Here is a 70137-nt window from a genome sequence, read left to right as displayed (position 1 = left end):
TTTATTTATTTATCTGAAAGTCAGAGAGAGAAGGAGAGGCAGAGAGAGAGAAGAGAGAGAAGTCAGAGAGAGAAGAGAGAGAGAAGTCAGAGAGAGAAGAGAGAGAGAAGGAGGGGCAGAGAGAGAGAAAGTCTTCCATCTGATGGTTCACTCTCCAATTGGCCACAATGCTTTCCCAGGCCATAGCAGAGAGCTGGATTGGAAGTGGAGCAGCCGGGACTTGAACGGGCACCCATATGGATGTCGGCACTGCAGACGGCAGCTTTATGCATTACGCCATAGAGCCAGCCCCAAGGCTGAATTTTTTAAAAATTTTTTTTTTTGACAAGCAGAGTTAGACAGTGAGAGAGAGAGAGACAGAGAGAAAGGTCTTCCTTTTTCCATTGGTTCATCCTTCAAGTGGCCACTATGGCTGGTGCGTTGCGGCCGGCGTGCTACGCCGATCTGAAGCCAGGAGCCAGGTGATTCCTCCTGGTCTCCCATGCGGGTGCAGGGCCCAAGCACTTGGGCCATCCTCCACTGCCTTCCCAGGCCACAGCAGAGAGCTGGACTGGAAGAGGAGCAAACGGGACAGAATCTGGCGCCTCAACCGGGACTAGAACCTGGTGTGCCAGAGCCGCAGGCGGAGGATTAGCCTAGTGAGCTGTGGCGCCGGCCTAGACTGAATATTTTTAAGAAGGTAATACTACTCAATGTGATCTACAAATTCAATGAAATTCCTATGTAAACCCCGAAGGCCTCTTTTGCCAAAATTTAAATGTTGATCCTAAAATTGATACATAATTGCAAAGGATCCTGTGTAGCCAAAACAATCTTAAAAAATAAAAATGAAGTTGGAGGACTCACACATCTGTCTCACAACTACACAAGCATCAGAATCAAGCCAGCGGCCTGCGGTGCCATGCACCTGCTGAGCGGCCGGCGGTGCCGTGCAACTGCTGATGCTGTCATGTGAGACGTGCAACCCACATGAGTACCGGCTCCAGTCCCGGCTGCTCTGCTTTTGGTCCAGCTCCCCTCTAACGCACCTGGGAAAGCAACAGAGCATAAACAAAAGACTTGGGCGCTTGCCACCCTTGTGGGAGATCTGGAAGAAGCCCATGGCTTCTGGCTTTGGCGTTAACCAGCCCCCAGCCATTATGGCCATTTAGGCAGTGAACCAGAGTTTGGAAGATTTCTCCCTCCCTCCCTCCCTCCCTCCTTCCCTCCTCCCTCCTCTATCTTCTGGCTCTCCCTCTGTAATTCTGCCTTTCAAATAAACAAACAGGGGACGGCACTGTGGCATAGCAGGCTAAGCCTCCACCTGGGGCACCAGCATCCCATTTGGGCACTGATTTATCTCCCAGCTGCTCCTCTTCCAGTCCAGCTCCCTACTAATGACCTGGGAAAGCAGTAGAAGATGGCCCAAGTGCTTGGGCCCCTGTACCCATGTGGGAGACCCAGAAGAAACTCCAGGCTCCTGGCTTCAGATCAGCCCAGCTTCAGCCATTGCAGCCATTTGGGGAATGAACAAGTAGAAGGAAGACCTCTCTCTCTGTCTCTCCCTCTCTCTCTGTCTGTCTCTCTGCCTCTCAAGTAAATAAATAAACCTTTAAAAAAAATCTTAAAAATAAAATAAAATCAAGCTAATGTGGTAGTTGCATAAGGGTGGACATATAGATCAATGGAATAGAACTGTGACCCTAGGAATAACCCCAAACACTTATGGTCAGTGACTTTTCAACAAGGTTCCAAGACCATTCAATGGATAAACAGTGTTTTTTTTCAACAAATGGTGCTGGGGCAACTGGATAGCCACGCACCAGAGGAAGAAGATGATCCCCTACCCTGCACCATATACAAAAATGACCTCTGAATGGAGCACAGACCTAAAGGCAGGCGCTAAAACCATTGAACTCTTAGAAGGAAGTCGGGGTAAATCTTCCTGACTCTGGATTTGGCAAGATACTCTGAGAAAGGATGCTCAGGGGCTGGCGCTGTGGTGCAGTAGATTAACGCCCTGGCCTGCAGTCCCGGCATCCCATGTGGGCGCCAGTTCAAGCCCCGGCTACTCCTCTTCCAATCCAGCTCTCTGCTATGGCCTGGGATAGCAGTAGAGATGGCCCAAGTCCTTGGGCCCCTGCACCCACATGGGAGACCTGGAAGAAGCTCCAGGCTCCTGGATTCTACCTGGCCTCACCCTGGCCATTACAGCCATCCAGGAAGTGATCCAGTGGATGGAACATCTCTATCTGTACCTCTGACTTTTAAATAAAATAAGTGTATTTTTAAAAAAAGCTTAGAAAATTTAAGAAATATTTATATTTATGAATTCATTCAAAAATAACAAAAATGAATACATAGAAATAAATGTAATAACAAAAAATAACACTTGATTTTAAAAATAACTATATTCTTCACCACAGCAGTGAGAAGGATGTTGTTGTTGTTGTTGTTTTGACAGGCAGAGTGGACAGTGAGAGAGACAGACAGAGAGAAAGGTCTTCCTTTTTGCCATTGGTTCACCCTCCAATGGCCGCTGCGGCAGGCACATCGTGCTGATCCAAAGCCAGGAGCCAGGTGCTTCCTCCTGGTCTCCCACGCGGGTGCAGGGCCCAAGCACTTGGGCCATCCTCCACTGCCTTCCCGGGCCACAGCAGAGAGCTGGCCAGGAAGAGGGGCAACTGGGATAGAATCCGGCGCCCCAACTGGGACTAGAACCCGGTGTGCCGGCGCCGCAAGGCGGAGGATTAGCCTGTTAAGCCACAGTGCCGGCCAATTGTTTTTTTTTTTTAACGCTTCTAAAAACTCCGTGATCGATGGCCTCATGGACGGCAGCAGGATCCTCTGCTTCTGCTCTCAGTCTGTGGCACGATCGTGGTCAAGCAGCCTCGGCAAGGCCCCTGCACACTGCCGAGGGGAAGCAGTGGAAATGGCAGAAAACGCCTAGTGCTACAGTCCAAGTAGTTTTGACCTGAAGAATCTCCAGAAACACCTGGGATCCCACATCTATTTTATTTATTTAAAATTTTTTTTAATTCACTTATTTGAGAGAGAGAGAGGGAAGAGAGCGTGTGCACTTGTATCCACTGGTTCACTCTCCAAATACCAACAACAGCCAGGGCTGGAGCCAGGAGTAGAGAACTCAACCCAGTCCCCCAAGAGGGTGGCAGGAACCCAATTACTTGAGCCATTAACTACTGCTTTCTGGAGTTCACATAGCAGGAAGTTGAATTCAGCAGCCGGAACCAAGAATTGAACCCAGGTACTCCCATTGTGATGTGGGTTTTTCAACTCTCATCTCAACTGCCAGGCTAAATACCCATCTCCCAATCATAGTTTCTTTTTTTAGATTTATCTTATTTAATTGAAGGGCAGAGAGAGAGAGAGAGAGAAGAGAGAGAAGTCTTCCATCCGCTGGTTCACTCCCCAAATGGCCACAACAGCCAGGGCGATGCCAGGTCAAAGCCAGGAGCCTGGAGCTCCATCTGGGTCTCCCATGTGGGTGGCAGGGGCTCAGGTACTTGGGCCATCTGCTGCTGCTTTCCCCGGTGCATTAGCAAGGAGCTGGATCAGCAGTAAAACAACTGGGATTCAAACCGGCACTCGGACACAGGATGCCAGCATTGCAAGGGGCAGCTAACCTGTTGTGCCACAACACCCCGCCCCCACCCCCCGACTCCAACCATTTTTTAAAAGCGGCCAGTCTACACCGTATAGCCAGGGACAGCTGTGTGGACATGCGGCACCAGGCCCTATCTATGCTCCAGGTTTTTTAATGTTCTGCAGTTGCCATCTTGAAATTCTTGCTAGTTTTACCTTTGAACACGTGTTTTGTAAATGAAGTTCGATGGGACTGTGCATGAGCCAAGGCTCCAGGCCTCGGGCACACGCCCCACTGTGCTGCCTCCTAGAGATCAACTCAAGCCCTGTCCCCTACGTCCTTGTGCCTCAGCTCTCCCTGGCTCCTGCCAGGCACCCACGGTCACCCCCTGTCCTTGCAGGGCCTTGGCATAGGCCTGCAAAGGATGGGAGTTAAGTGGGTGCTCCCCATGGCGACTCAGGGTAGGCATGGCAGCAACTGGCCTCACCCCAGATTGGCAACACCATGGCACACTCAGGACACAGTTCCTGGGGCGGTCTGGGTTCCTGGCACAAAGGTTGCAGTACCTTTGTTCACCTATTCCAGGTGGCTTTGACTGCCATGCCATGGCCAAGAAGAGATCCCTGGCTTAACTTCCTTGCCCCACCAGGGGGCGCTGGTCAGAGGGCTGGCAGGAGAGGGGACTTACAGGTGGTGAGCCCCTGGGGGCCTATGAAGCCTGCACTTAGCCTGTCAGTGTCCCTGTGCCCAAGGAAACGCAAGGTTAACTAGCAAATAGCACAGCTATTGAGACCCCATCAAGATGTCTGTCCCACAGTGGAGCACCAAGTTTCAACTCCTGGCTCCTGGCTCCTGGCTCCTGGCCCCTGGCCCCTGACTCTAGCATTCTGCCTGGGAGGCAGCAGCAGTGGCTCAAGTAGTTGAGTCCCTGCCACCGGCTTGGGAGACCTGGATGGAGTTCCCAGCTTCCAGTCCTGGTGGGCACTGGAGGATGAATCCGCTGGCGGGAGCTCACTTCTCCCTTTCTGTCTCTGTCTGTAGGGGAGGGAGTACCTGGGTGGGACTTAACCACTGCTTATGAAGCAGGGCCCTGGGCCGGCGTTTTGTTTACGCTGAGCCCTGCAAGTTATGGGGCTGGCCCTGCGCATAGCCTCTGACAAACAGAGCGGAAGACACCTCAGTGTCACGCCCTTTGCCTGGCAAATCTACACGAGTAAATTATCCAGGCCGGCGCTGTGGCGCAGTGGGCTAAGCCTGCACCACTGGCATCCCATATGGTCATCAGTTCAAAGCCTGGCTGCTCCACTTCTGATCCAGCTCTCTGCTGGTGGTCTGAGAAAGCAGTGGAAAATGGCCCAAGTGCTTGGGCCCCTGCACCCACGTGGGAGACCCAGAAGAAGCTCCAGGCTCCCGGTTTTGGATTGTCCCAGCTCCAGCCGTTGCAGCCATTTGAGGAGTGAACCAGCAGATGAAAGACCTCTCTCTCTGTCTCTCCCTCCCTCTGTCTGTAACTCTGCCTCTCAAATAAATAAAAATCTAAAAAAACAAACAAACAAACAAACAAAAAAAACAAGTAAAATATCCCAAACAAACGAATTCAAAAGAAAAAAGCACAAAGATATTTATAACAGATTGACTTATTATTAACATTTTAAAAATGCAACTTTGGGGGTGGGTGTTGCAGCATAGCAGATTAAGTTAGCACTTGGGGGCCTGGTGCTGTGGCATAGCACGTAAAGCTGCTGCCTGCAGTGCCAGCATCCCATGTGGCCGGCAGTTCGAGTCCTGGCTGCTCCACTTCTGATCCAGCTCTCTGCTATGGCCTGGAAAGGCAGTAGGGGATGGCCCAAGTGTTTGGGCCCCTGCACCCGAGTGGGAGACCAGGAGGAAGCTCCTGGCTCCTGGCTTCAGATCGGCATACCGCTGGCTGTAGCAGCCATATGGGGAGTGAACCAGCAGATGGAAGACCTTTCTGTCTCTCCCTCTCTCTGCCTGTAACTCTACCTCTCAAAAAATTTTTTAAAAAATATCTTAAAAAGGGGCTGGTGTTGTGGTGCTGTGGATTAACATCCTGGTCTGCAGTGCCAGCATCCCATGTGGGTGCCGGTTCAGGACCCAGCTGCTCCACTTCCGATCCGGCTCTCTGCTGTGGCCTGGGAAAGCAGTAGAAGGTGGCCCAAGTGCTTGGGCCCCTACACCCATGTGGGAGACCTGGAAGAAGCTCCTTTCTCCTGGCTTCAGATCGGCACAGCTCCGGCCGTTGCAGCCATCTGGGGAGTGAACCATCGGATGGAAGACCTCTCTCTAGCTCTCTGCCTCTCCTCTCTCTGTGCAACTCTGACTTTCAAATAAATAAACAAATCTTTAAAAAAAAAAAAATCCAGCACTTCGGACACACACATCCCATATCGGAACACCTGGTCCGAGTCCCTGTTACTCTGTGCTTCAATCCAGCTTCCTGCAAAGGCAGGTGGGAGGCAGCGGATGATGACCCAAGAACCTGGGTTCCTGCCACCCACATGGGAGACCCTGATGGAGTTCCTGGTTCCTGGCTTCACCTGGTCCAGTCATGGCTGTGGCAGGCATTCAGAAAGCGAACCCGTGGATGGAAGAGTTCTCTCTCTTCTCTCTCTCCCTCATCCTCACCCTCTGTCACTCTTTCAGGTAGATAAATATTTTTTAACAAAAGTAACCTAAATCATTGTACTAGAAAAATGACTGTGAAAAATTAGTTTTTCCTTCACTCCCTCCCTGGCCTCCACCTGCTCCTTCCCTAGTATCCTTTATCTCAGCTCTATCCATAGGAAAGTCCTAGAAACAATAAGGAACAGAGCAGAGATGAGCTTCCTAGAGGCCAGACTCTGGTTTATAAATCCCCCTACATACACTAAAGGGAACTAAGGACCATCCTGACATACTGCCAGGCAGGAGTGTGTGAAAGACTGCTGCCATTGTGTCCCCAGCCTCAGAAACCCAGTGCCTGCAGCAGTGCCTGGAAATTAAAGTTCTAGACCCGGAGAGAGGGAGCAGGACCACCAGGGTGTGCAGAGCCGTGGATCGGCTCAGTGTCCGTGACCCTGCCCTCCTCTGTATCAGACTTGAAGGCTGGGACTGACTCACCTGCTGTCTCGGTGCCTGGCATACAGCTCCAGCAAAATGCCCATCGTTTGGGCAGGAGGGAGACCACTGCATGATGAACAGCGTGGAAAATCAGAAAAAGGATAACACTGCTTGACTAGTAAGAAATAGGGGTGGCCTGGAGGGTGAGGCCCTGGCAACTCGCATTGAGTGTCTGGGGTTGATTCCTGGCTCCGGCTCCGGATTCCAGCTTCCTGCTAACGCACACCCTGGGAAGCAGCGGTGACCGCTATGTACTTAGGTCCCTGCCACCCACGTATGATACCTGGATGCACTTCCTGGCTCCCAGTTTTGGCCTGGTCCAATCTCAGCCATTGCAGGCATCCGAGGAGTGAACCAGCATATGAGAACGCTCTAGCTCTCTCTTTCTTTCTCTCTTTCTGTCTCTTAAGTTAAACATCAAAACTAATAAGAATAGGGGCCGGCGCCATGGCTCACTTGGTTAATCCTCCACCTGTGGTGCCAGCATCCCATATGGGCGCCGGATTCTAGTCCCAGCTGCTCCTCTTCCATCCAGCTCTCTGCTGTGGCCTGGGAGTGCAGTGGAGGATGGCCCAAGTGCTTGGGCACCTGCACCCGCATGGGAGACTAGGAGGAAGCACCTGGCTCCTGGCTTCGTATTGGCGCAGCACCAGCTGTAGTGGCCATTTAGGGAGTGAACCAACGGAGGGACGACCTTTCTCTCTGTCTCTCTCTCTCTCACTGTCTGTAACTCTACCTGTTAAAAATAAATAAATAAATAAAACTAATAAGAATAATGAATAATAAATAAATGATGGTTTTGGAGAGAAGCCATGCCAGGAGCTTTCCTCTCACTTTCTATTCAAATTTCTAGAAAAATTCCCTTAAAAATGACTTCTAGCAGCAACGGAAGTCTAGCCATCGGCAAAATCAAGGGAACATAAACAAGGGGGAAAGAGAGCTGCCCATTTATCCACCATAAACCCAGAAGAGCCACAGGAGTGTGCGGCTCCTGTATGCAGCTCAGATCTCCTCTTCCCAGCGCCCACCTACTAGATGACCTGGTAATGCACTTGGGTCTACTCCAGTACAGTTAGTGCAAGGCAGGGACATAACCAGCCCCTCAAGGGAGGCCATCTCGCGGGCAAAAGGCCTCCATCTCTTAGGTCGCGTGCTCTTCCTCCAGCTTATCTGGATCAGCGCATGGGTGCCCAGAGGCCTGGGTGGACCAAGCTCCCTTGGCCCCACGCTGACCCTGGAGGTGTGTGCGTTGATGGTGGCTGGGGGGCCTCCAGCCCTGGCCCCGGTGTTCTGGTGTCCGCAGCTGACTCCTGCAGCTGTCTCACCTGCAGCCCAGGTTTGTTTCTCTTGGTCAGAGCCCAGGGGCGCGCTCCAGCTGGCTGAACCTCACCTTGGATTTCGGGATGTGTGAGCTCCAACCGAATCGCAGCCGCATGGTCCATCTGGCTTCAGTCCAGGAGGTCCATGCAAGGGAGCCCCTCTCCCTCCTAGCAGGTCTGGGACAGGGCTGCTGGCTCCTGAGCCTGGAAGAGGTTCGGCAGGAAGCACTGAGCCTTCCCCCTGGCCAGCCTTGTTTAATCCAATCACCTCCGGCCGCAGCGCACCGGCCGCGGTGCCCATTGGAGGGTGAACCAACGGCAAAGGAAGACCTTTCTCTCTTTCTCTCTCTTTCTCTCTTTCTCTCTCTCTTTCTCATTGTCCACTCTGCCTGTCAAAAAATAAAAATAAAAATAAATAAATAAAAATTAAAAATAAACTGATCACCTGCCAAGGAGGCCGACAGTTACTCCACTCCTTCCTGCCCCAGGAAGAAAGCCTTCCTATCTTTGAGAAGGAAGGCCACAAAGGAGCATCAGGAAGTAAATAAAACACAGTGGTTTCTTACGTGCAAAAGTCTCACTACTACTGCTCAAATAGGCAAACAGTAACCTATGGACAGTGACCGCAAAGGCAGAATGAGCTCAAGAAAAACCTATGGACTAAATCCTTCTGAAGAAATGCAAGAGGGGCTGGCATCTGGCACAGTGGTGAAGACCCCGCCTGGGACCCCCACGGGGTGCTTGGGTTCAAGTCCAAGTTCCACTTCGGAGCCAAGCTTTTGGCTGATGCGCACCCTGGGAGACAGCAGGTGATGGCTCAAGTACTGGGGTCCCTGCCACTCACTCCGGGGGGAGACCTGGATGGAGTTCCTGGATTCTGGCTTCAGCCTGGCTCAGCCACAGCTTTTGCAGACATCTGGGTAGTGAAATAATAGATTAGATCACTCTGTCTTTGCTCTCTCCTCTCTCTTCTCTTCTCTCTGCCTTTAAAATAAATTTTTAAAAGATTGTAATAGAGGCCAGTGCTATGGCTCCATAGGTTAATCTGTCATCTGCAATGCCGGCATTGCACATGGGCATTGGTCCAAGTATTGGCTGCTCCATGTCTTACCCAGCTCCCTGCTAATGCACCTGGGAAAGCGGCAGAAGATGGCCCAAGTGTTTGGGCCCCTGCACCCACATAGGAGACCTGGAATAAGCTCCTGGCTCCTGGCTTTGATCTGGGCCAGCCCCAGCCAGTGCAACCATTTGGGGAGTGAACCAACGGATGAAAGATTCTCTCTCTCTCTCTCTCTCTCTCTCTCTCTCTCTCTCTCTCTCTCTCTCTCCTGTCTCTCTGTATGACTCTTTCAAATAAAATAATCCTTTTAAAATAATTTGATAGAAAAAGAAATGCAGAAACTGGAGAACAAATTTCCAACTTTGTTTTGGAAACTGTTGAAGCCCAATATGCAGAGAAAGAGGCACCAATCCTAAATTCAGTGAATTTTCAGAAGGGGGTGGCCTTTGAAAGCAAAGGGGTAAGGGGTGTTCCACACCAGGAGTCACCTGTGCAGCAGTACCTAGACCTAGAAGCAGAACATTCACAGTGCCCAGAAGCCCGCCCCTGTCATCTCCACACCCGGGCTTCCAACACCACAAATCCGCTCCTCTATGCGGGACTTCACGTGTATGGGATGACACAGCACGTATCCTTCTGGGTCTGGCTCCGTTTTCTCAATATCATCTTTGTAAGATCCGTCTATGCTGCTGTAGGTATCAGTTCATTTTCCTTCCCATTGTGCAACTATGCCATGATTTCTATTCCTAGCCTACTGGAGATGAACACCTCAGTAGTTTCTAATTTTTGGTTATTACCAACAGTGCTCCTATGAACCTGCTTGGTCATGATTTTGGTGAACACAGGCACATTTCTCTGTTACTGGAATGACCGGGTCACAGATTATGTGTGTGTTCATTTTTACGTGAGGGTGACAGTCTCCCAAAGCGGTTGCAGTAATCTACCCCACAGGGAGTGTGTGAGGTTCTGACTGTTCTACAGGTTTGTCCACACCTTCATTTTTAGCGGTTCCAGCATCGTGATCTCGCTGTGGTCCAGGTTTGCATTTCTTTCACCACTCATTGTGTTGAACATCTTTCCGTGTGCTTTTTGGCCACTTTCATAGCTTCTTTCATGAAGTGAAAATCTCTTGTTCAGATTCCATTTGCTTGGCTTCCTTTCTTTGATGAGTTTTACCAAAAGTTCATGACAAAAAAAAAAAGTAAAAATAATTTTCCTTGGTGAAAAAGAACTTTAAAATTCATGTGTTTTTTTGTTTGTTTGTTTGTTTGTTTTTTCAGAATTTACCAGAATTTTCAGAATTAACAGCCAGTGGTGGGCCAGGCCAAAGCCAGGAAGCTGGAGCTTCATCTGGGACTCCCACGTGGGTACCAGGGGCCCAAACACTTGGGTCATCTGCTGCTGCTTCTCCCAGGCCATTATCCGGGAGCTGGATCGGAAGTGGAGCAGCCAGGACACGAACTGGTGACTATAAGGGATTCTGATGTTGTAGGTGGTGGCTTTATATACTAGGCCACAACACTGGCCCCTATCTTATTTTCTTTAAGATACCTTTTATTTATTTTAGAGGCAGAGTGACAGAAAGAGAAGGGGAGATTCAGATAGAAAGAGATTTTGCATCTACTGATTCACTTCCCAAATGGCTGCAATGGCCAGGGCTAGTCCAGACTGATGAAGCCAGAAGCCCTGCACTCCACCTGGGTCTCCCACATGGGTGACAGGGACCCTGACACTTGGGCCTTCTGCTGCTGCTTTCCCGGAAGCATTAGCAGGGAGCTGGATCGGAAGTGGAGCAGCCAGGACTAACTGGTGCTCTGATATGGGAGGCCAGTGTTGCAAGCAGCAGCTTAACCTGCTGTGCCACAATGCAGGTCCCTAAATACACATGTTCCACGAACCTTGTATATATTGCAACTATTTTTTCCTAATCTATGATTTGCCTTTTTCTCCCCTTAATTGGTGTCTTGATAAACAGAGGTACTTTGTTTTGATACAGTCCAGTGTATTGATTTTTCTTTTATGGCTAAAGCTTTTTATTTCCTTTAATACAAAATTTTTGCCTACTCCAGTGTGTTTTCCTACAAGATTCTTTTAAAGTCCTTCACATTTTTGGGGGGAGGGGCCAGTGACATCACTACTTGAGACACCAGTATCTGGTGTGGGAGTGCTGGACTCACGTCCCACCTCTGCTGATCCAGCTTCCCACCAACGCACACCCTGGGAGGTGGCAGAGGATGGCTCAAGTGCTTGGGTACCTGCCACCCACTTGGGAGACCCAGTGGAGTCCCAGGCTCCTGGCTCTGCCCTGGCTCAGCCCCGGATGTTGCAGGCAGTTAGGGAGCATCACGGTAGATGGAAGATCTCTCTTTATCTGTTTCTCTTTCTTTCTCTCTCTGCTTTTCAAATAAAATGAACATAGACACATTTTTTTTTTGACAGGCAGAGTGGACAGTGAGAGAGAGAGACAGAGAGAAAGGTCTTCCTTTTCCGTTGGTTCACCCCCCAATGGCCACTGCGGCGGGTGTACCGCGCTGATCTGAAGCCAGGAGCCGGGTGCTTCTCCTAGTCTCCCATGGGGTACAGGGCCCAAGCACTTGGGCCATCCTCCACTGCCTTCCCGGGCCACAGCAGAGAGCTGGCCTGGAAGAGGGGCAACCGGGAAAGAATCTGGCGCCCCGACCGGGACTAGAACCTGGTGTGCCGGCGCCGCAAGGTGGAGGATTAGCCTAGTGAGCCACGGCGCAGGCCATAGACACATTTTTAAAAAGCCTTTCCCATTTAGAATAGAAATGAAATTCCTGTGTCATCTGAGGTCTAGCATTCATAAAATAGATAAGATTTATGCCAAAGAATAACAGGCCAAGATTTAAAAATTTTTATTGTAAGTAATGTATTAAAGTCATCATTGGAACAAACAACCACCAGGGGGTGGGCGTTTAGCCTCAGCTGAAGGAGCCAGTGAAGACGCCCATGCTCCCCATCAGAGTGCCTGAGTCTGATACTGGCTCTGGTCCCGCTTATCTAAACCTTCCTGCTGATGCAGACCCTGGGAGGCAGCAGTGGTGGCTCAAGTGGTTGGGTTCCTGACACCCACACGGGAAAGCTGGACTGCATTGTTGGCTCCTGGCTCCAGCCCTGGTCCAGCCCTGGTCCAGCCCTGGTCCAGCCCTGGCCATTGAAGGCATTTGGGGAGTGAACCAAAGGAGATCTCTCTCTCTCTCCCTCCCTCCCCCCTTCTCTTTCTCCCTCTCCTTCTCCCTCTCCCTCCCCTCTTCATCTCTCCCTCTCAAATTAAAAATAAAAGGAAAGAAATTGAAAAGAAGTGGAAATTGAAACCGACATGGTAGAAAATTAATCAAGGGAACAAATTTGACTAAGGAAACATTCAGAATATAAATCTGTGTCTTGCTGTCTCTCCATCTATCTCTGCCTCTTTGCCTCTCAAACTAAATCAAGAACAAGAAAACACACGAATAAGAGAATCCAGACCAGGACTGCCTGGACATCTCTGGGGACCAAGCCCAGCCCAGATGCAGCAGGGTGACCTCTACAGGCTTGAGGGTAAAGGAGGGGCGAGGTGAGGTTCATGGCCAAAGGCTACCTTCTCAGCAGCGCCACCATCTGCAGACACAGTCACACAAATACACACCCAGGTCTGCAAAGTCCTTGGAATTCAATGTGTTTGCTTCCTAATTTGCTTAGAGTTATATACACCTGTTACTTTTTTTTAAAATGCTTATAGATAATAGCTCATCCTTTATTGCCGGGGTTTCGTAATATGGTCTTATTTCACCTTCACAACTCTGTAATGTGGATGTCATAATCTCCATGTTACAGGTAAGGAAACTGAGGCAGAGAGAGGTTTCCCCAAGCGCACACCTCTCACGAAGGGTGGCACTGCAATTTAAACCCAGCAGGGGCTGGAGCTGTGGCGCAGCAGGTTAAAGCCCTGGCCTGAAGCGCCGGCATCCTATATGGGCACTGGTTCAAAACCTGGCTGCTCCATTTCCAGTCCAGCTCTCTGCAAGGGCCTGGGAAAGCAGTGGAAGATGGTCCAAGTCCATGGGCCCTTGCATCCGTGTAGGAGACCCAGAAGAAACTCCTGGCTCCTGGCTTCGGATCGGCGCAGCTCCGGCTGTGTGTTGGACAGAGACAGGAAACCAAAGACTTGAGCCGTCACTGCTGCCTCACAGGAAGCTGGGTCAGAAGCGGAGTATGGGATGTGGGACGCAGGAGCCCCAAAGCAGAAACCACTGGGCCACAACACCTGTCCACGCAGGTCTGCTTTTAACTCCTCCCCTACCCCGCCCAGAAAGGGCAGGAGTATTGGTTTTCAGGCCTTAGGTGAACCCCATCTTTCTGGTAGCTGGGAAAAGGTCAGGTGTGGGGAGAAAATGACCCCCGTGGGCTCAGAGCTCTTACAGTGGGGCTCTACCATGCATTAGTGGTGTCATGCTGAAGTTTAAATGGTTGGAGCTGCTTTAAGACATACAAAGGGAGCCAGTGCTGTGGCATAGTAGGTTGGGCCTCTGCCTGTGGTGTCAGCGTCCCATATGGGTGCTGGTTGCTCCACTTCCCATCCAGGTTCCTTGCTGATGGCCTGGGAAGGCAATGGAGGATGGGTCAAGTTACTGGGTCCCTGTATCCACGTGGGGGACCTGGAAGAAGCTCCTGGCTCCTGGCTTTGGATCAGCCCAGCTCTGGCTGTTGCAGCCATTTGGGGAGTGAATCAGCAGTTGGAAGACCTCTCTCTCTGTCTCTCTCTCTCTTTGTCTGTAGCTCTACCTTTCAAATAAATAAAATCTTTTAAAAATTATTTATTTGAGAGACAGAGAAAGATAAACAGAACTCCCACCTGTTGGTTCACTCTTCAAATGGCTGCAACAGCAGGGGCTTGGCTGGAGCCACGACCTGGGACATTCAATCTGGGTCTCCTAGGTAGGTGGCAGGGATCCCACTACTTGACATCACCTGCTACTTCCCAAGGTACAGACTGGCAGGAAGCTGGAGTCAGGATGGGAGGCAAGCATCAAATCCAGGTCCTGAGGTCTGGAATGTGGGTGTCTTAACTGGTGTTTTAACCACTAGAGTAAACACTTACCCCAATGCATTTGTTAATTCCTTTTTCCTACAAACTTCATTTTTAAAGATTTATTTCAAAGGCAGAGTAACACACACACACACACACACACACTGGATGGGGGGGGAGATCCTCCATTCTCTGGTTCATTCCCCAAATGCCTGCAACAGACAAGCCTGGACCCAGCCACAGAGTCAGAAGCCAGGAAATCCATCCAGATCTCCCTCATGGGTGGCAGGGGCCCAAGTAGTTGGACCACCTTCTGCTGCCTTCCCAGGCATATTAATAGGGAGCTGAATTGGAACTGGGGCAGCCAGGACAAGAACCAGTGCTCCAATACTGGATGTCGAGGTCACTGGCCCGGTTCTGTCATCTTTTTGAAGTGCTCTCAGGTAGGAAGGACGATCTTGGGCCCTTCTCACTTTACCACTACCTTCCCTGGGGTTCAAACTGGGTGGCAGGTGTCCTTGAGGTCTGCCCAAGGTTAGGAGTCTCTGTCGGATCTGGGAGCCGTTTTCTGCACTGGGCTTCTTGACCATGGCTTCTATTTATACTTACAATACTCATCCTTTCAGAGAGAGAGTAACCCAATAGGGCTGTATTTTTACACACGCCCTGAAATATCAAAATCCTAAGGGCATCGTAATAGCCTCTGATGCTTTTTACATGTCTTTTCTCTCTTGCTTGTTGCATTATTTTCCAAACTAGAGCTGTTCCTCCTCCTCTCTTCTGGATTGCCTTTCCTGGGGTTTCACGAAACACCTTTCTTGCCGATGGGTCTTTCTCTGCGAAGTGCTCCTGTTTGTTCTAATTATAAACCAGCGCACATGGTGACATATATTACTTTCCTGGGCTGTGTTCCAGAAAGCTGTGACGAGCGCAGAGAGAAGAGCTCCACGAGCAAGCTGGATTTAGGCGAGCACATGGCACCCTGCCTGTGCTGCTGCTCCGGGAAGAAATCCAGGATCGGTACGGGTAAGACAGCGAACGGCGTTTTATTTCCAGGTGCACAGGGCTTCCTCCTCCTCCTAAATCAGAAGCTTCCCCGGGCCAGTGCTGTGTCCTGCTCCTCTTTGTGATCGCACTGCCGGTGCCGGGCAGTGAGCGTTAAACCGAATTCCATTGCATTTAGTCAAATGGAACTTGCCTGGGAGCATTCCAGAGGCAGTCGGGGGAGATCCGTTGAACTTATGGCGTAGACACGCCTAGTGTCCTGGCCAATGCTTAGCAGGGAGTTAATGCAAAATTCTTACCATCTTGCGGTACAGCGGGTTAAGCTGCGCTCGAGATGCCCACATCCTGTATCTCAGGGCAGATTCTCCACTTCTGATCCAGCTTCCCGCTGATGAACGCCCTGGGTGGTGGAAGATGACGGCCCAAGTGGCCCTTGCCATCCACTTGGGAGACCTGCATGGAGTTCTAGACTCCTGGCTTTGGCTTGACGCAGCCCTGGCTGTTGTGGGCATTTAGGGAGTGAACCAGCAGATGGAAGAGCTTTCTCTGTCTCTGCCACTCTGCCTTTCAAGTGGATAAAATATATTTTTAATGTACTCAAATCTCACAATATTTTACCTTAAAAAAAAAAAAAACACCTCTTTCTTAGGGCCAGCATCATGGCATGGTGGGAAAAGCCACTGCCTGCGACACCGGCATCCCATATGGGCTCCTATTTGTGTCCCGGCTGCTCCGTTTCCTATCCAGCTCCCTGCTAATGGCCTTGGAAAGGCATCACAAGATGGCCCAAATACATGGACCCCTGCTACGCACGTGGGAGATTCGGATGAAGCTCCTGGCCCCTGGCTTCGACCTGGCCTAGCCAAAACCATTGCAGCCATCTAGGGGGAGTAAACCAGCAGGTGGAAGATCACTCTCTCTGTTTTTTCTCTCTTTGTAACTCTGACTTTCAAACAAATAAATAAATCTTTATATATATATATATATATATATATAACCTGCTCTTTTCACAAGTTGGTACGGGGAGAGAGGATTTCATGTTACAATATGGGAGAACATACAAAAATTCCTGTTTGGGAACTTAAGCACAAAATGACACTGGCGATGGATCGTTTCACTATCTAAGCCCGAGGCACTCTCGGAGGATGGGGAGAGATGCCAGAGAGAACAAAAAAAAGTAACTGCAGCTCCTAAGTCTCAGGTTTATCAGCCCATCCGTGTCTTTAGCTGGAACATCTCACTCCCTCTGTATCCCCATTCCTCAGCAGAGTTTATCTGGGTCTCAAAACAGGAAGCCCACGAGCTCCACACACGGCTCTCCGCATGCTGGAATTTGGAAAATGGAGATAAAGCTACAGGCTAAATGGGGAACACATGCAGCCTTTTTTTTTTTTTTTTAAATAAAAGCATACCCCTGTAAAATATATGTAATTCTCCACGGTAAGAAACATATTTCAAGTAGCTAGTCACAGGCCAACTACACCTCATTATGTAACAACAGCATTTTACCAAAACACCGAGGTCTTTCTCTTTGGCCGGCAGCAGGCAACAGTAAAAGTGATTGCACCACTTTGTTGATCTGCTGAACTGCTCCCTGGGGTGTCTCCCCCATGTCACGTGTTGTTGGCACGTGAAAATTCCTGCTTTTAAAGCAAGAACTGTGGACACGCATTTCTGAGTCACTCTTCAGAACAGTTATACTTCAATACATTCTGCTTGTGTCCCTTGTCCATCCGAGGAGAGGGGAGAGGTTGGGTGGTTCTGTCTTATTGATTTGTAAAAGCTCTTTATATAGCAAGGATATCATTTGTTATAAATCATGCAAACATTCTTCCCAGTCTGTTTACTTTGAATTTTACTATGCTTTATTTTTAGATGGACAGAACTTTAACCATTATTTTTATTTTATGGATTTAGTTTGGTGTTGTATTTAGAAAATTCCCTACTTCAAAACCAGGTGCTTTTCACCCATGTTTTATTCTGGTTCTATTCTAGTTTCTTATTATTTTTTTCACCATCTTCTTCAATAGATAGCTTTATTCTTTCAGGCTTATATTTTGGTGTAAGGAATGAATATAATTATTATATATAATATTATACATAATATTATATATAAATATATTATTTATATATAAATATATTATTTATATATAAAATATATAGAATATATATAATTATATATATTTACTGTATATATATATTTACTATATATTATACTATTATAATGAAATATAATCTACCTCCAATACATTGAGATAGTGTTATACCAGTATCTCTGCTGAAGAGCTCCATATCTTACTGATGAGTGTGAGACATTATCTTCACGACCTGTCTGTCTGTCTGTCATGGGGTGTGTTCCTAGACTTCCTGGTCTTCTGCGGGTACCTGTCTATCTGTCCCTGTATCAGTGGTACATGATTGGTAACATCTGTGGGGCACCTCTTGGCCTAAGTGCTTTCTGGGAGCTACGCCAGTCAGTCCTCACATCAGCGCTGTGCCCCCACAGACTGACCTGCTCAGGCCTCTTCTACGACCCTGGGAGGGCGCCAGCACTCTATACACACTACTGTCACACCTTTCTGAGGTTCACAAAATAAGGTGTTTTTAACAGTCGTCGGTTAAGGCGGCGGCTTCTGGCAAACCACCCGTCCCAATTCCCTCGTGTCATCGGTGTGACTTCTCTGGCAACAGGGAAGAGCTGAGCCAGGGACAGAGTGAGTGAGGTTTACAGGGTATCACTATGTGGTTAGCAGGCACGTGTGCTGGATGACATTGTTGGAGGCGCTTCCAGAATATTCCTATCTCTTACTGTGCCGACAGCCGGCATCAAGACACAAAGGTACGGGGCCAGAACTCTTACAACAGTGCTGACGGACTCAGGGGACCAGCCCCAGACGTGTGTCAGCAGTGGGGAAAAACAAGGTTAAAAAGGTATATAGCACCGGAAGCTAGTCTGCGGAACATTCTTCCAGTCCATCAGAATGTAAATTTATAAACAGAGGATCTGGTTCTCATTAACAGTCAGAAAAAGATGTCTTCTCTCCATTAGGAATATTCTTTTCTCAAAATCTGTTTTTAACTTGAGAGACAGGGAGAGCTCCCATTCGCTGGTTCGTGTCCCAAAAGCCCAGGAGCCAGGTACTCCATCCAGGTCTCCCTGGTGGGGGCTAAGGACTCAGTTACTTGACCTGCTGCCTCTTAGGGTCTGCATTGGCAGGAAGCTGGAGCTAGTTACTCCATATGGGATGTGGACATATTTTTTTTTTAAAGATTTATTTTATTTATTTGAAAGACAGAGTTACAGAGAGAGGTAGTGACAGAGAGAGAGGTCTTCCATCTGCTGGTTCACTCCCAAAATGGCCACAACAGCCGGAGATGGACCAAACCAAAGCCAGGAGCCAGGAGCTTCCTCTGGGTCTCTCACACAGGTGCAGGGGCCCAAGTCCTTAGGCCATCTTCTACTGCTTTCTCAGGTCATAGCAGAGAGCTGGATTGCAAGAGGAGCAGCCAGGACTAGAACTGGCGTCCATATGGGATGCTAGCGCTTCAGGCCAGGGTTTTAACCCGCTACACCCCAGTGCCAGCCCATAAGACATGACCTTTTTTTTTTTTTTTTTTTTGACAGGTAGAGTTAGACAGTGAGAGAGAGAGACAGAGAGAAAGGTCTCCCTTTGCCGTTGGTTCACCCCCCAAAATGGCCAGTACGGCTGGCGCTGCGCTGATCCGAAGCCAGGACCCAGGTGCTTCCTCCTGGTCTCCCATGCGGGCACAGGGACCCAAGCACTTGGGCCATCCTCCACTGCCTTCCCGGGCCACAGCAGAGAGCTGGACTGGAAGAGGGGCAACCGGGACTAGAACCTGACGCCTATGGGATGCCGGCACCACAGGCAGAGGATTAGCCAAGTGAGCCACAGTGCAGGCCCAGAGACATGGGCATCTTAACCTCTATGTCAAATGTCCACCCCAGGAATAGTCTCAATAATTCATTGATTACAATGCCAGATAATCATACCCTTTTGTGATAGGACTCACACGCAACTGAATTGTTCAGATGCCTGCATCCATAGGGCACAAACTCTAGCTGTACTGTAAATGTTGGTTACAGCTCACACACAGAAGAAACACCAGGAGGCTTTCCCAGACTTCTGAGCAATTCTGAAAATGTGCAACAATGCTGAAGCTGAAGAAACTTCTATAAACAACCGACGACAAAGTTTTTGGCTGTGCTGGAAGAAAAACATGAAATACATTTCTGTTTTCTCTCTAGAAAACAATATTGCAAAATCATTTTCATATAAAAAAAAAAAAACAGGAAAGAAGCCAGGGGACAGCACTGTGGCACAGAGGGGGAAGTTTCTGTTTATGACGCTGGCATCCTATATCAAGGCAGTAGTTCAAGTCTCGGCTGCTCCGCTTTCAATCCAGCTCCAGGCTAACGTGCCTGGGAAGGCAGCAGAATGCCCAAGTGCTTTGTCTCCTGCCATCTATGCAGATTCCCAAGCTCCTGGTTTCTGCCTGGCCCAGCCCTGGCTTTTGCAAGCATTTGGGGAGTGAGCCAGCAGATGGAAGATTCTCTCTCTGTCTCTCCCTGTCTCTCTCCATCTCTCTCTGTTACTCTTTCAAATCAATCAATCTTAGGAAGGAAGAGAAGGAAGGAGGAAGGGTGGGAGGGAGGGAAAAAAAAACACGAAGCCCAAACTGCACAGGAAAAAGTATTAGAGGGGCCGGCATTGTGGCACAGTGGGTTAAGCTGCCACCTGCAACATCGGTGTCCCATAGGGGACCAGTTCGTGTCCCAGCTGCTTCACTTCTGATCCAGCTCCCTGCTAATGGCCTGATGAAGTAGTGAAAGATGGCACAGAGTTTGGGCCCCTGCCCCACCCCCCCAGGAGACCCAGATGAAGCTCCTGGCTCCTGGCTTCCGTCTGGCACAGCATTAACTGTTTTTGGCCATCCAAGGAGTGAACAAGCAGCTGGAAGCTCTCTCTGTCTCTTCCTCTCTCTCTGTAACTCCTACTTCCAAAATAAGTAAATAAATCTCTTAAAAAAAGAGAAGTGTTATAAAAATGTTTGAGGTAGTTCCTTAACAAGAAAAGAAGTTTGTTTTCCTTTGAATGTAGGCTGTTTGTGGTATTTGTCAGCTTTTTAGAATGTGCCATTTGTTATGTTTATTTTTTCTACCTTATAAGCTCTCTTCTATTTTTTCTAATCACTTCAAACATGCACAAAACTTGGAAAGATAAGTGTGATGAAGAGCCTATAACCAGGTTGGGCGTTTGGTACAGGGGTTGAGACACCATTTGGGACAACCACATCCCAATATCAGAGTTCCTGGTTTGAGTCCAGGCTCCTCTGCTCCCAGTCCAGCGGAGACAGCTCGAGTACTTGAATCCCTCGCACTTGCACGAGAGATCTAGACTGAGTTCCAGGCTCCTGGCTTAGGCGTGGCCCAGTCCTAGATGTTGTAGGCATTTGGGGAGTGAACCAGTGGAGGAAGGATCTCTCTCTCCCTGGCTGTCTCTCTCTGCATTTCAAATAAAAGGAAATAAATAAATAATTTTTTAAAAGATTTTATTTATTTATTTGAGAGGTAGAGTTACAGACAGTGAGAGGGAGAGACAGAGAGAAAGGTCTTCCCTCCATTTGTTCACTTCCCAGATGGCCACAATGGCCACAGCTAGGAGCTTCTTCCAGGTCTCCCATGCGGGTGCAGGGGCCCAAGGACTTGGGCCATCCTCCACTGCTTTCCCAGGCCACAGCAGAGAGCTGGCTCGGAAGAGGAGCAGCTGGAACTAGAACCAGTGCCCATATGGGATGCCGTCGCTCTAGGCGGAGGATTAACCCACTGCACCACGGTGCCAGCCAAAATAAATAAATTTTTAAAAGGACCATATACCCTAGTTTTCAAGAAACCTAGACTCACTTGTCACTTTATGATATCGCTCTTATTATTATTATTAAAAAAACAATACATTTATAGACAAGCAAATTGAAATAAAGAGAAGTGGAGGCCAACAGTTGGTTAATACATTGTCACACAGTTACCAAGTGCTGACCCAGATACTCTATAAATATGCTCAGTTGAGTTTTGTATTATCTCAGCTTTTAAAAAAATCTTCCTTTTTCACTGGGCAATGTAAATGGAAGAACTTTCCATATCAATACATATAGTATGCCTTCATTCTTGTCATACTGTATAATGCTCCATTGTATGAATATACCATACTTTAACCATTCCAGTGTTTTATTATCACAAGTCAAGCTGCAATGATACCCATGTAGTCATTCCACAAATACGTGACACAGTTTTTGAGACTAGATTCCCAAGTGATGAACTATTAGGTCTTCATAATGAAAATCTTTTTAATATCTGAATCAAGTTGCCTATATTTGAAGTGACAGTTGATAATACCATTCTTTATACTGAGGTACAATTAAGTTAATCGATTAAACTGATTTAATTATTTAAATAGATTTTTATAAAGAATTATTTATTTGAAAGGCAGAGTGATAGAGGGAGATGGGAAGAGAGACAGAGAGATCTTCCATCTGCTGGTTCACTCCCCAAATGGCTGCAGCAGCTAACTTTGGCCAAGCCAAAACCCCAAGCCTGAACCTCCATCTGGGTCTCCCATGTGGATGGTAGAGGCCCAAGTACTTGGTCATCCTCTGCTGCCTTCCCAGGCAGTCAGCAGGAAGCTCAGTTGGAAGCAGAGCAGCCGAGACTCCAACCCACACCCTGAGGTTGATGCTGGCATCACCAGTGGCATTAGCCCACTGTGACACAACGCTGGTCCCTTAAATAGCTTTGACTTAGCTGTGGTTAACTGTGCTTTTAGTTAGCGCTGAATGCAACTTGCTGTTACTTTGAGTTTTTCACATTATATTCATATATGAGATTAGCTGATAGTTCGCTTTCTGTGAGCTATTTTTTTAAATTACTGTGTGTTTTTTTTTTTTGTTTGTTTGGTTGGTTGGTTTTTTTTTTGACAGGCAGAGTGGATAGTGAGAGAGAGACAGAGAGAAAGGTCTTCCTTTTTGCCGTTGGTTCACCCTCCAATGGCCACTGCAGCCGGCGCATCTCGCTGATCCGAAGCCAGGAGTCAGGTGCTTCTCCTGGTCTCCCATGCGGGTGCAGGGCCCAAGGACTTGGGCCATCCTCCACTGCCTTCCCGGGCCATAGCAGAGAGCTGGCCTGGAAGAGGGGCAACCGGGATAGAATCCGGTGCCCCAGCTGGGACTAGAACCCGGTGTGCTGGCGCCGCAAGGCAGAGGATTAGCCTGTTAAGCCACGGCGTCAGCCTAAATTATTGTTTGTTTGTTTGTTTTTAAGATTTATTTATTTGAAAGTCAGAGTTACAACAAGAGAGAGACAGAGAGATCTTCCATCTGCTAGTTCATTCCCCAGATGGCTGCAACAGCTGGGGCTGAGCCAAGCCAAAGCCAGGAGCCAGGAGCTTCTTCTGGGTCTCCCACATGGGCAGCAGGGGCCCAAGTACTTGGGCCATCTTCTGCTGCTTTCCCAGGCCAAAAACAGGGAACTGGATCAGAAGTGGAGCAGCTGAGACACAAACCGATGCCCATACTGGAAATGCTGGGATTGTAGGAGTGGCTTTACCCATCATGCCCCCTGTGAACAATTTTTTTAAATTTATCTCTTTATTTATATTTCTGAGAGGCAACGAGATAGAGACAGACAGATGGACAGAGATCTCCCATTTGCTGGTTCACTCCCTCCCTGGATGTCCACAATAGCTGGGGTTGGCCAGGAGCCTGAAATGCAATCTAGGTCTCCCACGTGGGTGGCGGGCACCCAGCTACTTGTGCCTGCTGCCTCCTGGGGTGCACATTAGCAGGGAGCTGGAACTGGAAGTGCAGGTGGCATTCGATCGCAGGCACTCCCGTAAGGGTTGTGGGCATCTCAGCTATCACTTTAACTACGATGCCAAACACCCAGCCTTTTCTGTGTTGTCTTGGGAGTTGTATTATCAGAGTTAAGCTAATTTTAAAATATGAATTTAGAAGTTTACCATCTAAGCTCTCAACAGTTTATTTAGTAGCCTTCTACTCCAAAATTGCTTCACGGGGAAGGATGTTCACAATATATTAAGTAGGAAAAAAGCAAGTTGGGGGACAGTATACGACACCATTTCTATTAAAATTATATTTAGGTGTGTATGTATTTATATACGCATCATGAGTGTGTTTCAGACTTTCAGCTCTTACACTTAGGTGTATGGTCCATTTGGAGTTAACTTCCACATGTGGGGGGGTAGGGGGCCACTTACACACTTCAGCGTGCAGCCACCCAGTTGTCCCAGTACCATCATGACCCTTCCCTCACTGGATGGTCTTGGCAATCTTGCACAAATTCAGTTGACCAGAGATGTTTGGGTTTATTTCTGGGCCCTCAATTCTATCGCATTGATCTATGTCTATCCTTACAGCCATAAATACTGTCTTGATTACTGTAGCGTTGTAGTATACTTTGAAATCAGAAACTATAAGCTCTCCAACTTTTTTGTTCTTTTTTTTATGCATTAATGCTATCTCTCTCTCTCTCTCTCTCTCTCTCCCTCTTTTTTTATTTGACAGATAGAGTTAGACAGTGAGAGAAAGAGAGAGAGAGGTCTTCCTTCCGTTGGTTCACCTCCCAAATGGCCACTACAGCCGGCGCTACACTGATCTGAAGCCAGGAGCCAGGTGCTTCTTCCTGGTCACCCATGTGGGTGCAGGGCCCAAGCACTTGGGCCATCCTCCACTGCCTTCCCGGGCCCCAGCAGAGAGCTGGCCTGGAAGAGGAGCAACCTGGACTAGAACTGGCACCCACATGGGATGCTGGCGCCGCAGGCAGAGGATTAACCAAGTTAGCCACGGCGCCGGCCCCTGTTCTTTTTAAGGATTGTTTTATCTACTTGAGGCCCTTTGTATGTCCGTATTAATTTTAGGATCATTTTTTAAATTTCTGCAAAAGGCCAGCTGGGATTCTGATGCTTGTACTGGATCTGTAGATTAATTTGGAGGACACTTCCATGTCAAGATATTGACTCTTCTGACCAATGAATGTAGCCTTCTCATTTATTTACATTTTCTTTAATGTCTTTCAACAACATTTTTGGAGGTGAGAGTTTGGTGCAACAGTTAAAGACATTACTTGGGATCCCCTCATTCCATATCAGAGGACCTGGGTACGAGTCTCCACTCTGCTTCCTGCTCATTCTCACTCTGGGTGATGATGGCTTACGTACTTGGGTCCTTGCCCACCCATGCAGGAGACTTGGGTTGAGTTCCCGGCTCCAGGCTTCAGGTTGGCTCAGCCTCAGTAGTTGCAGGCATCTGGGGTGTGAACCAGCAAATACGAGATCTCTATCTATCTCTGTCTCCGTGCCTTTTAAATAAAATGAATATAAATAATAAAGCTCTGTCATTTTTCATGTATAAGTCATATACTCGGCTAAATTTATTCCCTGAGAATTTACTTTTTGATGCCATTATATTGTAAATAAAATCACTTTCTGAATTTCAGTTGAGATGGTTCATTGCTAGCCTGTAGAAATTCAATTGATTTTTGTATATTGATCCTGCTTCTTGCAATCTTGCTGAACTCATTGTAGCTCCAGACTTTATGTGCAGTACACAGAGCCTTTCTCTGCTGGTATTTCTACTTACCTGTATACATGTACCTTAGAAGTTATCCAATGGCATGAAGTGGATTTGTGTGTGGATTTTTGGATTCTGTTCTTTGCCTCTTTGGCAGCCTCATGCTCTGTTTTCCTTAGCTCTGTCTGCTTGGGAAATAAGCAACAAGTCAGAAAATACCCTCAGGGAGAAAGGTGGCGTGAACCTCACATATTTCGTTCAAAATGAAATTAAGAAAACAATTTTATTTACAATAGCCTGAAAAATTCAATACTTAGGAATGAATTTAACGAGCACAAGACTTACATACTGAAAATGACAAAACATGTATTTCAGAGCTGGTATTTTCCCATTCTAGGCTCCAAGCAGGTTCACATATTGTTACTGGTTGTGTTCAGCTTGAGCAGTGCAGGGTTAGGGGAAGAGAGAGCTCACTGCACAATGTGGGTTTGCCTAGTTGTTTCTGTGTGACTTGCGGTTAGATTCTAGGTTGCACATTTGTTGCGAGAAGACTATGCGGTGATGTGTGAACTTGGCCTCACTTCAGAAGGCACGTGATGTCCCAGGGTCGCTATGCTGAGCTCGGAAACTTGGTTAAAGCCGAGACTACCAATTCTCTCCACTGTAAAGGAGTTATGACTCCTGAGACCGACCAGTCCTCTGAGATTGACCCATCTGTTCCCCTAGAAACCTTTCTGTGGCTTTATTACCCATTGATTGAAAAACCCAAACAAATCATTGTATCGAGGATAACAGAATGGAGGATTTTCTATTTCCATAATTCTTCCTCCTTCCTCTCTTCCTGTTTTGGGGGTCACTGTGGATTCATGAATTTCTTTCTAGGGGTACTTGACCTTTCAAAGCATTTCCCTACAACGAACAGGTGTTCCCACCTACATCTGCTGGGTCAAGAACCATGTCCGGGGTTTCCTACTTTCTGCCTTTTTTTTTTTTGACAGGCAGAGTGGACAGTGAGAGAGAGAGAGACAGAGAGAAAGGTCTTCCTTTTCCGTTGGTTCACCCTCCAATGGCCGCTGCGGCCGGCGCATCTAGCTGATCTGAAGCCAGGAGCCAGGTGCTTCTCCTGGTCTCCCATGGGGTGCAGGGCCCAAGCACTTGGGCCATCCTCCACTGCACTCCCAGCCACAGCAGAGAGCTGGCCTGGAAGAGGGGCAACCGGGACAGAATCCGTCGCCCCAACCGGGACTAGAACCCGGGGTGCCGGCGCCGCATGCCGTGAGCCGCTTGCACCGGCTGACTTTCTGCCTTTACCAGCGGATTCGACTCGGGGCCTGCCTGGCCACACGGAGGCAGGAAAGGCCCCTGGCCCCAAAGCTGACCCTCTAAGACTTAAACACTGCCTGGGAGGGCTGACACGGCGGCCCTGCCTCGCCCATCCACTCTGCTTCAGGCTCAGAGCCCAGAGCAGGTGCTGGGAAGAGGGCTCAGCAGAGGGGGCTTCTTCAACGAGACAAGGGGACAAGGCGCCCAGGCAGCCCAGGACCAGGGGGCAGTGAGAAGTGGGAGGGACCAGCAGGCCTGGACAGAAGAGGACCCCCGGGTTCCAAGCTTCCCGGGATTCCCACAGGAAGCGGCCCTCTGCAGCGGCGGCGGGGAGTCCGGGCGCCCACTCCCCACCATGCTCCCGTGGCCATGCCTGCCAGCGGTCCCCACGCGCAGGCCAGAAACCCTCGAGGGAGAGGCCCGGAGGTCGGTCCCGGGGACGGAGCCGGGGACAAGGCGGCTCCCGGGGTCTTGGCGCCCGTGACCTTGGGCCTGGCCGTCTGCAGCCTGCGGGAGCCCCACCTCCCGGGAGCGCAGGGCCTCGCCCAGGCCCGCCCGGCCGCCAGCCGCGCCGAGCCCGCGCCCCAGCCGAGTCCGCTCCGGAGCCACCGCGGGCGGGGCGGGGCGAGCGGCGGCGCGCGGGGAGGGGCGGGGCCGGCGGCGGCGCGCGGGGAGGGGCGGGGCGGGCGGCGCGCGCGGGCGGGGCGGGCGGCGCGCGCACGGGGCGGGGCGGGGCCGGCGGCGGCGCGCGGGCGGGGCGGGGCGGGGCGGGGCGGGCGGCGAGGGGCGGGCAGCGCGCACGGGGCGGGGCGGGGCCGGCGGCGGCGCGCGGGCGGGGCGGGGCGGGCGGCGGCGCGCGCGCGGGGCGGGGCCGGCGGGGCGCGCGGGGGCGGGGCGGGGCGGACGGGAGGGGCGGGGCGGGCAGCGCGCACGGGGCGGGGCGGGGCCGGCGGCGGCGCGCGGCCTCCGGAAGCGCCTTTCCCGGAAGGCAGGGAGGCGGGGCCGGCCTCCGGGGGCGGCCTAGGCGATGGCGGCGGGACGGCCGCCGTTCTCGGCGTAGCCCGGGGAGACGCGCGGCTGGAGGATGGCCTCGCTCGGGCAGGCTGGCGCGGGGGATCAGGCCCCGGAGTCTGAGGCGGAGCCGGGGGCCGCGGGGCCGCCGCCGTCGCCGACCCCTCTGGGGCCCCTGATCCCCCTGCAGCGGGAGCCGCTGTACAACTGGCAGGCGACCAAGGCGTCGCTGAAGGAGCGCTTCGCCTTCCTCTTCAACTCGGAGCTGCTGAGCGATGTGCGCTTCGTGCTGGGCAAGGGCCGCGGCGGCGCGGCCGCCGGGGGCCCGCAGCGCATCCCCGCCCACCGCTTCGTGCTGGCGGCCGGCAGCGCCGTCTTCGACGCCATGTTCAACGGCGGCATGGCCACGACGTCGGCCGAGATCGAGCTGCCGGACGTGGAGCCCGCCGCCTTCCTGGCGCTGCTGAGGTGAGCGCCGGCTCCGGGCGGGTGACCTTGGGCCGCGCGCGCCGGGCCTCAGTTTGCTCCGGGGCGGTCGCCGGCGTGGGTGTCGCTGTCCCCGCCCGCCTGGCCGTTGAAGGGCGCCCTGAGAGCGGGCCGGGACGGAGGACGGACCGCGCGTCCCCGAGGGGCCCGTCCGCCGGGGCCGATGTTTTTGTTTGGAGGCGGGCAGCCGTGGTTTTGGGTTTTGCTTTAAGCCTCCTCCGCGCCCCCCCCCCCCCACGAGCGGATTACTGGTTCACGACCCGTGAAAGGCAACAGCCAAAGTTCACGGTGGGTTCCGCGGCCCGTGTCTCTGCCCAGGTCACTTCGGTTTACAGTGTGAAGGGAGTTTGCGCTTCTGTTGCTTTGAGAGTAGCAGGTGCGGCTCCTTGCGCGTAAACGGGAGAGAGTAGTAGTGGCCTGGCATTGTTCGCTTTCTAATGACAGCACCCCTGGTAGGGCGGTGGAGGAACCGTCTTCCCCAGTGGCACCCGTGTGCGGGCGCCCACGGGAGCGCGCGCGGGGGGCCCGCCCCGCGCCAGGGTGGTGCATGGCCCGGTCAGGTAACAGCCTTGGCCACGCTGGGCCGAGGACAGGCGGGCGGCGGGGACAGCCGATTCCAAGATCCCATTCGTAGATGGATGGAGGACAAGACGATCCCTAGGGGAAAGGGAAGACGCTCGTTAAGTAGTGTTTAATCTCGGCAGGCATCAAGGAGGTGCAAATTAGAACAATGAGGTGCTTTTCCCCAGCCCTGAAGCCCGCCACAGATCTTTCCAGAGGTCAGAGAGCAGGCAGTGTCCTGTACGGAAACATTCCCCGGAGCCTGCCTGAGTGGTGAGCAAGTGGCCAGCTGGAGGGCGTGGCTGGAGAAGCAGCGTAGGTGCCTGGATGAGCACACAGTGCGGTCCCTGCGTGTGAAATGGCTACAGCGACCAATGTTGGTCATGGATGCTATTGGAAACTGAACGGACGCAGGGCACGCATGCCTGGAGACAGGGCAGAGGGGAGCCCGGGACCACCCAGCAGAGGTGTGGAGTGGGAAGATGCTAGAACCTCTGTTTTTCTTACTTCCTGTTAAGTTTGTTCGGTTGCATTTGTGAGAGGGGAGTAACAACTCAGAAGGTCCTTTTTTGGTGTTTGGTTTGATGTGGACAGGGAAGGCCTGGTGTGGCCTGTTCAGGTTTTCTAGACTGGAGGTGGTTGATCTGTGGGCCACCTGTCCTGCAGAACTTCGTAGGTCCCTCCCTCCCTGCCCGCAGGATCAGCATGTGGAAGTGAGATTTCAGGCCATTTTTAACACTTCCCTACGTGATGCTTGCAGAGGCCAAACTTGAGAACCACTCATCCAAAAACGTTGCTGAGTGGCCTTTTTCCTTTGAAAACGTGTTGAGGTTGCTAGGGCAGGAATACAGAGGAGAAATTCTCATTCCGTGTTTTGTCGAAGCCACTAGTCCATCCTTTCCCGTCAGTAGCAAATAAGTTTTAGTCCTTGAAATGTAGCACAGCGTCATTTGATTTCTCATTATTAACATTTGATGTCTTATTTTCATGGTAACTTATCCGTCTTCAGGTTCCACTGATTGTCCTATTCTGAAATTGATATTCGGGTTGGTATTTGTTTACTTATTTGAGATTTACTTATTTGAAAGGCAGAGTGATGGAGAGCTGCCATTGGCTGCTTCACTCCCCACACCCCCGCGACAGCCAGGGCCGGGCCAGGCCAAAGCCAGGATCCTGCACTGATTTTTAAACTTGCCTACTGGCAGACTGTGAAAGACATACCTGCTGTATTTACCTAATATCGTGTGACAAGAAGGACGCCTGATAGTACTTGCCCAGCTGGGAAGACAGGTTCCCTTAGGCATGTTTGCGCTATGTTTACAATTTCAGTTGACATTACTTAAAGTGAATGGATTTCCGTTTGAAGCCCTTTAAGAAACTGCTGACTTTCAGCTGCCTGGCCTTTGAATGTGTCTCAGTCCACCCTGTGACAGATACTTAACCCTGCGCTCCCTGGCCACTGTTTGCAGTGTTGGGGGCGCAACGTGAACAAGCAGAAGCCCCCGCCCTCATAAGATCTGTGATCCAGTAAGGGGAAGCAGGGATGCGCCTGGCTGCCAAGTGTTGCCCGGTGTTTGAATGAATGATCAAGCCCTGGGGGAGGGAACGCTAAGCAGGGCAGTCGCGTTGTAGGCCCCACGTTTGTCCCACCGCAGGAACTCTGAGAGTAAGCCAGTGTGATCTGGGCAGAGTAAGGGGGAAGAGGTAGAAAATGAAGGCAAGAAGTGAGGCCGTGGCGGGGGGAAAGGAGGGTGGGGGGGGGGGGAAGGCCTTTGTATCATCTGGTATGTGATGGAAAGGGCTGGGGTCTGATTTACATTTTCAGAAACAGATTCTGGGGGTGAGGTGCCTGTGTCCCATGTCTTAGTCTCTGGGTTTGATGCCCGCCTCTGCTCCTGACTCCAGCTTCCTGGTGATGGCAGACCCTGGAGGACCTGTGGTGATGGCTTAAGTATTGGGCTCCTGCCACCTGTGTGGGAGACCCGGGTTGAGTTCCCACCTCTGAGCTTCAGTGCTCACCTTTGTGAGCATTTGGGGAGTGAGTCAGCGGATAGGAACTCTCTTGCTGTCAAACAGATAAAACAAAACCAAACCTCAGCCTGGCGGTTGTTTGGAGGTTGGACTGGGCCAAGCAGTGATGACTAGAAGCTTTTGGTGGTAGTCCAGGCAAGAGCTGATGGTAGGTTGTACCAGGGAGAGAGCAGTAGATAGGAGAATTGCTTGCATTCTGGATGCATTTGGAAGGCAGGACAAAAGGACTACCACGGTGTGCAGGTGGGAATGGTGGGGCAGACAGTAGAGGTAGGAACCTGGAGTTTTGGGAAGAGCTTGTTGGACATATATTTGAATGCTGTTCAAACCCGGAGGCCAAGTAAGGTCACCTGGGGAGGAGTGGCGCTGGTGAAGAGGGGTGCGCTCTCCCAACACGTCAAGAGTGAAGTGGAGGGTGGGTAGCCTTTGACGGGCTGGAAGGGAAAGCCCAGGGGAAAACTGCCAGCTGTGGAGAGTGGTGAGGAGGGCTACCTGCTGCTGCGAGCTGGGTAAGACGCCATTGCATTGATGAGGACTCCCACGGGCCGCGCTGCCGCTAACCCGCCAGCCGTGATTTCAGCTGGTCAGCAGTGGGAGTGAGATCTCCTGGAGGGAGGACCTGCTGGAGACAGGAGTTTTGTTGCAGAGAGGGGACAGAAATAGAGTGGTGGCTGGGAGGGCCCGGAGTACTCATTCCTCAGGACTCTGCTCTCAGCTGTCTTTCTGTTTCCCAGTAACTCCTGGTGGCGCGCGTCCCCGTCTGGAGCGCCATGCCCTCATTTCCAGTTGGAGCTTCATGGAGGGAGTGTGTGGTAGCCGTGCAGGTGGGCATGTCATAAATAAAATACAGCCGACATTTAACGAGTGTCTATTGTGTGCCATGTACTGTTTCTAAGCACCCTATGTGAACTCGGATTTCGGAAGTCTTTGAGGCAGGCACACTTACTATTATCAGTGAGCTTTTGCCATTATTAGTGCTATAAATAAAGCAGTCCAAAACTCTGGGGCTTCAGAAGCCAGTACTTTATTCTTGCTCATGAATTTTGGGCATCAGCTAGGAAAGACGCGTGGGCTTGGTTGGCTCCAAGTTGTAGTTTGGTTCTGTTCTTTCCTATATATATTTTTTTTTTTTCATCCTTTTTTGGACCATTCCTGAAGAGTCTGTCCTCTCCCTTGGTTTTTTCCTGCATTTCTTTAACCAGACTACTGCCTTTAAACTTCCGTCCTCCGTTCATGCTGTTAACAGTGCCTCCTCTAATATCCACAGAGTGTCCTATGAGTCCCTGGCTTTCAGCAACTTCCTTTTGCCTGCAGGAAGAAGTTTAAGCGCTTCAGCAGGCAGAGAAACCTTTCTGAGCTGACCTCTCTTTCTTCCTCCCCTTCCACTCGCTGGTCCCACCCTGGCTACTGCTGGCCTTTTTCTTGTTTCAGTCCCTGACCCCTAAGCCTTTGTGCTTCTCCGTCCTTTTCCTAGGTCTCCACACTGAATTACTACAACTGCAGGTGATCTTCAGGCTTTGCCTCTCCTATGAAACATCACTTAGTTCTACCCACGGGCAGAATCAAGTGCTGGTTCATCTAATCTCACAGCATGTTTTGCTTCCCTCTTGCTGTTGAACCAGCCACTCCAACACCCGCTGGCTTAAACAACTGGCTTGTTGTCTTTCACAGTTGTGTGGGTTGCCCGGGATCTCCTGGGGACTTTATGTAGCCTCTCCTTGCAGTCTCCCATGCACCCTGGCAGCTGGGGCTGGAGTCGTCTGGAGGTTTGACTCTGGTTCTGGGGTGGCTGAGCCATTCTCCCTCTCCGTGTAAAGTCAGGTCGCTCCTCTTGGATTCTCCAACAGGGCAGCTTGAGATCTTGGCTCGCGGCTGCCAGGCATCCTTAAGGTGTGCTCCCCAAACTGGCACCACGCCACCCAGCTGCATTCTGTTGTGGAAGGGAGCCTCACAGGACCAGCCCAGCTGTGTTATGGGACAGGTCTACACAAGGATGTCACTGCTGGACGGCAGGATTTCTTGGGAGGCTTAGATCTTAGAGGTCTGTTGCTGGGCATCAGTGCCCAATGTTCTGTTTTGTTTTGTCTTGTTTTTTTAAAGATTTATTTATTTATTTGGAAGACAGAGTTACACAGAGAGAAGGAAAGGCAGAGAGAGAGGTCTTCTAGCCGATGGTTCACTCCCCAATTGGCCACAATGGCTGAAGCTGCACCGATCTGAAGCCAGGAGCCAGGAGCTTCTTTCATGTCTCCCACGCAGGTGCAGGGGCCCAAGGGCTTGGGCCATCTTCTACTGCTTTCCCAGGCCATAGCAGAGAGCTCGATTGGAAGTGGAGCATCAGGGACTCAAACTGGTGCCCACATGGAATGCCGGCACTGCAGGCAGCGGCTTTACCTGCTGTGCCACAGCACTGGCCCCGCCAATGTTCTGTTAACAGTACTACATTACATCTTAGTCATTTCATTGCCAGACTATAAGCTTTTTATGGGCAAAGCTATCTTACCCATATTTATATCTCTAGGACATATCATAGTGCTTGATAAATATAGTCCCTAGATTTTTTATTTAGTAAATGGAGTTTTTTAAATAAATATTTTAAGTATATTGAAAGAATCAGTAGTGATACAAAGTTTTTTTTATATGTGATCTTGTGATTTTTCTAGTATAAAATCAAGTTTTCACCTTAGCCTTTTGAAGATTTTAATTAGATTAAATCTGCATTAAGTTTCATCTTTGGGAAGGAAAAGGAGTGGTTGGATTACATAATTGTTTCTCTGTGCTCTTGTCCTTAAAGATTAAATGTGAAAGCTTAGAATGGTCTCTTTAAAATACAAAGTGTTGTTGTAATGTCATGTTTAATTTTAAATTATATTTTATACATTTTGGCTTGCTTGGGTTTTCTATAGTATAAATTCTATTAATTAAACCAAGTGTAGGGAAGATATATAAGTAAAATATGAGCAAAGGTGATTTTTGGATATTTAAATAACTTTTCTTCTTAAAATGAAAATAATTTCCCCATTATTGCTAAATAGAAATGTATACCACATTGTCTAGTCAGTTAGCATGTGCTTATTAATACTTACAGATGTGCCCACACTGCCTGGTGCTGTGGGAAAAAATATAAAAAGCACAGTACTTTTTCTTACTGTTTATATAGTTCAATATTCATTTTTAATTTGCATTGCTCCAAAAAGAATTTAAAACGTCTTAGAAGAACACAAGGATGAGAGATAAAAAAGAGCCCAAAGTGAAGGTAATAGAAATAAGTATGCCAAAGCTAAGCTACAGACTTAATTTTAATCATCTGAGCAGCAGTGCAAAAAGAGAAATCTGGAGTGGGTGTTGGTGCAGCCAGTTAAACTGCCACGTGGGACGCCCACATTCCAAATTGGAGTGCCTGGTTTGAGGCCTGGCTACTTCACTTCCCATCCAGCTTGCTGGTAATGCCTCCTAGGAGGCAACAGATGATGATGGCCCAAGTACTTGGGCCCCTGCCACCCATGTGGGAGACCCAGATGGAGTTCCTGGCTCCTCACTTCTACCTGGCCCAGCCCTGGCTGTTGCAGGCATTTGGGCAGTGAAATGGAGTGAAATGGTGAAAGTGCACTATTGCTACAGGATCGCTTGTGTGTGTTTGTCTCTCTCTCTCACACACTGTCACTCTTTTGAGTAAATGAAAAATAAATACATACACACTTTCTAAAAAAGAAAGCATTACCATAATCAACACTGTCTTTCATCTGTATCTTTAGAAAGACAAGTTTCTTTAAAATGTTCTTGGCGCTGGTGCTGTGGCGCAGGTGGTTAAAGCCCTGGCCTGAAGCGCCGGCATCCCATATGGACGCCGTTCTAGTCCCAGCTGTTCCTCTTCCAATCCAGCTCTCTGCTATGGCCTGGGAAAGCAGTGGAAGATGGCCCAAGTCCTTGGGCCCCTGCACCCACGTGGGAGACCCGGAAGAAACTCCTGGCTCCTGGCTTCTGATCAGCACAGCTCTGGCTGTTGCGGCCAGTTGGGGAGTGAACCATCGGCTGGACGACCTCTCTCTCTGCCTCTCCTCTCTCTGTGTAACTCTGACTTTCAAATAAATAAATAAATCTTAAAAAAAAAAATGTTCCTGATAAAGGGTCTTAAGCTGTCACTTGCAGCACTGGCACCCATGTCAGAGTGTCAGTCCCACTCCTGGCTGCTCTGCTTCTGATCCAGCTCCCTGCTTATGCACCTGCAAAGGCAGCAGATGATGGCCCAAGCGCTTGGGCCCCTGCTGTCCATGTGAGACACCCAGCTGGAGTTCCAGGCTCTTGGCTTCCGCCTGGCACAGCCCTGGCAGTTGTTGGGGGTCATTTGGGAAGTGAACCAGCAGATGGAAGATCTCTTTCTCTTGGTTTCTCTCTCTCTCTGCCTTTCACATAAATAAACTGGAGACATATTACCAAGTTATTTAATACAAGCATTTTGAACAGGGTGGCCTCACACAGAGTAACCTAAAGATGCACTTCTTGTTCCTGGAATGTTCTTCCCACTCTTTCCATCTTTTAGGATTTGTCAAGGTAGAAATTCCTCTCAAGTTTTTCCAACAATTAAGGCGGGTGTGAATCCTTCTACCTGGTCCTTGAAACAAAGCTGCATGGGTTTCCGGTTCAGAAAGAGGACTGAGCATGCTGCTAGCCTTCTGTCTCCCTTCATTACACTGACCTTTAAGAAACTAGGTCCATCACAGCGAGGAGAAAGAGGGTTTGGGGTTGCAAAGGCCGACAGTGCAGGAAAGAGCCCCAGCACTCGGGAGCTGGCGATGGGTGACAGGGAGTTGATGAGGCTGGGGTGCTGAGCGCAGAGCCCAGGCAAGGAGGTAGGAGCGAGGATCCTGCTAGGAACCGGTGCTGAGAGGGGGAATTGAGAAGATGGTGCTCACGGGTGGGAATTCATCTAAGGACAGCTTATGGACCACCCCTCACCAGCTGCGAGGCTCCTGTGTGAATGGATCGAGCACACTGCCCGGGGCAAACTACAACTGCTGGCATGGCATCGGGACCCGTGGGTGAAGCTCTCATAATGGCGCCGAGGGGTCCCTGGCCTCAATGGTGGCAGGGTGTGAGCCAGCAAGCCCCCCACATGCACAGAGCTCCAGAGAGTTTGTTTCCGAGATGGTTTTATCTGGAAGACAGAGCAGCTGTTAGAATACTGACCCCGGTGACGTCCTCTGTCCTCCGTGTAGGGACAGTCAGAACACGAATGGCAAAGAGCAAGAGAAACAGGACAGCTGGTCTTCCAGGAAACATGTAATTCAGAGAACAGAGAGAAACTTTAAAACTTTGGCTACTGTCTTCTTGAAGACTGGAGAAAGATTTTGCACCCATAAAAAGATTTTTGCATCTAGAAAATCAAGACATGATTGCTGTGTAGAAAAAAAAGATCAAGAAAGAGAAAAAATTCTCAGAAATTTAAACATGATGCTTGGGAAAAAAAGGAGAGCTAGAAGGTAACAAAGAGATCTTCCAAAATGCAGAGGAAGGTAGCAGTTAAAAAATATGAAGCAATATACAAATGAATAAGGTTTGCCGAAGCTCATTTTTTTGGTCAGGCACTATTCAGAATACTTTACGTGTTTTAACTTAAGGCTAGTCCTCACCTCAGAATTATGAAGTAGGTGCGGTTGTTGGCATCTGTTTTGAGAGAGCTACGTATGTGTCTGTGGGTTGCCGCCTGGCGAGCAAGTGGTAGGGTGGCCTCAAACCACAGCTCTTCCCTCTCCTGGTTGGCATTGTAGGATGGCGCTGGGAATGGTATCTTGTGGTACACAGCTGACATGTTTCCTAAGCCTTGGTTTCCTCATCATTGAAATGTAGGTAACAATGTTTACTTTCTCTGTGGGAGGGTGAAATCAATTGGTGTTGTACAGTAAACACTCAACAAATGTTCATTTTAATGTTCTGTCCTTTGTATCCCGTCCCCTCCCCGGCCGTGAGTGACTGTGCCTTAGTTGTTGTTGTGTTTTTTCATTTTATTTGAAAGGCAGACGTGAGACAGATGGAGAGCTGTCTTCCATCTGCCGATCACTCCCCAGACGCCCACACAGCAGGTCAAAACCAGGACCCCATCCCAGTCAGGGTCTCATAGGTGGGTGGCAGGAGCCGAGGTGTTAGAGCCATCACTGCTGCCCCCCAGGGTCTGTATTAGCATCAGGAAGCCGGATTGGAAGCGGAGTAGCTGGGCCGGGAACAGGCACTGCGGTACGGGGTGCGGGTGTCACTGTGTGGAGTAGCTGGGCCGGGAACAGGCACTGCGGTACGGGGTGCAGGTGTCACTGTGCGCCTATGCCGGCCCCCTGACTTCGTTTCGTGCCCTGCGCTTATCACACAATGTGGCAGGAAGTGTTAGGTGAGCATTAGGAGGGGGAAAGATTGGCTCTCTTGAGTCTCTAAAGTAAGTTTTTGGGAAAAAAATCAGGTAATAACGAGGGTGATCCTGAAAAAACAGCTACCCTCCCCTTTAACCTGAGTGTCCCTGCACCTGAGGTCATTGTAAGATTGATGAACGTGGTGGGGCTGGGGAGGGTACCAGGCTGGCGTTCCCCGGGCCACGGGAACGAGAGGAGGAAGCTGCAGGGGCGAGGGAAGGGAAGAAGGGAAATGAAGGCGAGCCCAGCCCCTCCCTCTTCGTGATGGCCTATGGCGCTGAAAGAATACGTAATTCTCAAACCCTTATTTTGCAGCATCTGTAAGTATTGGCAAGATGAAATTCCTGTTCTTAAAGCTGCACTTCCCTAGTAGCCTTGGCTGTCACAGGTGTCTCAGAGAACCAGCAGTCAGCAGGGGTGGCTTCAAGTTGATAGGCGAAGCCCAAGTGTAGATTCGGAAGCGTGGCCCAGGCCCTCGCAGAGAATCTTAGCTTTGCCCGCTGTTCCGTGAAGCCGCTCGGCCTGGTGACCCAGCAGCTGAAAGCAGTGCAATGGCAGGGAGGCGCTGTTGCACGGATCAGCCATATTTTGAGAAACTTAGACCCAAATATTCCAGCCCGTGGCCACAGAGAGTCATTTAATGTATTAACAAGTGCTTTATTCCTGCCAAGCCCCAGTCCTCTATTCCGAGATAACAACGGAAGGTTAATAGGAAGTAAGTAATGTGCCCATGGATCTGCTTACACAGCACCCTTTGTTGAGGGAGAGTTGCATGAACCACTGTAGACCAAAGCTCCAAGAGAGCCCTGGCGCGGGTTAGAGACATGGGTTGGTCTCCTGGCTGTCACTTAACTTGAGTTTCCTCTGTGGAGAGACTTCCTACTCTTCAGGGTTGAGTATGATGCAAATACCAGAATGTTTTTTATTTTGCTTGTTACCTTTTAAAACATGACTGCAAATTTCCCAATCGCTCTCCAGATTTCTCTATTCAGATGAAGTTCAGATTGGTCCAGAAACAGTGATGACCACTCTGTACACTGCTAAGAAATACGCAGTGCCAGCCTTGGAAGCACATTGTGTGGAATTTCTCACCAAACATCTGCGGGCAGACAATGCCTTTATGTTACTTACTCAGGTGAGTAGATGTAGCTAAGGTATGTATCACTGTAGTTTAAAAATGAAGTGTAAGCATATAAGTATATGAATATCTAATACTTCCTGGGGAAGTCTGGTTCATTATTTTAAGGTATACAAAAAGTTCATGGAAAATTCATATTATGAATAAAGTATGTGTGAATTTCAAAAAATTCTTGCAAAAAATAAACTGATCTTTTTTAGCTACAGAATTTTTTTCTTAATATACAGAATTTTTTTAAAAAAAAAGGTTTGTTTTTTTTTTTCCTTTCTATCGGAAGGCAAAGAGACAGAGATTTTCCATCTACTGGTTCATGCCCCAAATGCCCACAACGCCCAGGGCTGGGCCAGGTCTAAGCCAGGAGGCAGGATCTGAGTACCAGTCTCCCATGTGGGTAGCAGAGACCCACATACCTGAGGTATCGTCTGCCTTCCCAGGGTGCCCGTTAGTAGGAAGCTGAATTGGAAGCAGAACAAGGATTCAAAGCAGGCAGTCCTGTATGGAATATGGGCCACCCAAGCAGTGTCTTACCACTACGCCAAATACTCACTCCTCAACTTATCTTTTAATTTCATTTCCCCATGAACTTTTTGAAGCACTCCCACATACAATTACTTTTATAATGCCATGCACGAACTATATCATATCCATAAGATTTTAGAATAGCAAAGCAAATTAGAGTTAATACAGTGCTGGATCGTAGAGCTAAAGAAGCTGAGGCCTTATGTAAGTAGAGTGTTAACAACACAAGGGGAGATAGCACTTATGATTAAAATCCAGTGTTGTTCCTGCTACTTGAGGTTTGATAGCATAGCATTTTCTGGACATCTTCCTTCTCAGTTTTTTTGGATCTTGAAGAATGATTAACTATTTCAAGTTCAAAAAAGTTCAAAGATTAACTATCTTTGTGCCTGTGTCTGCGAACTTGCTGGCCCGTTCCTGGAGGAGTTAGAACTTTAGGTTTATATAAAATATTGTTTCTCTGACATTTTAAAGAATTTTTACTGAGTACGTTATCCATGTAAAATGTACATATTGTAACTGTGCAGTATAGTGAATTTTTACAAATTGAACACAACCTATGGAACCATTAACCTGTTATTTAACACTTATTAATTGCCCATAATGTGAGCCCAGTACTCTGCATAGAAATAGTTTTTCTTTTTAGACAGAGTTGTAATAGTCTTATATAAAGTTGTCTTCAAGATTCTAAGTTGGTAAAATATAATACGATTGAACATTGGCACTGGACATAATCACGATGACCCTGATGACCCTGAACTCCGCCCTCTCATTCTTCTAGTGGGAAATCAGGAGAAACCTGGCCTGATTAACTGCCCATGCAGTCACACAGCAGGCAGGTAGGGCTGGGGCCCAGAGTTCCTGTTTTCCAGTTCATCATTCATCCATCTTAAAGAAAATAATTAGTGCTTTTTCCCCCTTTTAAAAAATTTCCTGTCCTTTGTAGTTAGGGAAAACCACGCTGATGTCACTCACATCTCCTTGAACATAGCTATAGAACTCCATGTATCCAGCTTGTCCCTTTACATTTATTACCACCTTTTCTCCTCATTGCGACTGAGATGTAGGTTACTATTATTCCCAATTTGAAGATGAGAGATAGAAATTTCTAGAAGTAAATGTGGTATGTAACACTGGATAGCAACTGGTGAAAGTAGAAGCTATCAGCCTTCAACTAACAGTTCTTAAGGTGTGGTGATACTGATGCATGTAACAGTGGCAAAATGTTCTGTGTGGTTGTGGGCCAGGCACCTTTCTGACGTTTTGTGTACTTGAACTCATCTGATCCTTACAGTGACTTTGTGAGGTGGAGGTCTTCAAAGGAAAGATTTTTCTTACTGTCACCATTTTATAGACAAGGAAATTGAGGCACAGAGAAGTGAAATAACTTGATCAAAGCTATACAACTAGTCCTATAAGCAGTATATCCCTGCATTTTTTCCTCTTTTGAATTTGTGACAAAAATCTAATAAATAAGTTGATATTCATAAGATTTTTTTATTGTCCCAGGGGTTTTAATGTGTGTAGAGAGAATCACTTAACTCCTTTTATTTTTAAGATTTAATTTACTTATTTATTTGAGAGGTAGAGTTACAGACAGAGAGAGGGAGAGAGACAGAGAGAAAGGTCTTCCATCCGTTGGTTCACTCCCCAAATGGCTACAACAGCCAGAGCTGAGCTTATCTGAAGCCAGGAGCCAGGAGCTTCATCCCGGTCTCCCACATGGATGCAGGGACCCCAGCACTTGGGCCATCTTCTACTGCTTTCCAGGTGTATTAGCAGAGAGCTAGATCAGAAGAAGAGCAGCCGGGACATGAATCAGCACCCATATGGAATGCCAGTGCCCCAGACGGAGGCTAAACCCACCACACCACAGCTCCTGCCCCAATCACTTAACTACTTTTATTAAGTTCATAAACCAAAACCAAAGTTCACCAAAACCAAAATGCAGCCACTAAAACCCAGGTTCTGGTTCAGTAGGTGCAGGGTGGGGGCCAAGCACCCTTGTGTCTAACAGACTTGCAGACAGCACCAGTGTTTCTGGACCACACTCTGGGTAGCAAAGGCTGACAGGTGTCCTGTGCGGAGGAAGGACCTTGTTAGTGTCTTGTTGGCCTGAGAACCCAGTGCTACGTCAAGTTTTTCAGTGATGGGATCGTGTGACCCAGCCCCCAGATTGGCCCTGCACTGCTCATTCTGCCCAGTCACTGAGTGTGTTCCTTGGCTCCAGAGGGCCTGTGGCAGCTGTACTGTGAAACAAGTACTTGGTGACGTCAGAGTAAGTTTGGAGAAAATTTATTTTCATCTGACCACACTGGATTCCAGAGGAAACTTGATAATGCCTGTGTAGTCTAAAGGGTGACTGACAGTTGCTACTCTGAATAAGATCGTTTTTTAAAAAGTTACTTTTCCAAGAGCGTGAGATCAAGTTTTGCATGAGCACCAACTGCAGATGTAGTAAAGTTGGCCAGACCTAATTCCTGCTAATAATGGATTTCAGTTTCTAACAATGTGGGTTTCATACCTTAAAAATGGATGAACCTTGATCCTAGATCGTAAACTGGACCAGGAAAAGCATCATTGATACAAGCAACAAAGCTGAAATATAGCTAGTCAATGTGATAAAAATAAATTGTATTGGTTCTAAATTGGCCAAAGTTAATTGCTGTGGTTATATGTGAAAATACCCTTATTCTTAGGCATTTTAAAGTATCGTGATATATGTAACTTATTCTCAAATGGCTCAGCCCCCCCATAGATCCATACATATGTATGTACACATATATGTATATGTTTGGAGATAGAGCATGATAAAGCAAGTGGGGAAAAATGTTAAAAACATTTACATGCATAAATCTGGATGAAGTATATATGAGGGTTGTATATTCTATCCTTGCAACTTTTTTGTAAATTTGATTTCCAAATAAAAATGTTACATTAAAAAGTTACATTGATAGAATAAATAGTAATTCTGTTTTATGTGATTTTCCCTTAATTAAAAACAATGCATTTGTTTGAAAGGCAGATAGAAAGATCTTCCATCCCTTTGCTGGTTCACTCCCCAGGTGCTTGCAATAGCCAAGGTTGGGTCAGGCTGAAGCCAGGAGGCTGGAACTCAATCTGGGTCTCCCGTGTGGGTGTCAGGGACTCTGTCACTTGAAGCCATCACCCTCTGCCTCCCAGGATGTACCTAAGCAGGAAGCTGGATTGGAAGTGGAGCTGGGACTCAAACCCAGGCGCTACAAAATGGGATGCGGGTCTCCCAAGCAGCGTTTTAACAGCTGTGCCACTCTTTCTCCTGGAGCTTATTAAAATTTAACAAAGTATATATAAACAGGCTCAGTGTCTAATCTAAGAAAAAACAGTTTCATATTTGAGTTTTCTGTCATTTTTTAAAAAGCTCTATGTATTTAAAATATTTATCTTATATGTAAAACCATTTAATTTTTAAAATTTTAAAAAAATTTATTTGAAAGCCAGAGAGACAGACAAACAGAGTGGGCTTCCATCCCCTGGTTCATTCCCCAAATGCCCACAGCAGCCCCGGCTGGTTCAGGCCAAAGCCAGGAGTCCAGAACTCACTCTGAGTCTCCCATGTGGGTTGTAGGAACTCAAGCCATCGCTCCCAGGTGTGCATTGTAGGAAGCTGGGATTAGGAATGGAGCTGGGACTTAGAGCTATCATTGTAAGGCTGGGTGTGGGCATCTCAAGCAGTGTCTTAACCTCTGTAGCATGTGCCCTCCCCCTTATGTGTATAACCTTTTACATTTCACCTTTTTAAAAAGTATGTGCTTGATATATATATATGCTCCAATTTTTTAAAATAAAAGTTTATTTATTTATGTATTTATTTATTTGAGAGGCAGATACAGGGAGAGAGAGGGAGCACACGATTCCATCCTCTGGTTCACTCCCCAAATGACCGCAACAGCCGGGGAGCCGAAATGAATTCCAGGTCTCCCAAGTTGGTGGCAGGAATCCAGTTTTCGGAGCCATCACCGCTGCCTCCCAAGGTCTGCATTTTAGCAGGAAGCTGGAGTCGGGAGCCTGAGCGGGAACTGAGTGAGCCCAGGCTCGCCAGTATCGGATGCGGGGATCTTAACCAGGCATCTTAACCACTAGGCTAATACCTACCCCTGAAAATTTTAAATATATACTTCAAATAGATGTTATATATATGTGTGTGCATATATATAAATTAAAGCCGGTGTGTGTAATGCTTTTTGCTCTGTCATAAAATGTAAGTGTGTGGGATGTCTCAGTTGTTCAGTAGCATCTGAGTTAGAGTCCTTCTAAATGAATTCACTTTAATGGTAAGAGTTCCAAGTCATGCCAAATAATGGGTGTCATCTATGGTGTGGCTGATAGATTGGCAGAATTCTCAGGAGGTTCCTGCAGTTCCTGGCAGGAACACCTGTGTACATTTGGTGTTTTTTTCCCATTTTACAAAACATAAATGGAGCTATCAGTAGGTCAGAATAAGAACTTGGTTGTTGGTGTGCCCATCTGCAGTATTTTGGCTTTTTAAATAAACCTTATGTGGGTTTGACTGATTCTCCCTGCTTTACAAGCTTTGATTTTGGGGAATAAAATTGCATATTGATAAACCATATATTTAAATTTTTTTCTTTGTTATTTATTTGAAAGGCAGAGAGACAGAGACAGAGATCTTCTGTCCTCTGGTTCACCCCCCAAATGCCCATCACAGCCGGGGCTGGTCAGGCTGACGCCAGGAATCTGGAACTCAGTCCTGCTCTCCCTGGTGGGTGGCAAGGACCCAAGCACTTGGCCTTCACCTGCTACCTCCCAAGGTGTGCGTGAGCAGGAAGGTGGAGGTAGAAGTGGAGCTGAGACTGGAACCCAGGCACTCTGATATGGGATGCAGGCATCCCAAGTGGCATTTTAACCACTGTACCAACCATTTGCCCATAAAAAAAAGCACAGAGGGTCATTATCCTCGACTTCTGACTTACAGCCTAAATCAGCTTTGCTAGCATCATGCATTATACACTCTTGCTCACTGTGTACTGTGGCTTCTTTTGCTCATCATGTTTGTGGGATTCAGTATATTCTTGTGTGTAACTGTAGGTCATTTATTGTCGTTGTATGATATTCTGTCATATGAATAATTTTATTTGTACTTCTGTCATTAGATCTAATTTTTGCTTTAGTCTATAGAGCTCTTGCTCTAAAATCTTGTACTCCATTTTCTCTCCCCAGTCAAAACAGAAAATGGGAAGAACTCTGATCTGTTAGCACTGATGTGCTCAATAAGTGATGTTATGACTTAATGAAGGTCATAACACTGAGGTTGACGTTCTAGCTTGGCAGCGTACCTAGCTAGATGATCAGTGCTTCTCGCTCTGAACCCATCTCCCATTTGGAAAATTGGATAATAACATCTGCCTTGTCTAACCCTGGAGGGCTTATTAAGCATCGGAATAGATAACATGGAAGAAAACAGGCTGTGAAGCATATGAAAATAAAATAACAGGATCGTTATTGGTAATGAGTATTGCTTATCTCAGCAGGGCACTGGTGTTTTAAGCTTTGGTTTCTAATTAGGGAATGAAGAAGAGTTTTAAGAATATACAGACATTATAATTATATTTTAAGTAGGTGTTTTTACATAATTAGCGATTATAACTGTTTACCATATGAACTTTGAATATGCACAGCCTGAAGTTAAAGTAACTGTGAAAGTAAAATAACTGTCTCTGTGTGTTTAGGCTCGATTATTTGATGAACCTCAGCTTGCTAGTCTCTGTCTAGACACAATAGACAAAAGCACAATGGATGCAATAAGTGCGGAAGGGTTTACTGACATTGACATTGGTAAGTTCACTGTGGACCTCTGTGGTGGTGGTCGGAGTGCAGTAAGGCCGCACTTGTCAGCCCCGTTGGAGAATGAACTGTATTTAATTAGTGATTTTGTCCAAATGGTTGACCTCTACCTTTAAAGGTTTTGCCTTCTTTCATTTTGCTGAAAATATTCCTAGAAGTTTTAACTGCCTCATTGCCTTTCAAAAGATTTCCAACAAATAAGAAGGCTTGTCTTATGTATGACGTTATATTACAGTCCTATAAGTAACAGCAAGGGCAAGACACAACTTGTTAGGGAAATGTTGATTTGGAGACTCAATGAACAAATTTGTGAAAATTGAGGGTTTTTTTGTTTTGTTTTTAAGATTTAATTACTTGGGGCCAGCACTGCGGCATAGCAGGTAAAGCTCTACCAGCAGTGCCAGCATCCCATATGGGTGCCACTTTGAGTCCCGGCTGCTCTACTTCTGATCCTGCTCCCTGCTAATTTGCCTGGGAAACTAGCTGATGATGACCTAAGTGCTTCGGCCCCTGTGCCCACGTGGGACTCCCCAGATGGCATAACAGTTGGGTCTGGGCCAGTCCTAAGCCAGTAGCCAGGAGTTTCTTCCACATAAGTGCAGGGGCCCAAACAGTTGGGCCATCTTCCACTGCTTTCTCCAGGCCATTAGCAGGAAGCTGAATTGGAAGTGGAGCAGCCGGGACTTGAACCGGCACCCATATGGGATGCTGGCATTGCAGGTGGTGGCTTAACCCACTGTGTCACAATGCTGGCCCCAAAAATTGAGATGTAAGACACCATAATAGAAGAGATGACATATCAAAATGTGATTTTGCCTTTTCTAAGTTAGATATGTAGAAAATAATTCCTGCACTTGAATATTTTAAGTGTTTATTTGAGAGGCCGGAGGAGAGAGTCCGGGTAATAGAGAACTTCCATCTACTGAGTCACTCCTCAAATGCCTATAGTCGCCAGGCTGGGCCAGGCGGAAGTCAGGAATTGGGAACTCGGCCAAGGCCTCCTACATGGATGGCAGGGACCCAGCTATTTTAGCCCTCACCTGCTGCCTTCTGGGGAGCACAACAGCAAAAAGCTGGAAGTTTTAATGTCTTCAAAAGTATAGAGCATGCAGTTTTAAGCAGTTCATCTTCCATTGAGGTTTGAAAACAATATAAGCATGTTTGTCAATATTGCTTTGTTAAGGAACAAAATCCTAATGTGATATATCTTTGTATTTCTCCTATAGACACGCTGTGTGCAGTTCTAGAGAGAGACACACTTAGTATTCGAGAAAGTCGACTTTTTGGAGCTGTTGTGCGCTGGGCAGAAGCAGAATGTCAGAGACAACAGTTGCCTGTGACTTTTGGAAACAAGCAGAAAGTTCTAGGAAAAGCCCTTTCTTTAATCCGGTTCCCACTGATGACAATTGAGGAGTTTGCAGCAGGTGAGACCACACCGCTACCAAAATCCACCTGAAACTGTTTGAATAGTCAGTCTCCCTGTGCCGGAGAAGAAAAGCAGCTCTTGTCCATTGAGCACACGAGTGTGTGTGTGTGTGTGTGTATTTAGTTTCATTTAATTCTCATAGAAGCTCTTCAAGGTAAATTGTCCAGGTTTTCCAGGTTACAGAAGTGAACCTGGGAGAGGTGACATGCCTTGCCCTAGGTTACGCACAGATTTTTTCACTGTGAAAGTTCCGACTCCTGGGGCCGGATTGCCAGTCCTGCAGGCAGCTCCTTCCTGCCCCTCCGCATCACTAACCTCTCAAAGGTTACTGCTTTCTGGCTTCTGTGATTAGCTATGTCCATATTTAAACTTCACACAAAGGAAGTCACAATATTGTGTGTTCTTTTGAGTGTGTCTTCTGTATTGTAACGTGTCTGTCAGATCCATCCACGTGGAAGCGTGTGGCAGTAGCTCATTCTTTTCCAGTGTTGTGCAGTGCTCTGTTTTGTGAATTCGCAGTGATCTGTTTGGGGCTGTTGTGAGCACGCCTGTACACACCATTTGTGTACGTGTGTAATCCAGTCTGTTGAACGTACGAGTGTAGGAGTGGATCTGTGAGGTCATCAAGTGTGTGTAAGTTCAGCTGTGGCAGGTTCTGCCAAAATGGTGGTAACAGTGCACACCCAGCAGTGAACTGAAGAGGAAGTTCATTCCACTTGTGCACATCCTTTCCGGGACGTGGTATTGCACGTATTGGGTCGATGTGAAGACAGAATTTGTTGTGATTGTAGTCTCAGGTTTCTAATGATTAATAATGTTGAACATGCTGGTATTCTTTTAATCCGACCTGACAAACTGTCTTTTATTTGGACTGTTTGGTTTACTTAGATTTAATGTATTGCTAATATATTTGGACTTACATTTATCATTTTGCAATTTGTTGTCCATCATCATATGTGCTTTTTATGTGTCTTTCAGAGAAATCAGATTATTTTTATTTTATTTTTTTGAGGTTATACAGTTTTCCCCTTTATTCTGTTAATATACTGAACTGCATTAATTGACTTTCCAATTTATACCTGTTTTGGATTCCTTATATTAACTAGACTTGATTGTCATGCATTATCCCTTTTTGTATATTACTGGGTTCAATTTGATGAAGTTTTTTAGTACTTTCATGACTGCTTCATAAAAATAAATTATACTGTAATTTTCCATCCTTAGAGTAAAATTATCAGAATCAGTCTAATACAAAAGTTCGGGCTGTTATACCTCTTCAGCAAACCAGAGTTTGTATTAACCTTGCTAGGAACCAACTTCTGGTTTATTGTCTTTATCATAGCATGTTTTCCATTGCAGAAATTTTTATCTTTATTTCCTTGCTTTAATTTTAATTTGGTTGGGGTTATGTAGTTAGTTCTTATGGCTTTCTGAGATAAATACTTGGAACAGGGCTTTCAGCCTGTGCTCAGGTACCTTTAAGTCATTTGTCCTGTAAGGCTGAAAGTTGTTGAGACTTGTTTATGGCCCGGCATACGTCAGTTTTCATAACTATCCAAGCATATTCAGAAGAATGTGCTCTGAGATGTTGGAGGCAGAAAAATCGAAATATTTCTATATCTGTTCAACAAATCAACATTAATCCTGTAGCTGTGAAAGAAACATGCTAATGATGTTCACATTTTCTATCTGTGTGTGGGTTTTTTTGGTCTGTTATATCACTTACTGAGCAGTTGATTAAAATTTTTGGTTATGATCGGGAACGTGTTTCCTTTTGATTCTGCTATTTTGTTTTGTTTTGTTTTTAAATTTTATTTGAAAGGTAGAGACAGATCTTCCACCCACTGGTTTATTCCCCCAATGTATGCAACAGCCAGAGCTCAGCCAGGCCAAGCTGGGAGCCCGGAGCTAATAAATCTGTCTCCCACCTGTGTAGCAGGGACCCAGCTGCTTGAGCCATCACTTGCTGCCTCCAGGGTGTGCATTCACAGGAAGCTGGGACCAGGAGAGGAGCTGAGACTCAAACCCAGGCCCTGAGCGGGGATGCGGGTGGCCCAGCCGCATCTCAGCTGCTGGGCCAGACACTTGCCCTGCCTCGTCTGTTTTTGGATACTTTTTTTTTTTCTTTCTTCTTTTGGAGGAATCAAATTATTTTTATTTTATTTTTTCCATCCGCTTTTTAAACATTCTTTTATGATTGCTTTAGTGGGTTACACTTGATGTTATAAGAATATGTTCTTAGTAGATTTTTAAATTAAACCTTAAAGTTTTAAGTTTTCCGACATATGGCAAGGACCTTATTAACTACATTGAATCCTCTCTAGCCTTTGGTGCTACTATTTGATTTGATGTATGTTATGTCTTCATAAATTTTAAAAGTCATGTCAATGTTTAAAACATTGTTGTTTTAAAGATTTGTTTATTTGAAAGCAGAATTACACAGAGATCTTCCATCACATGTTCACTCCCCAAATGGCCACAAGGGCCAGAGCTGGGCAGATCCAAAGCCAGGGGCCTAAGTACTTGGGCCATCTCCCACTGCTTTCCAAGGCGCATTAGCAGGGAGCCAGATCAGAAGTGGAGCAGCCGAGACTTGAACTGGTGCCCATATGGAATGCTGGCACCCAGCAGCGGTCCCAAAACATCTTTATCTTGCCTTCAGTTTTTTTTTTTTTAATTTGTTTTAAAATTTATTTTATTTGAGAGGCAGAGAGAGGAACAGATATATAGAGAACTCCCTGGTTCACTCTGCTGGTTCGCTCCCCTGCAGTAGCCAGGGAGCTGGAAATTCAATCCAGGTCTCCCACATGAGTAGCAGGAACCCAACCACTTGAGCCATCACCACTGCCTTCCCAGGGTCTGCATTAGCAGGATGCTAGAGTCAGGAGCCAGAGCCAGGACTAGAACCCAGGCACTCCCATGTGGGATGCAGGTGTCCCACCTTGTGTCCTAACCATTAGGCCAAATGCCCTCCCTCTTGTCTTGAGGCATATTTTTCTAGATAGGGGTCTGTAGGTTGGCAGTTACTGTCATTCATCTTTTGAATACTACACTGTTTCCTTTTGTGGTCCATTATTTCTTAATTATTCTGTCAAACTAATATATCTTTTTTTCTGGAGCTTTTAAGATTTCACGCGTCTTTGTGTTTTCAGCTGTTTGAAGGTGTTGTGTGTGGTGTGTCTTTTTATCTGACATACACTTCCTTGAATTCTTTATTTTGATTCAGCCCTCAGTTAACAGGAGTGCATTTTGTTTTATTTTATTTGGTAGGTACATGGGTAATATCTGAAAAGTTTTGCATTGTCTGAGGCCTTGTATTTCTCCACTAAGGAAATTTTCTTATTATCACCTTGAATTGCTGCACCATCTTATTCCTTATCACCATTTCTTCAGTCCTGCTAGTTATCTGTAGGTTGAGCTCAGCCTTTTATCACTTATTTTTATTTATTTTTCTATGATTGATTGATACATGTGAAAGCAGAGTAAGGAAAAAGAGAGAAATTTTCCATCCTGTGGTTTACTTCCCATATCCACAATAGCCAGAGCTGGGCCAAGCTGAAGCTAGGAGCCAGGAAATGCTTACAATGGCAGCCAGAGCTATTGTTAACAGCAGGAACTCCATCTAGGTCTCCCCCATGAGTGGCAGGGACCCAAGTAATAATTGAACCATCACCCCCTGCTTTTCCAGGCAAATTAACAGGAAGCTGAATTGGAAACAGAAAAGCCAGGATTCAAACCGTCACCCCAATAGGGGATGCTGACGTCAGAAGTGATGACTTAACCCACAGCATCATAGTGCCAGCCCATTTATCAAGCATGTTAATCATTGTAAACATTCTGTTCCTTTTTAGAGGGCAGGCATTGTGGTGTAGTGGTTAACGCTGCCGCCTGTGACGCTGATCCCATACAGGCTCTGGGTGGTGTCCTGCCTGCTCCACTTCCAATCCAGTTCCCTGCTAGTGACCTGGGAAAGATGACCCAAGGGTTTGGGCCCTTACGCAGATGTCGGAGACCCAGATGAAGCTCCTGGCTCCTGGCTTCAGCCTGGCCCAGCTCTGGCCATTGTGGCTATCTGGGGAGTAAACAAATGGATGGAAAATTCTCCCCTCCCCCCCACTCTGTAACTCTGACTTTCAAAATAAATAAATCTTTTTCTTAAAAACCCTTGTATATTAGTCGTCATCATTCTGATAAAGTCAGATGAGTTTTCTTTCCATCTTTCTTTTGATATGTGATGCTACTTCTGTTTTTTTTGTTTGTTTTTTGCTGAAATATAGATTTTAAGTTTAAATTAAATTTTCTATTTTCCTTCTTTATGGTCTTTAGACATTGCAAACAATGATCCTTGGGACCAGGTCTGGCAGGGTGGCATGATATTTTATCTGTTCACCTAACTGAAAGAGTGATGGGTTTCGGGGAGGGGGAGAATATCAGCCTCCATCCACTGGTCCACTCCCCAAACGGCCCCAACAGCCAGGGCTGGGCCAGGCCGAAGCCAGGAGCTAGAAACAGTCCGGGCCTCCCGTGTCAGTGCAGGGACGCAAGAACCTGGCCTCCCGTTGTGCACAGGAGCAGGAAGCGGAATCAGAAGCAGAGCCAAGACTTGAGTGCAGGCATTCCGGTGTGGGGTGTCGGCGTTCCCAGCACCATCGTGACTGCTTCTCTGAACGTCCGCTCCTGTGTGTCAAAACCTCATGTGGTGAGATCGAGATTTTACATGAAAGTATGAATTATGGCTTCTTAAACCAACACTCTAGTGTTTTGCACCCTCTTATTTAGATTGCTTTTATTGGTCTTTGGAGGGATCTCCTGATATCTTTTATAAGGAACCAAATCCATTCCTGGTTAACTTTAAGGCATTTGGAATGTTTCTCTTCTCAGAGAGAGTGCGTAGGAAAACTGTAGCATGTCAAATGCTGCCTCCGTAGGTCTTCCAGTCTTAGCTCCTGCCCTCTGCCAACTCCCCAACCCCAGAAATGAGGCACTGTTCCTTGTCTGTTCCCGTCTCTAGATAGGTTGCATTCCAGACAGGTGAGGGGAGAGGGCAGGACAATGGCCTGGCTGCCGTGGTGAGCATTTCCCCACCTCCACTGCACAGGGAATGACCCTGCTCCTCTGGTGAACAGAAGTCTGTGCTGGTCACAGCAGGTGGAGAGTGGATAGAAGGACCCAGAGATCTTTCGCTTACCTTAGGGTTTCATCTAAGCTGTGACTTATTGAGGATTTTAACACTGATATTCTGTTAGGTCAACCTCAGGCGGATTTATCGACATTTCTGTAAGCTAAGGTTTCTCTTCCTGCTCTGAGACTCTCCGTCTGTACTTCACAGGCCCTGCTCAGTCTGGCATTTTGTCGGATCGTGAAGTGGTGAACCTGTTTCTTCACTTCACCGTCAATCCCAAACCCCGCGTGGAGTACACTGACCGGCCCCGCTGCTGCCTGCGGGGCAAAGAGTGCTGCATCAACAGGTTCCAGCAGGTCGAGAGCCGCTGGGGCTACAGCGGAACCAGCGATCGCATCAGGTATCCTTGGGCGCTGGGCGTAGCACTCGTGGAAGATGATTGACCAGCATTTTATTTCATACTCATTGAATACATCTTCAAGTTAATATATGAGTCAAGAAGTCACCAGGCGTACGGTTTTCCTCACCAAATTATGAGTGAGGGTAACCTCCTAGGAAAACGTCTCCTGTTACATGAATTGTTTGGATCGCCACTGCTGGCGAGCTGAGTGCCAGACCTTAATGATCAACTGCTATCTTTACTGGCTTAAGGTTAAAATTAATAAATTTAACCTTACTACATTTAGTGTGAGTATTTAGACATTGCATGAAAAATTTTAGTATCCATTTATAGAAGCTTTGAATTTGAAAAAAAAATCGAGTCTTGAAAAATGCCAGCATAGAATCCTCTTGAGGAATTTATCTTAGGACTGTGTTTCTTTAAGTTAAATGTCAAAATAGAAACAGTAGTGGTATTCCTAAAACATAGCTTCTGGATTTTCAGTTATTTAGCAGCAAGTTAATATAAAAGTGGAAATAGTGCGTTTGTTTAAAATAGAACTCTAGGGGGCGAGTATTCCAAGTCTTGGGAATAAAGTATGATTTGTAAACTGTTTTGGGATCATTCACAAGGAGAATGCTATATGTAAAAGTTAGGTTACGAGATCAAAGCGGCACACAAAGAAAACAATAGTTCATTACTTTTAGTAAATAAGAGTAGAAATAAATAAAACAAACATTCAACTCAGAAGCTAGAAAATAAATAGCAAAGAACCCCAGGAAAAGGATGCCAAAAATGTAGAAATTAATTAAAAATAGAATTTAAAACACCAATAAAATAAATAAACATCTGTAAAGATAATAAATAAAATAGAAGTCAAAATGTGAACATAATCATACGAAATTTTTATTTTAACTCTGGATTTACTCTGTGCTAACAAATTGAACATATTGATGGAATGGATCATTTTATAGGCAAATATAAATTATCAAAATTGACTGAAGAAGAAAACCTGACTAGACCAGTTACCATGGAAGGAATTAAAAGTAATCAAAGAACTGTCCCTTCACAAGGTGGTTTTTACAGGTGAGTTTTACCAAACCCTCCAGGCACAGAGAAGCCTCAAAAGAAGAAAGCACATTGTAGCTGACGATTGAAGGAAGCAGCATCCTTCTGTAGGAATCTGAGAAGACAAACATATACTGACGCAGTCAACACACAGAACAGCCCGTGTGTCAGGGGTAGCATACTGACTCCAGCAGCACCTTAGAAGAGGCGTGCAGGAGCGGACAGCCAAGGAACGGCTTGATGGTACGGAACGTATTGGCATTGACCGTCACAGAGTAGATCAGAGAAGTAGTTTGGGTTGAGCAGATGTTGGAAAGGCGTCTGGGGAAATCTCACCTGTGTTCCAGACATAATTATTGGTAGATTCAGTCTAGGAGATGGTAGACAATTGAAGTCTCAGGGCTGGGGTCTCTGCTGTCTGCTGTGTTTCAGCAGGTACTGGAATCCTGATCGAGGTGGTGGTAAAGGATAACGAAGTTAGATGCTTGGCTCTTGGAAGGAAAGCCTTTTTGATTATTTGATGACGTGTGCACCAGTAGTTCCCAGCTCCATCAAATCCTTAAAAAAAATAGTAAATGTGTTTGAAAGGCAGAGTTAGAGAGAGAGGGAGACAGATCTTCCATCCACTGTTTGACTGCCCAAATGGTGGCAATGGCTAGGGCTGGGCCAAGCTAAGTCAAGAGACTGGGTTTCCCACATTAGTGGCAGGGGCCCAAACACTGGGACTGTCTTCTGCTGCTTTCCCAGCATTAGCAGGGAGCTGGATTGGAAGTGGAGCAGCTGGGACTCCAGCCAGCACCTATATGGGATCACAGGTGTCGGCTTAACCCACTGTACCAGCACCAGCCTTCCAGTTCCTCCTTTTTTATAGTAAACATTTAGTAATTCCCTCTTTAATAACCTGAAATGAAATTCTAAGATAATATTCTTCACACATATTTTTGTGTAAAGGAGAAGTAAATGCCAGTGAGAGCAACATAAAACAGATGGCGACCTCTGTGCAGGCCAACACTAAAGGATGGCTGGTCGGCGTCAGGTGCAGTACAGGTGCGCACGTATCGGCGATGAGACAGCTGCGGCTGACGGTGTATTAGACTCCTGTCTCCAGTACCGTGGGCAGCACTGCTGCCATTGCTGTCATTGTGTTTAAAGGTTCAGATAAAACCTCTTTACTCACAACTTCTGTGTTTATGAACTGGCCTTCTTGCTGGAATTCATTGGTGACCATACAGTCAGTGCTCAGGGCCTTTTCATAGTCATTTCAGTAAAAGACCGGTGGCCAGACCAGCATGTTCCCAGCTGCAGTTGACTGAGGTCAGGCCTCCCCCCACGCTCCCTGAGGAGGGAGCAGTTGGGCAGGTGCAGGAAACCCTGGCTCTCTGGCTGGTTGAACAGGGGGTGAGTCCCAGCCCTGGCACCTGTCAGTGTGCGGCCTCCAGTGAGTCAGCTGACACTCCCGAACCCCGTTTTCTCTGTCATAAAATACAACAGAAGCTCCTAGGCTGAGTTGTTTTTAGGACTGCAGATTCTGGTACACGTGAGATGTGTGTGTGTGTGTCCTTGCTGTGTATGTGTGTACAGATGTACATATATCCCCCCAGGAGCTGTGGTTCAGTACTTGTGACTTCATACAACCTAAGCATCACAAATCGTAAGAACTGACTACTGTGTAGACGGTAGCTGCCTCTTGTGATAGTCAGTAAGTGTTAATGCACTAACAGATCTTTGGCTTATAAATGAAGTAGGCTCGAGGATTAGTCAGAGATAAATTTACCTACACGAACTCTGGCCAGACACTTCAGACAACTGGGTTTTTTTATTATTATTATTATGGGAGACTTGTGTGAAGTATTGGATATCTGGTCTCGCTGGCTCCTTGCAAGTTGAGGCCCTAAACCTTTGTGCAAACACAGGCTGCCTCTTTGGGGGCAGAACCCCCTTTGAGAGCAACAGATCCACCTAAATAAATCTATTAGAACCAATAGAAGAGATTGCTGGCTGCTTAGAAAATGTGTATTTGGAAACCATTGATGTTCTCATGTCATCAAGGTTCACTTAGGGATGAATAGTGGCAATAGTTGTTTGATGCCTCAGAACTGTACACTTGAAAATGGTAAATGGTGCATCTTACGTACATTTCATCTCAGTAAAAATTCACGTATATGTAGTAAATATTATACCGCTGTAAATATAATAGTAGTACAGTTTAAAAATTGTATTTCTATTATAGATGTTACTTTGCTACAGTAATATATAGTATAGTGTATGTTGAGTAGTGCTGTAACATTATGAGTAACGCCATTCATAGCATTAACAACATAAAGTGGGATGAAACTCAGTGAGAAATGCTTGGTGTGGTACATTTATGAAGAAGTGGAGAACCTGAGTCAGACTTTTAATAAAGATGATGTCGCCCACGTTAACCTGTAGATACTAGGCAGTCCCTCTGAGAAATTACATGTTTCTAGTAGGAGGGCATGACTTGACCAAATTATTTTAAAGTTATTTGGAAGGGTAAATGTTTGTCTTTTTATTTTTAAGAATTTATTTATTTATTTGAGAGGCAAATTTACAGACAGGGAGGGGGAAGACAGAGAGAAAGGTCTTCCATCCTCTGGTTCACTCCCAAAATGGCCACAACAGCCGGAGATGGACCAAACCAAAGCCAAGAGCCGGGAGTTTCCTCCTGGTCTACCATGTGGGTACAGGGCCAAGGACTTGGGCCATTTCTACGGCTTTCCCAGGCCATAGCAGAGAGCTGGATTGGAAAAGAAGCAACGGGAACACGAACGGTGCCCATGTGGGACGCCAGCGCCACAGGCGGCCTAGCCTACTACACCACAGCCCCAGCCCCAGATGTTTCTCTTAAAAAAAGAGGACAGATCACATAGGAGAAAGTGTGGTAGAGCTGTAAGAAGCTAGTGTTGTATGAAACAGCAGCACTCAGAGCTCACTGTCTCCTAATGGGCATTGAGAAGACGGTAGAAGGAAGGGAAGACGTAACCAAGGGAGCAGTACGTTTAGTGCCTTGCTGGTCTCATGCAGCAGTATCCATGCAGGCTAAATTGTAACACTAGATCAGAACTGAACGGTGACTGTGCCAGAACAGCCGAGACGGCCTCTCGGAACTTGGCACAGCTCATAATTTGACAATAACAGTTTGGAAAGTATTTGTCCAAAACCACCATAAAATTAGGAGATAAATGACAAATGGGAGACATGTTATAATTTATACTTATGCAAAAGCGTAGACAGCCATAACCTCTGCATCACGTGCTCTTTCAAACCTACAATAAGAAAATGCATCAAGTAGAGAAAAATGAGGAAAAAGGCATGAGTGGGTGTTTCATTAAAGAGGCAGTGCAGGGGCCAGCGCTTCGGCATAGCAGGTTAAAGCCCCTACAGCACTGGCATTTCATGTGGGCACTGGTTCTAGTCCCAGCTGCTCTACTTCCAATCCAGCTCTCTGCTAACGCACCTGGGAAAGCAGTGGAGGATGGCCCAAGTGCTTGGGCCCCTGCACCCACTTGGGAGACCCAGAGGGAGCTCCTGGTTTCTGGCTTTGGATCGGCTCATTTCTGGCCATTGTGGCCATATGGGGAGTGAACCAGTGGATGGAAGACCCCTCTCCCTCTGTCTCTATCCCTCTCTGTAACTCTGCCTTTCAAATAAATAAAATAAATCTTAAAAAAAAAAAAAAAAAAAAGAGGTGGTACAGTGGGCAGTAAGGACATGAGCAAATGTTTCACCTCACTGTTAATCAGAGAAGTAGAAATGGGATCTATCGATCATTAGTTTCTCAGAAACAGGAGGAAGTTAAAATCTAATGGTTCATAAGAATAAGATAGAGGGGCCGGCATTGTGGTGTTGCGGGTTAACGCCCTGGCTTGAGGCGCTGGCATCCCATATGGGTGCCGGTTCAAGACCTGCCTGCTCCACTTCCGATCCAGCTCTCTGCTATGGCCTGGGAAAGCAGTGGAAGATGGCCCAAGTCCTTGGGCCCCTGCACCTGTGTGGGAGACCTGGAAGAAGCTCCTGGCTCCTGGCTTTAAATTGGCGCAGCACCGGCTGTTGCAGCCAGTTGGGGAGTGAACCATCAGATGGAAGACCTCTCTCTCTCTGTCTCTCTGTAACTCTGACTTTCAAATAAATAAATGAATCTTTTTTTTTTTTTTTTTGGACAGGCAGAGTTAGAGAGACAAAGAGAAAGGTCTTCCTTCCGTTGGTTCACCCCCCAAATGGCCGCTATAGCCGGTGCGCTGCGCCCATCCGAAGCCAGGAGCCAGGTGCCTCCTCCTGGTCTCCCACGTGGGTGCAGGGCCCAAGCACTTGGGCCATCCTCCAGTGCCTTCCCGGGCCACAGCAGAGAGCTGGACTGGAAGAAGAACAACCGGACAGAATCTGGCGCCCCGACCAGGACTAGAACCTGCAGTGCCAGCACCACAGGCGGAGGATTAGCCTGGTAGCCGCGGCGCCGGCCTAAATAAATGAATCGTAAAAAAAAAAAGCATAAGATAGCAACGACCCTTATTCCTATGGGAGCTGAGAGGTGCCTTCGAGAAAGCAGTGTGACGCTGTTTGCCCCAAGCGTCGTGGATGTGCCTTTGGGGGCAGGTGTTTGGCCTGGCTCTGCAGTTGCTGCCTGGAATGCCACTGCCCACTTGGAAGTTTGAATCCCAGCTCTACTCCCAGCTCTAGCTTTCCCACTCCGGAAAGGCAGTGGGTCCCTGCCACCCCCGTGGGAACCCAACCTGAGTTCTCGGCTCCTGGAATCGGCCTAGTGCAGTCCCAGCTGTTGTGAGCATTTGAGGAGTGAACCAAAAAATGGGAGAATTCTTTCTCTCTCTCTCTGTCTCTGTGCTTGTCTCTCAAATAAAGAAAAGAAAAAAAAAAAAAAAAAACAGAAATGCGCTTTTCATCTTCACCAACAATTATAATAGGAATTTATTCTAGGGAAAAATAATTAAGGCTTTGCATAGTGATTCAGCTCTCTCTCAGATTGTTCACCATGGCATTATTGTACAGTAATAAAAACTGCAAGTATCCTGGGTTATCCAACCAAGGAGTAGATGTAGCATATTAGTATTAATAATTTACTATTTCACATGAAAAAGATTACAAAAACATGAGGACTCTTCAGAAGTCAGGAGGGGGTGCTCCCTCCGTGGCCGTGGTGTGCCGGCTGTTAGCATTCACAGCTGAGTTGTGGCTGGCCATGTGCGGATGGGGGGCACGCCGCAGAGCGTCTCTGACGTTGCAGTCTGTGTGTTCCTGTCAGTGTTCACACCATTATAAAACGGAGTGAGATGGGTCCACATTTCCTAACTCTGACCCCCAAACTGCCCTGGCTCATGCGTCTGGCACTGGAGTAAGTTAGGCCCGGCCCCGAGCCCTCCAGCAGCCGGCTTCCCTCCCACTGCCACCCTGCTCCTGTGGTATTTGCTCCTAGCTCTGCTTGCGTCCGTGTCCCCCGGGAGGCTGTCCATCCAGTGGGTAGACATGGTGTTGCTGGCACCACCTCCCCAGTGCTGAGCCAGGACCTCCGTGTGGTAGCTGCTCAGTGAGCATTCAGTGAGGGGAGGCGGGGTCGTGGTCGGGGCGCTGACCCTCGTGTTCCCGATGCCAGGGCACACACGCTGGTGCCGGCGTGGCCCTGGGACGGCCGTGACCACACGACGGAAGTTTGGGTTCAGTTCTCTGAGAGGACAGAGAGCAAGTGGACTGAAGCCCCAGTTAAATTCACCTTTACTCTAGGAAGTGAGGGGTTCTCAGGGATCACTAATTTGTCACCGTTTTCCTTTTTATAAGCAAGGTTGGATGTTCCAGGTGACACTTAGAAAATCACGATTTGGAGCTCCTGTGGGGTTGTTGACGTGAGCTGTTTGGCTTCTCTCCTGCAGGTTCACGGTGAACAGAAGAATCTCCATCGTCGGGTTTGGCTTGTACGGATCCATCCACGGCCCCACGGATTACCAAGTGAACATCCAGGTACGCTCGCCCACCGTAGCGTCTGCAGACGGGTAAAGCACGCACTTTTACAGTAAGGTTTGGGTTTTGACAGAAATCCAGATTTCCGAGATCAAAGGCATCAGAAAGCACGTTAGAAGCATTTTGAGCCAAGAATGTTTAACAAGATCTAAAAAATCTGGGTTCAGAGACCCAGGGTCCTTCCCAGTGGCTGCAGGGCCCAGGGTGCTCTCCCAGGTCAAGGGCACCCTGTGTTAGTACTTCCTGCTGCGCCTGGCGGCCCTGAAACTGCCGCCCGCAGGTTCCACTGTGCTTTGAACCCTGGGAGTTTCCTCCAACTGCCAGGTGTCTGCCCAGACCCTGCCGTGCTGAGCGGGGGCGCTGGCGCCCGTCTGGAAGAAAGTCCCAGCCCTCTGTCCCCGGCCCTGCTTCGTCAGACAGTGTTCTGCACTGTGGACTGCTCACCCCAGCTAGCAGAATTATTTCTGAAAACACAACTGGATTGTAGTTTATCTATAAATTATATGCAATGCTAGACATATTTTATGTGTAAATTAAAAAATAGGAGAAAAGGAAGTAATATTTCAAACTTTGGTTTATCAACATAAAAATCTTCTAAAATGTTGCTGCTGTACTTTTCATAGTGAAAACTTGGGTGGACTGAGCCTTGTGATCAAAATACATCATTAGTTTCCCAAATGGTGGCCTTGGCCTGGGTGGTGCAGTGCAGCTATGTGCAGACGGCCATGCCGTCCCATTGGCAGGGATCTGGATTGGAAGTGGAGCAGCCGGAACTCGAACTGGTTCCCATACAGGATGCTGGTGTCGCAGGTGATGGCTTCCCCTGCCATGCCACAGCACTGGCCCCGTGTTTCTGTATTTTCCAAGTGCGGAGATACCTCAGCATACTTCTGAAGGGTATGAGAGATTTTTAGACTTGCCCCCCATCATCCTTTATGCACTTCATGAAGCTCCGTATGGCTACCATCCTGTGCAGGAGAGCCCATGTGCTTGCTTGAGCAGGCTAGACAGCGAGCAGGCCTGGGAGGGTGGGAGCCAGTCTTCACAGCACCTCCAGAGGGCGGGGTGTCAGGGCTGTGGGGACAGGCTGAGGCTGAGGCGTCCCTCCCACTGTGGCCGGAGCCTGTTTGAAGGGGCAGCAGTGCTGAGCACCTGCCGGAGGACGCAGTGGGGTCGTAAGGCCAAGGGTGCAGAGCAGCTGCTGTGCCTTCAGGAGCCAGGGGACTGACTGCTCGGAAGAGTCTCCCTGTGTCGCATTGTTAAATGTTGACCAACAACGCCAAATCTCCAGTAACACCAACAGCACCAAGGCCATCCAAAGCCACTCTGAGGCTAAGATCCAGAGAGTTAGCCGCTCACAGCAGTTGTTTTAATTGTAGTACAGGCCCATTCCGATGGGAGACATCTCAGTACCACGTACCTACTAAGTAGCAGAGGTCCCTGACTCCCCCTTCCACTCCTCTCAATCAGTACAATTAAACAAGAGTGTTTGGGGCTGGCATAGTGGGTTAAGCTGCTGCCTGAAGAGTCTGCATCCCACATGGGCACCAGTTCGAGTCCTGGTTGCTCCGTTTCCAATCCAGCTCCCTGCTAATGGTCTGAGAAAAGCAGCAGAAGATGGCCGAAGTGCTTGGGCCCCTGCACCCACATGGGAGACCTCAAAGAAGCTTCTGGTTCCTGCCTGGCCTGGCCCCAGCTGTTGTAGCCATCTGGGATGTGAACCAGTGGATGGAAGACCTGTCTCTCTCTATCTCTCCTTCTTTCTCTCTGTAACTCTGCCTTTAAAAAAAAAAAAAAAAGATTATTTATTTGAAAGGTAGAGTTAAAGAGAGGCAGAGGCAGAGAAACAGAGAGAGGTCTTCCATCTGCTGGTTCACTCCCCAGATGGCCTCCATGGCCAGAGCTGGGCTAATCCGAAGCCGGGAGCCAGGAGCTTCCCCCAGATCTCCCACGCAGGTGTGGTGGCCCAGGCACTTGGGCCATCTTCCACTGCTTTCCCAGGCCATAGAGAGCTGGATCAGAAGTAGAACAGCCAGGACTCGAACCAGCACCCGTGTGGGATGCCGGCACCGCAGGCAGTGGCTTTACCCGCTAGGCCACAGCACTGGCCCCGTAACTCTGTCTTTCAAATAAATAAATATTTAAACAGGAGTGTTTTATTGGAAGTACCTGGAGGGCTTGTCCACAGTGCCTGCCCAGGGTCCCCACCGCAGAGATGGACGGGAAGTCTGTACCGTTGAAGTAGCAGGGCTGGGCACAACAGAGGTGGCATTTTGTTGTACAAATTCATCATCTTCATCTGCCTGTTCATAGGGAACCACTTCACCTTACACCCAAGGGACAGCCTCGCACTTCTTCAAGAACAACTGTGGGCAGATGGACAGTGCCAAAGGCCGTGTTGTACAGTAGCAATGACATGTGGGCATCAAAGGCAGAGAGAGAGGGGCTGCCTTCTGTCCACGGCTTGGAAGAGCAGTAGTCAGCCCCGTGCACTGTCACTGGCTGCGTACCCCATTAAGGAAAGACGGCAGACTTGAGGGACCCTGAGAGCTGAGTGCACCTCCATTTCTCTAACGTCCCCACGGACAGCAGTATGGAGAGCAGCGAGTCAGAAAGGAAAGTAATGGACAATGGCAGAAGGCAGGCGTGGCTGACAGGTCCCACGTTTCAGAGTTCCTGCCCTGGGTCTTGGCTGTAGCAGGTGAAGGGGGATGGATGGGCCCTGCTGAAGGTAGGCAGGCCTGCGAGGTACAGCAGTGGGCAAGTCAGTAACCTCTGGGAGCCTCCCTCTCCTCCCCGCCGTCAGGCAGGCGGAACCCACCCCACGGCGAGGGCTGCGTGGAACGTGCTAGGCACCGGTCAGTCACTGTCGCGTGTCGTTATTTTGATTCTCACAGTAATCTTGGGAAGAAGGTAAAGCAAGGTTCGTTCCCAAAGGAAAAGATCAGAGTGAAACTCGGGAGAAGCCCATGGTTTTTCCCTCGATTGCACAGCCAAATCCCATGCCCACTGCTGTTCTCCGGGGCACCGTCGTGGCGTGTCCTTTTAGTTTTTGTTTTTTTTTTAATTGAACTGTGATAGACACACGGGAAAAGTGTGCATATTCTTCAAGTGGTACTTAGGGCTCAGTTTCCACAAACTGCACACCACTGGGTACCCAGTACCCAGCCCCTGCCCGTGCTGGGCTCCTGTCCTGACCTGGCACAGCACACATGGCTTCAGCTTGTTTCACTGTTACTGTTTCCATCTCTTTTTTATTTATTTTTTTTTTGAGATCTGAAACACAATCTTATTTATTTGTTGTTATTAAACCTTATTTTTGACTGGACTCAGATTTAGAAGTAGACGCTCTCAGAGAAGACAGCCTACGTCTCTTGGCAATCTGTTCCTGGCGTTTTCCTTTGGCCTCCTTCATTCTCTTGGCCAAGAGTTGAGCACATTCTGAAGCCTCCTCCTTGTTCTTCTTATGCGCTGTTTCTTCAGAGCAATTCGCCGGCGTTTGGGTTGCGGGACACGTGGAGTCACCAGACGCTGACTCTTGGGTGCTTTGGTCCTAGGTTTCTTACCTTCTTTGTTTAAGGGCTTTCTTACAACATCCTGGCGTACATCATCTTCTTTAGAGAGGTTGAAAAGTTTACGAATTCTGCTGGCTCTTTTAGGACCCAGGCGACGAGGCACCGTGATATCAGTCAATCCAGGAATATCTTTCTCTCCTTTTTTTACAATAACCAAGTTGAGAACACTCAAATTGGCATCGACAGTGCAGCCCCGAACTGATTTGCGTTCTTTCTCCAGTTCTCCTTGGTCTGTAACAGGAATGCCCCTTACTCAGCAGCAGGCGGACCCGGCCATGGGTCAGGACACCTTGCTTCACGGGAAAGCCTTGTTGATCATTCCCACCACTGATCCGGACCACATAACCCTTCCTTTCTTCACCCAGAGCGTCGGCAGCAACTCCTGTGGCCATACGCTTCTCATGGAAAGTACGAAGTTTACGTTCATCGTCCACTTCGATGAGTTTCTGGCAGCCAGTGGCTGGGAAGGAGATATTCAGCTTCATTTTGAAGCAGCTGACTGCCTCGGAGGCGCCAGGGAAAAGTCTTTTTTAATTTTTTAAACAATGTTTTATTTGAGAGGTAGAGTTACACACAGGGAGAGACCGAGAGAGAGGTCTTCCATCTGCTGGTTCACTCCCCAGATGGCTGCAATGGCCAGAGCTGGGCTGATCTGAAGCTAGGAGGTTTCTTCTGGGTCTCCTACACGGGTGCAGGGGCCCAAACACTTGGGCCATCTTCCACTGCTTTCCCAGGCCACAGCAGGGAGCTGGGTCAGAAGAGGAGCAGTCGGGACTCGAACCAGTGCCCATATGGGATGCCGGCACTGCAGAGGATTAACCTACTGTGCCACAGCGCCAGCACTGTTTCCATCTCGAGAGTATAAAAAGCAGGACTGGGAACCTCTGCCTCTGCACGTGTTGTCCCTGCGCATGGAGTCCTGCTTTTTGTCACCTGCAGAGCTCCAGAGCAGGTGTCTAACGCTCTCCTCCCCCTCCCTGGAGCCTCCGCACTCGCACAGAACCCGCTGGCTCCGCAGGCCTCTGAGCCTGCACGCTGTTCTCTTCTGCAGGCGCAGCTGCACTGGCGCCGTCTGCACGTCTTGCTCTCTCCCCGTCGTCTCTAGCACCAGGAGCTCCACTGGGTGCCCCACAGCACCCACACAGGGATGGGCCTCAGTTGAAGGGACAGATTGTTTACTTTTTGAATATTCACAAATCCAGTATGACTAATGGTCTTTTTTTTTTTTAGATTTTATTTATTTATTTGAGTGGTAGAGTTACAGAGAGGGAATGACATAGAGAGAGAGGTCTTCCATCTGCTGGCTCACTCCCTAAAGGGCCACAATGGCCAGAGCTGAGCTGATCCAAAGCCAGGAGCTTCTTCCAGGTTTCTCCTGCAGGTACCGAGGCCCAAGTACTTGGGCCATCTTCCACTGCTTTCCCAGGCCATAGCAGAGAGCTGGATGGGATGAGGAGCAGCAGGGCACAAACAGGCGCCCACAGGGGATGCTGGCGCTGCAGGTGGAGGCTTAGCCCACTATGCCACAGCATTGGCCCCGGAAGGTCATTTTAATTCCAGGAAATTACATTAAGACATAGGAAATGGTGAGGGAATTTTCTAGCAATAAGACATCAGCTGGCAAGCATTAAAGGCTCATGTCCCTTAGGTAAAGTGCACACATTCTGAAGCCCTTTTGGGGATGCTTCTCTATCCCCCAGCCAAGGCCAACTTGGAGCTCCTGCCCAGCAGGAAGTAGCCACTTCTGACAGCACCTCAGCTCCTGGGGCTCACAGTAGGAATCAGAGCACAGATTCAGTGGTCTGTTCGACTGCTTTAACTTAAATGTAATTTCCCTTTTAAAAATTACAGATCATTGAATATGAAAAAAAACAAACCCTGGGACAGAATGATACCGGCTTTAGTTGTGATGGGACCGCGAACACGTTCAGGGTCATGTTCAAGGAGCCCATAGAAATCCTGCCCAACGTGTGCTACACAGCGTGCGCCACCCTCAAGGTAAGAGTGGCTCAGAGCGTGCACACACACACACACACCAGTGCTGGTGGGGCCCCGGCTCGGTCCTGGATGCCTCAGGAGCTGGGAGGTACCTGCAGAGCGGGGCGGAAGGCAGGCTCGGAGCTGACCTATCCCGTGGCCTGGGGAAAGAAGTGCTCCTTGGTACAGCTCTTCAGACAGAAATGGGTCTAAGAAATAGCCGCTGGTTTGAGTAGGAAGTTTGAATGTTTGGATGAATGGAAAATAATTACTTTCTTGAGAGCTCTTCTTTACTCCCTAATAGCCGAGCTCTACACTCAGTCTGCACTCTGTGCTCATTAATTAGCTTTGGGCAAAACCTTCATTTTTCATTAAATGTCTTAGCATAAAATTTTATAGGAGCTATAATGGAATGGAAACCACTAATCTAATTACAATAGCACATTAGATTGAGGGTTATTAATGAAAGTTGCTAATGAACCTTTTGTTCTCACTCAGGGTCCGGATTCCCACTACGGCACAAAAGGACTGAAGAAGGTGGTCCACGAGACCCCAGCCGCGAGCAAGACTGTTTTCTTATTTTTCAGTTCTCCTGGCAATAACAATGGCACTTCCATAGAAGATGGACAAATACCAGAAATCATATTTTATACATAATTTAGCATTACAGTACATCTTAGCTCAGTAGTACCATACCGTCTAGTCTCAAAACCATAAATAACTGGCCCCCCAAAAATAGTTGGAGTGTTTGAGTATTTATAATTGTAAAATAAAAAAAACATTTTAGTTTCTCAAAGGAGATAGGAAAATGTTCATTGAAATCTCTGCATGACCTAAAGGCAGGTTTTCCATTTCTTACAATCTTAGAGCAAGAGAACTGGGTGTAATCGTATAGAAACAAAAGCGCGGCTATTTCAGCTCCGTCTTGTATAACTTCCTAGGTCAGCTGGGTCATGGTCTTGGAATAGTTCTGGCATCGTCTTGTTTTATATAGCTGGTTTTGTTTTCTGTTTTTGTTTTAGCTGTTTGGAAGGGTTAGATGAGTTGGGTCAGTATTTCTACAGTCCAAATGAGCTCTCATAACTAATTTCAAAGAATTAAGAACACTGACTTTATATTCGGGGGTTTGAAATATCTGGTGGCTAGCATTTGGAGATGCTAAAAATAGACCTAATAAATGCTCAAGAAAATGGTCAATGCATTTACAGGAACAGATATTTTGTAATAGTATAGAAACGTGTTACATAGTACAGTGTAAAACTATTAATGGAGTTTGTATAAATTCGCCATAATGCGATATAAGCAAAGTGTGGGCTTGGACTGATTCCTGTTCAGTGGACGGCGAGGCTCGGCCGCGCCTGTCCGGGGTGCCGCGGGCTGAGCAGCGGCCACTTCAGCACCGCGGTCAGCGCACCTGCGGGGTGCGGGGTGCAGCCGCCCGCGACCTGCTCCAGGGCGGCCCGGCTGTGTTGAGAGCGGAGAGTCAGCAGAGCTTTATAAACCTTTCTTGTAAAGCGGATTTTCCTATCACACCTTTTCCCTTGAAAGGGATCATCCTACGAAAAACTGAAGCGCCTGTGAGTTTGCAGTACATCGAATCGCTGTGGAAGAAGATATTTTCTACATAGTAATGGGGTGCACACGTTTTTCCTCTGGAGTCTTGCTCCGTTTGTATCGTCAGGAAGGTGGGCAGTGGGGCCGAGGCCTGCAGCTGCCGAGGGAGGGGGCTTTCTCCTCTCTGGTTCTGCGGCCCCAGTCGACTGGAACGCCCTCGGAACGTGCTGTTCTGGATAACTGAAGACTAGCCAGCGAACAGTCGTGCCCCTCACAGAAAGAACTTCTGCCTTAGAGAGCGCAGAGCCAGACTAGCTGTGGGGTTGATGTTGAAGGCACTTCCCGTGCCTCGGGTGCACTGTGCTAAACCGTGGTTGTGACGGTATGCGGCCACAGGTGCAGGAACCCCAGCTGTTACATCGGGACGTCCCCTGGAATTTTTAAAAAATAAATGCACATTATCCTTTTCTCTTTTTTGTCATTTGTCGTCTAAAGTGGGATGCATGACAGCCTTTGGAAGAAAGGTTCTAGTTAATCGAGGTTTAGCTGTAATGTATGGAGATAATACAACACAGCCTCTGGCCGCCTAACCCAGCTCGGAGGAGCTGCCGCCCGCTGCCCTCGGCGTCGGGTCTTTCCTCCCTGTTCTGATCTCAAGAGGGAAAGTGATGGTGTTGCTTACTCTGGCTCGGCTCGCCTCTCCGGTCCTGGCCCCTCGGGGTGAGGGCTCTGGGTTGTCCGCACCTGTGTGCCCGCCCTGTGCACGGAGGCTGGCCCTCGCCAGCTCCGGAGGACCGGCCTGGGCTCTGGCGCCCACGGCGCTGGATGCAGCTGCACGAGGCGCGCTCCCCGGGGCTCCTGTTCCTCTCGATCCGACCACAGGCCCCGCGTGCTCGTGTTTCCGCGGTCCCCTCCCAGCTCAGCGCCCCGCGCAGGCGCCGGAGGAGCGAAACCCGTCCCCCACCCTGGCCACAAGGTGTCGCTCTCGAGCCGGAGCGGACGCTCTGGGCGCAGGCGCCGTGCCTGCCCGCCACGTGCGCAGGCGCAGAGGGCTCTTCCGGCGCGGGCCGCGCTGTGTGGTGCCCGCCCGGGCGGGGATGCTGCGGCTGGGCAGCCGGCTGCGGGGACCGGTGCCAGGCCTCGGCGTCACGGCCGACGCTCGGCTCCACTGCGGCGCCGGGATGCCCAGGAAAGCGGGTGCGACGAGCAAGGTCAGTGGCGAGCCCGGCGGCGGCCCGAGCTCCCGGAGGCCAGGGCCGTGTGTCCCGGGGCGCCTTCCCACCTGCACTGCCTTCGCTCCGCCCTGGGGCCTCGTTCGTGTCTGTAGAGCGAACACAGGGCCTGACACGGCTTCTCGTAGGCCTCGCGGAGTAGCGCCGGCCGCCTGGGGTTCCCGCTGCCCGGGCAGGTGCTCCTGCCCCGCGCCGTGGGGGGCGGGGAGGGCCAGGCCTCCGCTGAGCTCGAAGGGACTCCGAGACCTGTCAGGTCGCGTGGTGGTTGTCATTTTAGGGTAGAGGCCAGAGCAAGGACCACGAGACACCGCGTCCTCCCTCGGGTCCCGTGGCCGTCGATCCTAAAGGTTGTGTCACCATAGCCATCCACGCCAAGCCCGGCGCCAAGCAGAACGCTGTGACAGGTGCGTGTGGACGCTGGGGTGGGAGCCGGGGTGAACCGGCAGGCTTATCCGGGGATATAGTCAGGTTGGGACATCTAGATTGTGTGGGGCTGGCACGATGGCGTGGGGGCTGCTCGCGACCCCACCATATGAGCTCTGGATTTAATCCCAGCTCCCTCCTGATGCACCTGGGGAAGCAGCAGAGGACAACCCGAGCGCTTGGGCCGCTGTGCCAACGTGGGAGCCCCAGGTGGAGTTCCAGGCTGCTGGCTTCCGCCTCGCCCAGCCCTAGCCTTGGTGCCATCTGGAGAGTGAACCAGTGGATGGAAAAGCTCTCTCCCTCTCAGTCTGGGACTCCTATGCGGGTGACAAGGACCCAGATACCGGAGCCTCACCTGCTGCTCCGAGCATACACATGAGCAGGAAGCCGGATCAGAAGCAGAGTAGCTGGGACTCGAACCCAGGCCCTCCCATATGGGATGCAGGCGTCCCAAGGGCCGACTTAACCACTGTGCCAGAAGCCTGCCCAGCAGTACCTCTTGGCTCCAGTGTCCTCATTCTGTGTGCTTTTAGTTAGTTCATGGTCAGCACTGTGTAAGTCTTTGTTACATGAACATCACATTCTGAGACCCTCGGGGTACAGGGGGAGATGAACCCAGGTCCAGCGAGGAAACCCCGGAACAGCCCTGTGGGATCCTGGGAGCCGCCTTGCCCGTGTCCTCCTCTGGTGACATCGCTGGGGCTTTTCCTGCCAGGCCAAGTGCAGGTGTCGGAATCCAGGGGACGTCCCTGGTCAGCAGGGTCAGCAGAAGGGCGAGGGCTCCTCACAGGTCAAGTGTGCGCTGTTCTCATTCCAGATTTGACCGCTGAAGCCGTAAGCGTCGCCATCGCAGCGCCTCCGTCGGAGGGAGAGGCCAATGCTGAGCTCTGTCGCTACCTCTCCAAGGTCCTAGAGCTCAGGAAGAGTGACGTGGTTCTAGACAAGGTAGGCCGGGGCCTCTCTCTCTCTGTATATAGGCATCTGTGCTTGTCATTGATGGGAGAGAGACAGAGACAGACCTCCCACCACCGGTTCACTCCACCCAGGTGAGTGGAGACCTCCCACTCCCTGGGAGAGTCTGACAGAGACAGACCTCCCACCCACAGGTTCACGCCACCCAGGTCTCTCCCGTGTGCACTAGCGGGCAGCTGGATCACATGCAGGAACAGCTGGGCCTGGAACTGTGTGCCCCTAGGTGGGAGCTGGTGCCCTAAGTGGCAGCGTACCCCACCGCACCACAAGGCCCCCCTCCCCAGCCACGTCCGTGCTCCCCAAGGCTCTGCTGGCTTTTCAGTGCTGCCCTGGGTACCTCCTGTGCCGGCAGAGCAAGACAGAGACAGAGACAGAGAGATCGTCCACCCGGTTGTTCACTCCCCAGACGTTACACTGGTGGGGATAGGGCCAGAACTCCACTGGTGTCTCCCATGTGGCTGATAAGGGACCCAAGCACTTGAGCCATCATGGCTCAGAATGCATTAGCGGAAGCTGGATTGAAAGTGGAGTATCTGGGGTTCAGATTGGCACTCTGTATGTGGGGTACAGGCACGGGGACATGGGACGCAGATGAAGTGGTCGCTTCATCCTCTGTGCCACAAAGCCTGCCCCCATTTTGAAATTTTAATGTCTACCTTTTACTATTACAGAAATTGGGGAAGGTAAAACCCTGGGGTCTCATAAACACCTGCAGGAAGGAAGCATCTCAGCGTCGGGTTAGATCAGAAGGGGCCGTGAGAAAGTGTGGCCTAAGCCCTCAGGAAAGCCCCTGTGTGACCCCGTGTGACCCTGTGAGGGTGTGTGGCTGCGCTGGGGACCGCGGAGGTGCGGGGTCTCGTACATCAGGGTTCTGAGTGTGTCTGTTCCCTTTCTGTCCAGGGTGGTAAGTCTCGGGAGAAGGTGGTGAAGCTCTTGGCCTCTACAACTCCAGACGAAATCTTGGGGAAATTAAAACAGGAAGCTGAGCAGAAGTAAAAGCAAGAAATGAAAAAGTCATCCCTGAGAAATTTACTGCTAGTGATGAACAGACTACTAGATAGGAAAAAATGTTTAAATGCACAGAACATGGGGGAAAATGCATTTGTGTGTATTAAATATAAATAAGACTCAGGAAAAAGTAGGAAGCTTTAAAGTTACTGCACATTGAATACAGGCTCGAAAGCCCCCAAACAGCCCGGAACACCTCACTCTGATTTCACGGCGTTACCAGTTAACAGCGGGAGAACGTTCCACAGGACCCGGTTTTGCCCCTTTTGTCCTGTGATGGGCTTCTGGTGCCCACAAGTGATCCAAGGTCGCAGCGTGCAGGGTGGCGCTGGCGGCCGGATCCTCCACCCCTGGTTGAAAGCGTCACCCTGGCTACACGCTGAGGTGGAATCTCTGTAGCGAGTCTGGAATCCTGGGACCGCCTTCTCGTCCGGTTTACCAGAGACAGGAGAACCAGGCAAACACTGCTCTGAGCGTTTACATTTCAGCATGATACTACATGCAAAAGTGTGTTTTCACAACAATTTTGAGCATCTTGTGAAAAGAATAATCAAGACCTGTAATTACACGTTAACCATTTCTGAAGACACTGGATTTCCTTCCTCCTCCATGGGAACTTCAGTCATCAAACCCGGTAGTTTTAGGGATCTCCAAAGATCCCGCAAAGAAACACTAGGACTTGGAAGCAGTTTTCCGTGTGTGTAAAAGCCCATCAGAAGCCGCGTCCGTATTAAAGCTTCAGACGCTGTAATAAATACAGTTGGACGTACTCCCCGCAAGCTCGAGTACTTCAGTGAGGAAAAGAGTTCCCTTGCCCTTGCTCATCAGAGCTGATTCGCAGTCCTGTGCCTTGTCTGATAGTGCCTGAGAAAATGTCCTGACGGAGAAGCGAGTGGACGCCGCCCGTCAGGCCAGTAATAAAGATTCTTGATGGTGAAGGAGCTGGAAGCTGCTCACCTGGCACAGCTCTCACTTTGTTGCTGGGACCCAAGGGCGGGGAAAGTTGGATGGCGTATTCAAGGTGACAGCACACAGGAACGGCAGGGCTTGACTTGGGCTCAGTGCCTTGTCTTTTTTTTTTTTTTTGACAGGCAGAGTGGACAGAGAGAGACAGAGAGAAAGGTCTTCCTTTGCCGTTGGTTCACCCTCCAATGCCCGCCGCGGCTGGCGCACCGCGCTGATCCGAAGCCAGGAGCCAGGTGCTTCTGGTCTCCCATGGGGTGCAGGGCCCAAGCACTTGGGCCATCCTCCACTGCACTCCCGGGCCACAGCAGAGAGCTGAGTGCCTTGTCTTATACTGCTGTGCGATACTGCCTCCAGATGTGCTTCTGTTCTACACGGTCTGGACTTAAGCTACCCACTCTTTCCCCTTACTTTGTAAAGAAA

General features: G+C 48.7%; 2 protein-coding genes and 1 pseudogene across 4 annotated transcripts; 2 read left to right on the top strand and 1 right to left on the bottom strand.

Annotated features, from left to right (window-relative positions):
• The first annotated feature begins 27044 nt into the window (after positions 1-27044).
• On the top strand, positions 27045-65584 carry BTBD1 (BTB domain containing 1). 3 transcript variants are annotated; one of them, XM_062206324.1, is made up of 9 exons: positions 27050-27518; positions 37505-37661; positions 42050-42196; positions 43913-44018; positions 45254-45451; positions 50783-50975; positions 57923-58010; positions 63437-63583; positions 64061-65584. In XM_062206324.1, exons 1-9 carry the CDS (start codon positions 27124-27126, stop codon positions 64217-64219), a joined length of 1590 nt encoding a protein of 529 aa, XP_062062308.1. In that variant the 5' UTR covers positions 27050-27123; the 3' UTR covers positions 64220-65584. The 3 variants fall into 3 exon arrangements, with proteins under 3 accessions (XP_062062310.1, XP_062062308.1, XP_062062309.1); XM_062206325.1 differs by lacking the exon at positions 42050-42196 and having other exon boundaries at positions 27053-27518; XM_062206326.1 differs by lacking the exons at positions 42050-42196; positions 57923-58010; positions 64061-65584 and having other exon boundaries at positions 27045-27518; positions 63437-63539.
• On the bottom strand, positions 61302-62096 carry LOC133770326 (small ribosomal subunit protein eS6-like; annotated as a pseudogene).
• A 604-nt stretch (positions 65585-66188) lies between the features above and the next one.
• C11H15orf40 (chromosome 11 C15orf40 homolog) lies at positions 66189-69832 on the top strand. The gene is made up of 4 exons (XM_062206322.1): positions 66189-66327; positions 66626-66752; positions 67589-67716; positions 68644-69832. The coding sequence occupies exons 1-4, from the start codon at positions 66214-66216 to the stop codon at positions 68737-68739; spliced, it is 465 nt and encodes a 154-aa protein (XP_062062306.1). The 5' UTR covers positions 66189-66213; the 3' UTR covers positions 68740-69832.
• Positions 69833-70137: the final 305 nt, after the last annotated feature.

The sequence above is a fragment of the Lepus europaeus genome, chromosome 11 (assembly GCF_033115175.1).
Source record: "Lepus europaeus isolate LE1 chromosome 11, mLepTim1.pri, whole genome shotgun sequence".
NCBI lineage: Eukaryota > Metazoa > Chordata > Mammalia > Lagomorpha > Leporidae > Lepus > Lepus europaeus.
This window is presented reverse-complemented; position numbering and strand designations above follow the sequence as displayed.

Bases quoted from the DNA above. Each gene is read 5' to 3' on its own strand.
- C11H15orf40 (XM_062206322.1), top strand. From the start codon at position 66,214: ATGCTGCGGCTGGGCAGCCGGCTGCGGGGACCGGTGCCAGGCCTCGGC. The intron at 66,328-66,625 runs GTCAGTGGCGAG...TTGTCATTTTAG, and splicing joins AAGCGGGTGCGACGAGCAAG to GGTAGAGGCCAGAGCAAGGA. The intron at 66,753-67,588 runs GTGCGTGTGGAC...TTCTCATTCCAG, and splicing joins CAAGCAGAACGCTGTGACAG to ATTTGACCGCTGAAGCCGTA.
- BTBD1 (XM_062206324.1), top strand. From the start codon at position 27,124: ATGGCCTCGCTCGGGCAGGCTGGCGCGGGGGATCAGGCCCCGGAGTCT. The intron at 44,019-45,253 runs GTAAGTTCACTG...TTTCTCCTATAG, and splicing joins GTTTACTGACATTGACATTG to ACACGCTGTGTGCAGTTCTA. The intron at 63,584-64,060 runs GTAAGAGTGGCT...GTTCTCACTCAG, and splicing joins CAGCGTGCGCCACCCTCAAG to GGTCCGGATTCCCACTACGG.